This window comes from Heteronotia binoei, chromosome 5 (genome assembly GCF_032191835.1).
Source record: "Heteronotia binoei isolate CCM8104 ecotype False Entrance Well chromosome 5, APGP_CSIRO_Hbin_v1, whole genome shotgun sequence".
Lineage (NCBI taxonomy): Eukaryota > Metazoa > Chordata > Lepidosauria > Squamata > Gekkonidae > Heteronotia > Heteronotia binoei.
In genome coordinates this window covers 44,545,067-44,616,493 of record NC_083227.1, presented here as the reverse complement: position 1 = coordinate 44,616,493, position 71,427 = coordinate 44,545,067, and the positions used below count along the sequence as shown (strand labels likewise).

Genomic DNA, 71,427 nt, shown 5'->3' with positions numbered 1-71,427 from the left:
ACTCAGGCCCAAAGCCAACATGCTAGTCACTGGATCACAATTGCTCCTGTCAAAGAGTGTTTTTTGTTTTGCTTTTTTTAAACTAAGGATCACTGTGATATTTTGTTAAAGAGAGTTTTGATGGACAGAAAACATTAACATTTCCCTTCACTGTATCACCATAAAGATTTATAAAGCTGCTTCTTCCTTATCTTTGACCAAGATGTCAGAAGCAGGGATGGGCATGGACCTAAAATTTTCAGTTCGGTTTGTGGCTCAGGGTGGTTCGTGAACCAAACCCTGAACTGAACTGAGCCAAAAATGTCCTGAACTGGCCAGTTCAGGTCCCCCTTTCTCCTGGACGTAGCAGGCTTCCAAGCAGGGAGGGGGAGTGAAACCATTTAAAGCTAACAGGTTTAAATGGCCCAGACAAAATGGCCCAGACAAAATGGCCCAGGTTTAAATGGCCCAGACAAAATGGCCCAGTAAATGTTTGGGGAAGGTGTCTTCCCCGAACAACAGTTGAGGGTTTTGAACCGGGCCAAGTTCATGCCAAATTTTGGCTCACAAACCAGTTCATGCCCATCCCTAAGAAGCACACCACTAATCTGCAATATATGTCTACTTCCCTCCTTGAATGCAAATTCTCCTTTCCCTGCCCCCAACCTTAACCCTAAAAATTGTGTGTGTGTAAAGTGCTGTCAAGTTGTTGCCGACATGCTGGCCCCATAGAGTTTTCAAGGCAACAGACTTACAGAAGTGGTTTGCCATTGCTTTCCTCTGCATATCGACCGTAGGCTTCCTTGATCATCTCCCATCCAAATTCTAATCAGGGCCAACCCAGCTTAGCTGATGAGATCAAGTTGGCCTGGACCATTCAGATCAGGGCACCTTCTACAGACACTTAGCCAGATTCTTAACCACGACTTGTACAGAGTTAGGTACACAAAACCAGGTAAAAAAGTCAACCTCATTGGTATTAACCAGTCAGAGCAGATACAATATTGTTTTTAAGGCTAACAAAAGGAAAGGAGAAGTTGGTCCAGAAAAAAGGAAGAGGATTCACAAGCCTGTGGCCTGCTCCTGTTGTCATACCCAGTGTTAAGAGATCACCAACACTACTGAGACATAAGAATGTTTGTCATTATGCAAATGAACCAGAGGGATCTTCAGATTCACATTCTCTCTCCCTGGTCCACATACAATCAGAAAATCAAGTATTTCTAGGCTTCTGACAATTCATTGTTGATCCACTGTTGATATATCTGCGCCACAAATGATTGCCTTCCCTCCATGTTAGAATTTGAACTTGAGCCACCCGAACTCATAGCCAGGAATATTAGTGCATTGCAGGAGGGGTCATTCCTTCACAGTATTGTTCCAGTAAGTCACATGAAGAAATAACATTTCAAAAAGACTAATACGGTAATACCTCTTGAACAAGAGTCTTTTTGAAGCAGTCAAAAGTCCCAGAGTAAACCAGAGACTGTCCTGGCAAAGGCTTTGGCTGGGTCTGTAGTCTGACCTGCAAAACAAATCCAGAGGAAGGTGTGAGGAATTAAAAAATCAGTTTTCAAATCTCCTTTTAATTAATGGGCTGATCTTTTAAGAATGTTTTTATTATGTGCTTTTAGCCTGAAATCTCTCAGTTGCTTGGTGATTTAATTAGCAACTTTTAATGATTTTATTATGCTTTATTTTGTAAGCCCCCTTGGATAGGTTTCCTGGAGAGGTGGCACAAACATCTGCTCAATATATAAATATATAAAATATTTGTGCTTGATTTATTAAGACATTGGCTTCAGAGCAAGACAGCCCAGATATTTATCCACCACTCTGACTGCCACATTCACTTCCACTGTTCCAACCATCTCTCCTTCCATACCATTTCTTTGCTGGAGAATAGTATTGCATAATAGCAGCAGCTGGGGGTAAGGGGTGCCTAGTGGTAATTCTTATGGATGAGATTTAGGGAAAGATTGGAGAAGATCCCCTAAGAGACACTCAACCAGCCTCCTTCTGTCATTCAAGGCTACAGCAGTGCTTTGGACAATATCTCTCAAGTCAGACCTAGCAGTAGGGCTTGAGTCTTAGCCAAGCTGGGGCCACTGCAGCACAAAAGGCAATCATTCCCAGTTTATTCCGCCTTCCCTCGTTCATATTCTTCTAAACACAACTATTGATAAAGTCAAAATACAACAGACACGACACCCCATTTGCTATCTGACTTTTGGAAACAGGATGCTATAGTTTCCTTTGTTTTGTATTGTTTGTGTATGCATGTGTGTGTCCATGCCTGGAAGTCATGGTTGACTTCTGGCAACCCCTAGAGGGACTGGGAGGTAGTGATGTTCAGAGAGGTGGCTCTGTTGTCTCCCTCTATGTCCCAACACTGGCTTTCTTTGGAGCTCCCCCGTCCAAGTACTTGCCAGGGTCAGCCCTGCTTAGTTTCTGAGATCTGACGAGATCAGGCTAGCCTGAGCTATCCAGGTCAGGGCAAAATCCTATAGTCTTGTCATCTAACGATTAACAAGGAGGATTGCAGAAGGGCAAAGAGAAACCATCATATAAGGGCAAAGAGAAACAAACCATGCTTCAGCATTTTCTTTTGCCTCCTAGGCTGCAAGTACTTCTAATCATCCAAATAAAGACAAAAGATTAATTAGAAAGCAGGAGCTTTTGGAACACAGGATTAAAGGATTTTTGTGCAGATCGTAAGTCTGTGAGGAAGGGCTAAGGACATTATAAATTGGTCAGCACTGCTAAGAAGGAGGGCAATGTAGACTCTTTGCCAGCCATTTCAGTATAGCTCTGAACCAAGCTAAGTAACATTCTAGGACAAGGACATCTTTCACCTGGTTCAAATGTGTTTAATTTGCCTGTATCTACTCAGGTTGCCTAAGCAGTTTTGATTCTGTTCAACATGGGGAGAAACAAGCAGCTATAGAAGACAATGCATAGATCTTGCTTGGATCCCTGCTGTCACCTTCAGTCAAGTCAAGTTAGCCTTTATTAGCATAAAATATATAGATGTATATATCAGAGCAAATTGTTTTGTTTTTTTTAAAAAAAAAGATAAAATGGAACGATTGCATACATATACATCAGGAAAAGCATAAACAAACTATTTCTATGAGATCCTCTGGCATGCCTTTAAAGCAGAATAACGAAACTTAGCCACTTTCTCAGTGACACTAGATGAAGTATCATTCAAAAGATTATAGACCTTAAGTGCATCAGAACAATCAACCATGCTAACTAAAAGAGGATGTAAATACTTGTGACAAAGATCTGTATACAAATTACAATAAAGAAGAATATGAGTAACTGACTCCACACATTTTTGCTTAGAGACAGTATCTGACTGAGTAGTCTTGTCTTGTTAAATCTGCCATAAAGAATGGCAGAGGGCATGGCGTTGCATCTGGCAAGGGAAAAAGCTCTACGCTGCTGTGGCACCTGCAAGACAGATAGATATGAGGCCATTTTCCCAGTACTAAGAGAGATCTCAAAACTCAGTGGGGAACAAGTTTTCTTAGCCAGACTGTATATGTCTTGGCGCTCAATATCTAGCAACCTGTTTTCAATTTGTTGGACTGCAGTGGTGGACAGCATGGACAATAGTTCTAGGGATAAACCTATGCTTTTAAACCTATGCTCTCAATTTGTGCTGACCAATTTGACAAATTAAATTCAGAGAACATTTGAGAGATACAGCTCCCCAGTTCAGAGTTGTAGTGCAAGCATAGCCAGAATTTGAAGGTCATGTCACCTTCAGTGTTTCTTTTCTTTAATAACAGCCATATGCTTTCAAAAATCCATCTTTGCTACCACACAGCTAGAAGGTTGGCCTTTTTGAATAAACAGGACTGTGATCTACACCCCTACAGAGAGCCAGTTTGATGTAATGGTTAAGTGTGCAGACTCTTATCTGGGAGAACCGGGTTTGATTCCCCACCCCTCCGTTTGCACCTGCTGGAATGGCCTTGGGTTAGCCATAGCTCTGGCAGAGGTTGTCCTTGAAAGGGCAGCTGCTGTGAGAGCCCTCTCAGCCCCACCCACCTCACAGTATGTCTGTTGTGGGGGGAGAAGATATAGGAGATTGTAAGCCGCTCTGTCTCTGATTCAGAGAGAAGGGCGGGGTATAAATCTGCAGTCTTCTACTTTTTTATTGTTCCCTACTACTGTAAGTATGCTCCAGACTAGGTACTTTCTACACTGCTTAATGTGCCATGTTTAAACCCCATGCTTAGTTTCAGCTCTGTTTTCAAATTCCTGCCATCTAAACTCACTGGGTGTCTCTCCTGTTGATTGTACTTAATTTACATTACATAGTCTACTTCTGAGCCTCAGCAAGAAAAACAGATTAGAAATAAAAAAATGATTATAATTATAAAAAATAAATTTAGAAAAATCTTAGGATACTAATTTTGTGTCCAACACTAACATTCTCTTGTGCAGAACACAGATGTCTAATTATCATTCCTGAGATTAGACCCCCATACATACACCCCAGTCAATGCTCCTGTTAATTGCATCATAACAGATCAGTCTTGTGTCATCTTCCTCAATTGTGTGGGGAACAAAGGAGAAAAACAAGCTCAACTGCCCCAAAGCAATTTAACTAGATGCCTTATCAGCACAAAAGGACTATCCAGTTAAAGAGCCTGAAATGTGATGCCTAAGAATTATTTGGCAGGACATTTTGCTACCCAGCCAGGTATCTGTGATACTCTGCTAAACCACAAAAGATCTTTCAACCTAATTTCTGGTCAGATGATTTTTTTTTAATCTGATGGAAATAAAATATAACTAACAATAAGGAAAGCAAACTGCAAACAAAAAAGTCTCCAAAAATGCACAACTTCTACAGACGAAGGCTTGGACTGTAAAAATCAACAGAAATGGCTTTCTGCCCTCAGAATCCCATCATTCTCCCAGATCAATGAGTACCCACCAGGGATCGGGCCTTTTCAGTGGCAGCCCCTTCCTAGTGGAACCAATTGCCGGAAGTGGTCCGGGCCTTGCAGGACATCAATCAGTTCTGCAAGGCCTGCAAGATCGTTCTCTTCTGGCAAGCCTTTCAGCTGACTGTAGGAGAATCTTTGAAGAATCCTGGAACAACTGTCGTCTTGAGAATGAGTAACATCTAATCTACCACCAACTGTATACTGTTTTTAATTTGTATTGTTTAATGATTTTACTGATTTTATTGATTTTATGATTGCGATCATTATTCTATAATCTGTTGTAAGCCGCCCTGAGCCCGCCTTGGCGGGGAGAGTGGGGTATAAATCAAATCAAACTTAAACTTACCCACCTAAGCATTTCACCTTGTGCGTCATACAGATAATTAAAGATCAAAGAGGCATTCTTGGGGGCCACTCTGCAGTTGCGGATCCACCTCCCCATGGGGATTTACTAATTAGTCCAACCTCCAACATCTTCCAGAAATACCATAAAGAGGTGGGGTTTTTTTGGGGGGGGGGGAGGAGGAGATATGCCAGTTGTAGATAGTGTGGGGGGGAAGGTTACTGAGAAATTAATCCGAACAGAGCTCTTATTCTGGTATTTTATGGGTCACCTATCTTGAATATACTGTACCTATCATGATTTTGCTCTTGCTCTCTGCCCTAAGCATAGAGCAAAAATGAGCTAAAGAGAAATGGAAAGCCATAAGAACAAGCAACATCTCTGCACTCCAGGGGAAGTCTTTAAATCAATATTCTGTGAAAGGGCACAGCCCCATAACCTCTCCCAGAATATGCCACAATGCTGGCATTGCTGCACAAACATTCTGCTTCTTTTTTGGGAACTTTGGAAAATGTCATTTTCTGACCCATACTGCTACTTAAGGGTTACGCTGGCAAAAGTGCAACCTATAATGGTAACCATACAATACTGTGTTGACCCTACTACAGGACTTTGCCCTACTGGTAACATAATGAGCTTTGAGGAACAAGGAAAACTGGTTGCTGAGCGGTAGTCTGTTGCAACAATAAAGCAAAATCCCAGCCGCACTTCAAAGACTAACGTTTATTACAGTCCACATTTTCTTGAGTTACACCACACTTCACTGGGTGCAAAGGGATAGTTTATTTTGCTGCTACATGGCTATCTTAGACTAATCTTTCCTGCCATAAGCTGTCACGGACTAGAATCCACTTTGTCTGTCACGTGAGATGAGCTTTCACATGTAAGGTATTTCCATACAAGGTTATGTAGGGAAACAACTGACATCGGGAACTTGTAATTTCTTCAGACCCAGCATGTCGGCCATTTGTTGTTGTTGTTCAGTAGCACAGTTGAGTCCAACTCTTTGTGACCCCATGGACGAAATCACGCCAGGCCCTCCTGTCTTCCACCATCCTCTGCTCAAATTCCTGTTTGTTACATCTGTAACGCTGTCCAGCCATCTCATCTTTTGCTGTCCCCTTCTTCCTTTGCCTTCTGTCTTTCCCAGAATCAGGATCTTCTCCAGTGAGTGCTCCCTTCTCATTTGGTGGCCAAAGTATTTGAGCTTCAGCATCTGACCAGGGAACAATCAGGGTTGATGTCCCTTAGGACTGACTGATTTGATCCTCTTGCAGTCCAAGGGACTCTCAAGATATATGTCGGAACCCCAAAGGCTGGTTTCACCCTTCTCCACACAATGAATCCTGGGGTCTGTAGTTCTTTAGGCATCTCCCCCGCCTCAGAAAATCCTTTTAGAAAACTCATTCATTCAGAAGAACCTTATCGAACTGTGTTGGTCCGAAGCACTGAAACAAAGTAGGAGCCCAGTAGCACCTTTAAAACCAACACAGTTTACATTCTGAATAAAACTTTGTTGATCTTAAAAGTGCTACTGGACTCCTACCTTATCGAACTGCTACAGGCTTTTTTAAACGCGACTGTGGCATCTGCTTTCCTGGACCAAAGTCTACTGGGACATCACAGTTCAATTCATCTAGTAGACTTTCAAAGTTGCTAATAGGATTCCTTATGTGTTATTTTATTTTTGCATGGACCACCCCCACTAGAATCTACCCTCATTATACTGGATTACCCTTCGCGTGGTGCATGTCGGGGCTGGTAGTTCTCCGAGCGGCCTCTCCTGCTCCGCTCCCTACCATCTGCAGCCAACTTCGCGCGGTGCATTTCGGGACTCGTAGTACCTGCTCGCCCCTCCCCCCCCCTCACCTTGATAGTGTCTAACGGGTGCCCCACGAAGACCAAGCAGACTCCCCCGAAGCCTCCTGCGAAGAAGTTCTTTACGGGGCTGATGGGCGCCTGAGGAGGCCTCTTTTGCGGCTCTTCCGCCATAGCTGCTCCAGCGGCGAGACTGTCCCGCTCCGGCTGTCTCCCGCCTAGCTGCTCCAAGCGACCTTTACCCTCCTTCCCCCCTCCCGGGCCGGGTTCAGCTTCGAGAAGACAGAACGAAACCTCCGATGCAAATAGAGCGCCCCGCAATAGGTCTTGCTTCCGCCGCCACTCAAGGCTTCTGTTTAACCACAGAGTAGCAATATCCCGCCCTTGGTTTCTGGTGTACCCGCCTTCATAGAGCGTGCTCGCTAATGGCAGTGAAGTTAATTTGAATTTCTCCTTGCATATAAATTTTGCTTAATTGCAGTCATTCCCTGCCTTTCATGACTCTTTTTTCTCTGGGACATCTTTTAGAATTTTTTTTTTAAATCAGTCATTTTTTTCTTTTATATATAGTGTAAGTATTATCCTATTATAGAAAATATTACACTATTAAATGTTATACTATTATTGCTCTTTTATGTTGTAATCCAGTTTGTTGCATTGTGGATAGCAAAACTAAAAGCAGTTGAACAAACTGGATTACAACATAAGAGAACAATGCACTATAGCATTATACATTATATATAAAAGAAAAAAAACGACTATGAGGATTTTTTAAAACAAAAGACTGAAAGTGTATTGCAATGCAGGAAGTCTCAGAAAGGTGGAGTAAGGAAGTAAATAAATATGTATCCGTCTATTAAGAACCTGCTACATGCAGCTGCTCAGCTGAGTTCTAGTCCACAAAAGCTTGTGTATTTTGGAAAAATGTTGCACTGAGCCCAGAATCTAGTGTAGTTCAGGATAATCTGACCATATGTGAAAGTTCTTGAAGACTGAAGCCACATTTGTAGGTTTGGATGGTGATTCCCTCTATGGCTCTGAATATTTGTTATATAAAACAGCATTGAAGAGACTTGAAACTGTAATTTATAGAAGTTACACAATATTGAAAATATTTCAAATATTTGTCTTCAAGTTACAAGATCTGAAGAAAGCATAGGAAACAGGAAGTTTGGATTGAACCCCATCCCATGTTGTCTTGGTTTATTGCTCCACAGAAAGCTTGAAACTATACTTTGTGAGATATATTGGACCAATTTACTTGTAAGTCAGGTGTTTATGTTTTTGAAAGTATTGAATTATTTGTATTTCTGAACATCTGTACAAAAATATTTCACACTGTAATACTTGTTCTAAGGTTTATTATTGTATTAATAGTCATACAAGAGAATTAGAGTATTTGTTTTGACTTCTTGTGGTGCTATAGTTGTTGCTCTGCCCCCCCCCCCCCGAGGTTGGCATCCCTATAACAGAGTCCACCCTCCAAGGCACCCATTTTCTCCAGGGAAACTATCTCTCATCTGGAGATGAGTTGTAATTCTGGGAGATCACCAGCTACCACCTGGAGGTTGGCAACCCTATTTACTTTTTCCCTCCAAAGGTTTCCTCCTTCTCCCTCCCTGTGCAATGGTGGATTCTGCTGTCCAGACATGATGTGCTTTTGTTGTGTCTTGTTTCAGGCCAGCAATAAGGTGCTGCTGACAGGCTCTGAAACTAATATGCTGCCCTGACTTGGTACAAAAAAAGGGGAAGGTTTTCTCCCCTTTACCTCTGGAAACTGTTGAGCAAGGCAGGGAAGCATCTTTAGTCCTGGTTTTCAAAACAAAGCCTAGCAGCTGGGAGGCTCCCCAGTTACCATTCCACAGTTTATCTCAAACATGTCACACTGGTAGATAGTAACAGCAGGAGGATTTGAGCGTGGGTTAAGCCCATCTGCTTTCTTTGCTGTCTCTGGATTTCTAGGAAATGTGCCTCCAAGCAGCTGATACTTCTGCAGCCCACAGCTCTTAGAGGGATGTCCCTGCAGTAAAAAAATAGTCTGTTTTCATTTTGAAGCTTTAACCTTTAGGTACAAATGGCTTTTCTCACTGCTCTGATGAAATGTTCAAAGAAGATTGAACTGAATAGGAAAGAACACAAGAAGAAATTTTGACAGTTTGCTCAAATTCAATTTTTTGTATATTTGTGTTTTTGTGAGTGTGTGTGCATGCACTTGGATGCTATGGCAACCTCTGGTGACTGACCCCTACTGGGAGCATGTAGGATATTCAGAGAGGTAGTTGAATAAAGCGTCTGCCTCCTGACTGCTGGTATTCCAAGGAGATCTCTCCCATCTAACTATTTGCCAGAGTCAGCCCTGCTTAGCTTCTGAGATCTGATGAGATTGTGCTATCCAGGTCAGGGCAAGTTCACACCCTATTTTAATGAACTATTTTCACTGCAAAGAGATATTACTAAAACAAATGGATAAAGGCCTCAGATCATTTACTGCTGGAGCAATAAAACTATCCTGGAGATTTGGGATCAGAATTCTATCACCGTATCAGTATGAATGAATGGATCTGTTATCATAATTATTTTATTATGCAAATAGTGCACTATTATAAGTGAATAGTATTGTAGCCTACTGCAATATTTATTGCAGGTGTAATCTTGCTTTTACTGCACTCTCTTCTACCTTTGCAATTCACTTTCTGCACTGTTTATGGTACATCTTGCCTTAATCAGTTTGCTGTTGTTTTCTAATTCTGTAATCCTATTCCTATTACCTTCTTCATTGGATATCTTATATTGTCTGATAACATCATTTTGCTATTCTGTAATCTGCTTAGTCTCAGCAAGAATGGCAAGCTATAAAGTAAATAAATAATAAAGGAGCAAGGTGATCCCATCGATACATCGCAGTAGAGATGATCACAAACTCAGAACAAAATTCAATCTGAACAATGGATGAACATCCATTGGTGGTCAGTATGCAGCACAAGTTTGAATCAAGGCACAGTCTTTTACTTCAGAAACAAGAGTTGAATGCTCTTACAGTTGTCATCTTCTGTCCTTCCTTTCTTAGTTTCTGGCCTCCTGAAATGTCAGCCTGATGTGTAGTATTCTCCATCTCTGCAAATTAAATCAGTTTTAATGAAACAACAAATCACTTGAAGGAGAATTAGGCAGTTTGTCCTTATAATCAGTGTTTGTCCATGGAGAGGCTTGTTTGTATTACAAACACATGTTCTGTGCCACGCATTCCTGTTCAAAACAAACTGGAAATTATGAATATATGATTGAAAACGTAAACATCACCTCTAAAGAATATTTGATACTATCCCCGTCATTTCCATTACATGCTCTGCTCAAAAACACACACAAATCTCCATATTTATGCAACCCAAATCCAAATTGGAGGGAGGGCTCAAAAATGTCTTCTTGGAGCTAAACAATGCAATTGGAGTAAAGGAGTAAAACAAATTTGCATTAATGTTATTGTCATTGTTTCTTTCTGGAAGCAAATTCAAACTTTGGCACAGAATCTTGGTTCTGTTTCTTAACATGAATACCCTCTTAGATCTCTTTTTGAGTACTATCTGTGACAGGAAGACAGAGGAAAGTGCAGCGGAAGAGTGTGCTGTGCTGACGTTAGTTTTCTGTCTCTACTTGTCAAACAAGACAGCTGCTTATTGTTTCCAAAACTGCTTTTGGGATTAGCCCAGAATAGCATGTTACATTTGTTCAGACTGGAAAGAATGAATCAAAAGTTTGTGCAATCTTGTCCTCCATCTAGTGGCAAACCTTTTGCAACTTTCGCTGACCTGGCAATAGATTTGAGATTTTTGTGCTCCAAAGTGCCAGATTTTGCCTCTTGTCAGTTATTGTTACCTTGGCACTGCTTTATTTCTGTCCTGGTAAAAAACATAACCTCTGGCATGCAGAGACTGCCAGATTAAAATGGGGAAACAACAGGTATCTTAGAACAAAGCAGTAGACAAGTGCACCTTTAAGATCAACTAAGTTTTATTCCGAATGTAAGCTTTCGTATGCTCTTAAGCAGACTTCATCAGGCAAAATGGGAATGGCAAGCAGCAATTCTTAATATAAGTGGGCAGTGAGTTGGTGTGTAGAATCATGGGAATATTTTTAGCAGATTAAAAGAATCACAAATAAGGATCTGTGTTTGTGATTCTTTTAATCTGCTAAAAATATTCTCATGATTCTACAGACCAACTCACTGCCCACTTATATTAAGAATTGCTGCTTGCCATTCCCATTTTGTTTGATGAAGTCTGCTTAAGAGCACACGAATGCTTACATTCTGAATAAAACTTAGTTGCTCTTAAAGGTGTACTTGTCTACTGCTTTGTTCTGTTGCTTCAGACCAACACGGCTACCTACTGGGATCTATCAACAGGTATCTTAGGTAGCTTGAAGGTGACAAAAAGGGCCATAAGAGTGCCAGGATTCAAAGAGAAGTAGCCAACAGCTGACAAAACTTGCCCAAAGCAGTTACAGGTAGCTGAGAGCTCATTAACAGAACTGTTGTACCCATTCAGTTCTGAGGCAATTCCAGATGAGTTAGCCAAGGTAGTCTGTAGCAGCAAAATAAAAAGGGAATACAGTGGCACTTTAAAGACTATCAAAATTTATTCCAGTTTAAGCTTAATTCTTGACTCACAAAAGCTTATGTTGGAATACATTTTGATAATTTCTAAGGTTTAACTGGATTCCGGCTTTATTAAACTGATGTTGATATAAATAAAAGGTAATAAGATCCTTTTTCCAAATTCTGTTCTCTGGGACCCTGATTGCAGAGGTGAAGCAGGTGGCAACCTGCCACAAGTTTTTCCAGTAACAAACAATGGATACTCAGTATACATTAGCAACATCAAGAAAAACCGAGTAGCACAACACTCTATATCAGGGCTGGCCAACGGTAGCTCTCCAGATGTTTTTTGCCATGGCAAACGGCTGGAGCTGATGGGAGTTGTAGGCAAAAAACATTGGACAGCTACCATTGGCCACCCCTGCTCTATATTCTTAAAGATATATTATCAGTTTACAGCCAAGTGTAACAAAAGTCAATGTCATAGAAAATTCTTGTATGGAAATCAAGTGCTCAGTATCCGTTGATCCTTGATGTGAATCCAGGGAAGACAGCCATCCACATGGCAATGTAGCACAACTGTAGTCCACAATACTGGTTTCGGACATGCCTTTCTCAATTGTAGACTCTAGCAGCAATCAATGCATCACAGTTTCCCTATCATAATACAAGGACTCAATGATAATAAAACATTCACAATAACATTAAAAATAAGTACACACTCTACATAACATACATACTCACCAATATCATCAATTATTCACAAATGGGGACATCAGTACAAACTGTTTTTTGCAGGCATGCCTTATCACACTCTCATTACTGGTAACACCCCTCCCTTTTGCTCAACATCACCCTCCTACAAGTACCAAACAACGCACTAGAGAGTTAATTAATTACAGCTGTTAGAATTCATTTAAAGGTACACAAAGGGCTTGTAACATTTTTTTAAAAAAAAGCTCTGTTTGCAAATCGCATTACTGCTGTACAATCTATCATAATTTTACAAAAATACAGACCTGTCCGGACTCTGATTTAGTCCCTCGGGTGCCATGGTTTTTAATGTGTGAATCCAGTAACACTCACGTTTCAAAAGACGTTTTTGTGTGTCCATTCTTACATAAGGGTGTAAATCAAATTTTTCTAGTACAACGAAAGAAAAATCAGTGGGGCAGTGGCCTACATCCAGGAAGTGTTGGCAGAGTGGGGCTTCAATTTTTTTCATTTTAAGACGTGGTTTATGCTCACATATTCTGGCCCTAACAGATCTTATGGAAGACCCCACATATAGCTTAGAGCAAGCACATTTTAATAAATAAATTATTTTGCTTCCACATGATGTCCAACTTGTCAATTTTTTCCGGAAAAAATTCTGGGATTAACTGAGGACTCCTACCCATATCACACTTGTCCATCATGCCACCAACACAATTGTGAAAGAGGCCAAAGAAATATTTATTTACTGGCCTGCCAGTGACACTATTTATAGCTAGCCACCCCTGAGGTAAACCTTGGTGGTATTCCTGAGGTGCCCTGTCCCTTGCCTTGGTGAAACCTGATTGTAACCTTTTCCATTCTTATTACCAAGAAAGAGAACAGAAATTGAACATATAATATAGTGGGTTCTATATCGATGAGGCAAGGTTGTAGGGATAACAAGCTCTTTATTGAGTACAGCATGGTAAGTGGCTGCACTAACAAGACTGAAGAACTGGCCAACGGGGCCTAAACTATATACAACTCCAGGTTCCCGTGCAAGCACGTTATTGGATCATTCAAACTGACTGGGGCCCTGTGACTGGTGCAGGGCAGCCTGTTGTTCCCAGTTCCCTAAGCTCTGTTCGTATGGCTCCAATAAGCCAGGCAGGACACCCACTTCAGTTCACATACATATATAAGTCCACATAGATAACAGAATACAATGTAAGAAAAGGTTTTATAGGGAAGGGAAAATAAATTGGGGACATTCAGGACTAACTTCATACCATTGTAGATAGCTCCAGGTGGGTGGCCATGTTGGTCTGAAGTGGTAGAACAAAGCAGGAGTCAAGTTGCACCTTTAAGACCCAGCAAAGTTTTATTCAGAATGTAAGCTTTCTTAACGGTGCAACTTGACTCCTGCTTTGTTCATACCATTGTAACCTCTTGAGCAATAAGAGATATTGCAGATAGTTTAATAGCACAAATAAAATTTGTGTCAGAGTGGAGAGAACACCAGTAACTGTCAGACTATTGTGAGCTCTAAAAACTATTGTTTTCTTCCATGGGCTTATATATGATAGCCTTTTTAAACAAAATACCTCCAGCTGCCCTCTGTCTTTCAAATAATTCTGAAAGGCTACATATGACGTTCATACACCAGTGTGTACTACAGCAGAGCAACAGACTCTTTCAACAATAATAATATGAATTGCAGATTTATACCCCGCCCTTCTCTCTGAATCAGAGACTCAGGAGCAGCTTACAACCTCCTTTATTTTCTTCCCCCACAATAGACACCCTGTGAAGTGGGTGGGGCTGAGAGAGCTTTCACAGAAGCTGCCCTTTCAAGGACAACTCCTATGAGAGCTATGGTTAACAATACACTTTCAACTCAAATGACTTGAGTCAGAGCAACAGCCTAATCCCAGCCTAAACCCTGACTGGTGCCACTATTTTAAACAGCTCTTTTCCCCATGCTCCTCGTTCCAAGGGCTCTGATTGGCTGTTGCTGGCTTTCTCTCCAAATCGCAAGGGTACAAATGGGAATGACAAACAAAAAAAGGGGCAGACTTTGCTATGTCTGTTACACCTGTTGCTGTTGGGATAGCAGGATGCACAAGGCTCATAGCACAGCAAATCCTATCTGGAGAGTGTTAACAATAAACAAATTTACACACATAACCTCTTTATATGAATTGTTTATTATATGGAACTTTCTAAATAGCATAGCACAGAGATAGATTAGGAACCTATCTACCCAAGTAGGATGGATGGGGATACAGGAGGTGTGTCCTGCTCTCGTGGTGCCAAGATGGAGCAGTGGCATCATTTCCACAAACAGAATCAGAGGTAACAGAACAAAATTGGAGTCCAGTGGCACTCAACAAAGTTTAATTCTGGGCATAAGCTTTCATGTGCATGCATATCTGAAGAAGCGTTGCCTGCACATAAAAGCTTGTGCCCACAATTAAACTTTGTTGGACTTAAAGGCACCACTGGACTCCAACAGCTGCCTGAATCTAGAACCAGAGGTAATTGTTCTTCCTGCAGCAGACCTCCAACCCTCCCCCCCCCCCTCCATTCCTGGAGTTCTCAGTTCACCCAAGAGTGACATTTGGGGGCCTCTGTGGGGAGGGAAGTCCCACTCTGCTGACAAAAATCCCTTCTGTGTATAGACATCTATGGTGGGTCCAAGCCTTGATATCCTCTTCTTTCTTACTGGAACAAAACAATAACAAAAAGTCAGACAAGAATTTGAATTGGACCAAGAAAAGGCTGAAGTTAACAAGAGAATAAACTGACACAACACATATTGTTAATTTTTTTATGTCAAACTCGGTTGTTGGTTTCATTCTTAGGTGCAAACATTAGATCTCACTGTTGATTTCAAGACTAATATGTGTTAAGGAGCCACTGGCCTCACGATTATTTTTGCAGCGACTGACTAGTACGGGTATCCCTTCCGAATCATTGTATTAACAAAAGTCCTGGTGAGTCAGAGAACCCTTTCGTCAGCCCACGTTCTCCTCAGTTCTTTTAGGACCTAACATCAGTCCCCCAGGTGAATCTTCAGGTTGTCTTGGAGGAATCTGACCCTCTGAAAAAGCCTAGAACGAACGGATCTTTTGCCGCTGGGAGGCGCTGTCGGTATAATTACAGCACCGGCACCTGACCTCTGCCTCACCCATCAACATAGATCCAAATAGGCAGACGTGTTGATCTGAAGTAGTAGAACAAAATAGGAGTCAATTGCACCTTTAAGACCAACGTAGTTTTATTCAGAACGTAAACTTTCGTGTGCATGCACGAAAGCTTACCTTCTTAATAAAACTACGTTGTTCTTAAAGGTGCAACTGACTCCTATTTTGTTCACCCATCAACATTTTGCCCTCTTTAGTATGACTACTTGAATGGACTCGTTCAGATGCCCTGAAAGAATATTCTGCCTGGCCGCCTTCCCGTCCTTTTCTACTGACCTTTGGTAATCTATGCGTCCAGCTATTTAACGCTCATTTAAACGCCCTTGCAAAAAATAACAAAATAAAGCAGCGCGGGTCTCAACCTCTGCAAACCCCCCCCCCCCCGGTAATGATTTAAAGCACGCTCTTGCTCCCCCTATTCCTGAAAATGGTTGGCGCCGGCATTTCTTTTGCAGTCCGACACCGCCCCCTCCCCCCCTTTTCTCTATCCCGGCGGCGGAAGTGACGCCTGAAGGAGGCCACGGCTTCCGGTGCGCAGGCCACAGTGGCCCGGCTAGAGATGGAGGAGTCCTCAGGGAGCTGATTTTTTTCTCCCCTCTCCGAGTCTCCGGCAGCGCCTCCCGGTTCACCCGCTGGCCCTGGTGGAGTCGCTTCCATCGCCGGGGACTTCGGTGGCTCCGGCCTCCACGTCGTCCTGCCCGCATCCTGGGTGAGCGCAGAGGAGGGGGGGCCGGGCCTTGTTTACATAGAGGGGGGAGCACAGCGAAGAGGTCCCCCCTCCTTCACGGTCGTAACTGTAGGGAGGGGGCGCCTCGTTCGCTTTCTGCGTTAGACCCAAAAGTGTGCGGTAGAAAGGGGAGAGGGGTTGAAGTTTCCTCTCCCCTGCCAACGCTAGTATGTGGTGTAGGAGACTTCCTGTTGGGCTTGAGCACCTGAAGGCTGACTTCTGCCGAAGCAGAACTTTGGTCAGTGTTGTTTTCTGTGGGCAGAAAAAGCTTTTTAGGGTCTGAGGTAAAGGTCTCTCACATCATCTGTTATCTGATACTTTGAAATAGAAGTGTTGGGGATTGAACCTGGGACCCCTCTGCATGGGTTCAGATTCTCCCCCCCCTCCCTCCACTGAACTATACATGAGATTTTCTCTTGTCCTAGACAACTCGCTGTCTCTTTCAATGTAACTTATTAAAGGAAATCTGTTTTCAGAATAGGATAGAGCAGGGGTGGCCAAACTTGCTTAACATAAGAGCCACAAGGAATAAATGGCAGGTGTTTGAGAGCCACAAGACATGAATGTCAGATGTTTGAGAGTTGAAGGAAGACAGGCAAGCAAATAGTTGGGGAAAGGAGAGATAAGTGGAAAGAAAACTTTAAATGCATTCTCTAAGCCACCAGCTGGCTTGATTTGGAGAAGTGATTTAAAGAGGCAAATTCCTTTTCCAAATCTAGGGGTTGTGGGGGCTTCGAGAGCCCTGCCAAAGGCGTGGTGGGGGCTTTGAAAGCCACATAATATGTGCAAAAGAGCCACATGCAGCTTCCAAGCCACAGTTTGGCCACCCCTGGGGTAGAAGATACTGGTGCTCAGGGCTTTTTTTGTAGAAAAATCCCAGCGGGGACTCATTTGCATATTAGGCCACACACCCTGACACCAAGCCGGCCCGAACTGTGTTTTTGTGTGTTCCTGCTAAAAAAAAGCCCTGCTGAAGCTGTTTCCTATTATGTGCTCTTTGTTGTATGAGACAGAGCTGTGTCACCTCATGATGTAGGCACAAGAGTGACCTTTTGTATTAGAACTAAAGCAGAAAGTACTGCATGTGCATGTTGACCAGAAGCAAAGCCATGTAGTAGCAACAGTATGTAAGTTGTCTTACAGGTTATAAAAACAATAATTGTAAGCTACTGTGGGGACTAGGGATCACTTGAGGAATATACAATCTGTAATGAACAGTCAAGGTGGTGTAAACCAAAATCATATAATTCAGATTACACAAAATGATGTGCAGGCATTTAAGTACACAGTAGTGACATTAAGGGTAGGGAAAGAAACAGATGGCCACAGAATGGAGTGGTTAAGATGGAAGCTTTGGTCAGTACCAGGCAGCAGTGGGGATACACTGAAGACATTCTTAACAAGTGTTTGCCCAGCTTGATGACTCCAGTGCAAATCATTCTGAGTTCTCTTAACAGGCTTGTGTAGTAACTTCCCCTCTGGACCCTCCTACTTGTCATTCAGTCTCCTTTACCAAGCCTGTGACTTTAGCCAGATCTGCAAAATGTGCTGGTGGTGAAGTCAGTGATTGAGTGGAGACAGTACAAGCTGCTGTCTGCAGAATTTCCCTTGTGCATTTTTTAAAGCTGCAATATCATGTCACTATCCCTGACCCAAGGTCTAACCCAGGGATGGTCAAACTGTGGCTCTTTCACACATATTGTATGGCTCTCAAAGCCCCCACTGCACCATCAGTTAGCTTGGAAAAGGCATTTGTCTCTTTATGTCACTTTGCCAAGCCAGCCAGTGGCTTGGAGAATGCAATTAAAGTTCAAGTTGCTTTCTTACCACCTCTCCCTCCCCCATCTATTTTCCTCCCTCCCTCCCATCGTGCGGCGCTCAAACATCTAACATTCATGTATTGCGGCTCTCAGATATCTGACGCTTATTCTTCGTGGCTCTTACGTTAATCAAGTTCGGCCACCTCTGGTCTAACCCTTACTTTTCTACTACTTTTCAGCCCCTTTTGCTCCATGCCTAGTGCATGGTTGTGCCCAGCCTTATATTCTCCCTGATTCATCCTTTTTCAGTTCTGACTTCACAGACTGCTCAGTATTTCCTCTCGCTCTTCAGCCCATTTTATTTATTTGCCTAATTTTCTTTAGCTGCCCAGTGTCTTTTTGCCTCAATAGCACTTCTGTCCCCCTACCCCCTGTTGACCTTAAGCACTTTTTCTCCAGCGCCCCCTTAACGCAATCATCTCTTTGTCTAATCTGCCCACTTTCTTGACCCAGCATCTTTTCTACCTGTCCTTCCTTCAGACTCCTTTCTGAGACAGTTGCCATGCAGTACACTGTGAACTATCTTAATAATAATAATAATAACAAACATTTAATTTATACCCTGCCCTCCCTGCCAAAGCAGGCTTACGGCGGCTCACAACATAATAATCTTGCCCTCTTGTACTTCATTGCCTGCCCCTTTAAGTTCTTTCTGAGCTGAGGGTCTACATGGTATTTTATTCCCAGCCAACTTTTATTTTCCTCATGCAAGTTGTACTAGAAATATACACAAGTTTGTTTCCTGAGCAGCTGGAAGATTTGTAACATTCTCTGCATTTGAACTGACTGATCCTGTTATTGTCACAGGCTTCATTCAACAGGTAGAAGATTTGAGGGGAAATATATTCCAATTGGCAAGGTGCTCCCCTGGGGACAGGTATAGCCCTTCTAGTTTTCTGGTCAAAGTGAAATCAGTGGACTTGAGAACCTGTGAACTGTACTGTATCTCTCCATTAAAACAGAGGCTTTTAAAAGATTGGATGAAGAATAGTTCTGGTGGGTGGTCTTTGTAACACAGCTGAAATGTATAAAGGAGGCAGGGTGTTTTTCCATCATCTGAGAGTGGCTTTGTCCTTCCAGACTTGGTCAGGTACCTGGGATAACCGAACCCTGGAGGGGTAGCAGATGGTGGAAGCAGGGTAGAAGCCTGGGTGAGTAGACTTCTTTTGATAATCCCCCCAAATAACTATATGGATGCAGTACATTTGGGACATTTGAAGACATTCTGAGGTTGAAAGATTATTAGAGGTCAGTAATCCCAATGTATTCGGTTTGTAATCCTCATTGCCTGCTGCTCAAGAAAACTAGATAAAGTCATAGTAGGACTTCAGTCTAACTATAAATGTTTTGTCCTGAGATACCTCCATGCTCTACAGTAAAGAATTTCAAAGTGAGAGGTAAGACAACCTTTTCGCCAAGGTGCTGAAAACCTCCATAACATCTGACTCTGAAGGCTTGTACGGAAACTAAACCCTCGGGATGCATAAAACATGGATTCCATGTCTCTACACTAATGCGCAAAGTATGGGAAATAAACAGGAAGAACTGGAAGTCCTAATAAAGGAAGGAGACTATGACATAATAGGCCTTACTGAAAGTTGGTGGGATGACACTCACAAATGGAATATTAGGATTCAGGGGTACAACTTATTTAAGAGGGACAGGCAAATGAGAAAGGGCGGAGGCATAGCAGTATATGTGAAGGCGGTATATACTTGTGAGGCAATATGTGAATCTGAGCATGGCAGCTCAGTTGAGAGTCTCTTGGTAAAAATAAAAGGAGTAAGAAATAACAGTGATATTATTGTGGGGGTCTGCTATAGACCACCAAGTCAGGCAGAGGACTTGGATGAGATACTTCTACAGCGGATTGCAAAGTTCTCCAAGAGAAGGGATACCGTGATCATGGGAGATTTCAATTACCCGGACATCTGTTGGAAGCCCAACTCTGCTAAAAATGAAAAGTCAAATAGATTCCTGACTTGTCTTGCTGACAACTTCCTTTTCCAGAAAGTGAAGAAGGAAACAAGGGGATCTGCTATCTTGGATTTGATTCTCACCAACAAGGAAGAATTGATTGAAGAAGTGGAAATAGTGGACACCCTGGGCAGTAGTGACCATGTGATTTTGGAATTTACAGTCTTAGGGAACAGAAAAGCTGTAGGTAGTCAGACTTATAGGTTGGACTTCAGAAAGCAAACTTAGAACTATGCTGGGTAGAATCCCATGGTCAGCGATACTTAGGAGGAAGGGGGTTCAGGAGGGGTCGGATTTCTTAAAAGCGAAATACTGAAAGCGCAATCGCAGACTATTCCTGTGAGAAGAAAAAACGGAAAAAGCCTAAAGAAGCCGAAGTGGCTACATAAACAGCTCTCTAAAGACTTGAGAATTAAAAAAGACTCCTTTAGGAATTGTAAGGAGGGCCTTACAACCAAGGATAAATTTAAACAAATCACCAGTGCTTGTAGAGAAAAAGTTAGGAAAGCTAAAGCTCAGTATGAGCTTAGGCTGGTCAAAGATGCTAAAAACAACAAAAAAGGGTTCTTTTCTTATGTTCAGAGTAAGAAAAAGAGCAAGGACATGGTGGACCCATTGCGAGGGCAAGGTAGTGAAATTGTAATGGGTAATGAAGAGAGGGTGGAACTGTTCAATTCCTACTTTCCCTCAGTCTTCTCTTCTGAGGGAAACTGTGCTCAACATGGCAAAAACAGAACATATAAGGAGGGTATGATGCTCCAACCTAGGTTCAGCATAGGGGTAGTACATAAACACCTAGTTTCTTTAAATGAAACGAAGTCCTCAGGGCCAGATGAATTGCATCCAAGGGTTCTAAAAGAGCTTGCAGATGTAATTTCTGAGCCTCTGGCTATTTTTGAGAATTCTTGGAGAACAGGAGAGGTGCCGGAAGATTGGAGGTGGGCAAATGGTTGTCCCTATCTTCAAGAAGGGGAAAAAAGAGGATCCAGGTAACTACCAACCCATCAGCTTGACGTCTATACCTGGAAAAGTTTTAGAACAAATCATCAAACAGTCGGTCCTGGAACATTTAGAAAGAATGAATGTGATTACTAAGAGCCAGCATGGTTTTCTCAAGAACAACCTGATCTCTTTTTTTTGAGAAAGTGACTACCTTGCTGGATCGGGGGAATGCTGTAGACATCGTTTATCTTTATTTCAGTAAGGCTTTTGATAAGGTTCCCCATACTATCCTTGTTGACAAGTTGGTAAAATGTGATTTGGATTCTGTTACTGTTAGGTGGATCTGTAACTGGTTGACAGATCACACCCAAAGAGTGCTTGTGAATGGTTCCTCATCCTCTTGGAGAGGAGTGACAAGTGGAGTGCCTCAGGGATCTGTCCTGGGACCTGTTTTGTTCAACATCTTTATCAATGATTTGGATGAAGGAATAGAGGGGATGCTTATTAAATTTGCAGATGATACTAAATTGAGAGGGGTTGTGAATACAGAAGAAGACAGAAACAGGATGCAGAATGACCTTGACAGGCTGGAAAACTGGGCTAAAATCAATAAAATGAATTTTAACGGGGATAAACGTAAAGTTCTGCGTTTAGGTAGGAAAAATCCAATGCATAGTTATAGGATGGAGGAGACTTGTCTTAGCAGTAGTATGTAAGAAAAGGATCTAGGGGTCTTAGTGGATCATACGCTGAACGTGAGTCAACAGTGTGATGCGCTGGCTAAAAAGGCAAATGCAGTTTTGGGCTGTATCAACAGAAGTATAGTGTCCAGATCATGTGATGTGATGGTATCGTTTTACTCTGCTCTGGTAAGACCTCACCTGGAGTATTGTGTTCAGTTTTGGGCACCGCATTTTAAGAAGGATCTAGACAAGCTGGGACGAGTCCAGAGGAGGGTGATCAATCAATCAATCAATCAATTTTATTTGTATCCCGCCCTCCCCGCCGAAGCAGGCTCAGGGCGGCTAACAACATAATCAATACATTAGTTTTACAAGGTATTTGAACATAACTAATTAACACATTAATTAAAATTCTACTAAAACTGGGAGGGGTCTGGAGACCAAGTCCTTTGAGAAAAGGTTGAGGGCGCTGAGGATGTTTAGCCCGGAGAGGAGATGGCTGAGAGGTGATATGATCATCATCTTCAAGTACTTGAAGGGCTGTCGTATAGAGGATGGTGTGGAATTACCGTATTTTTCGCACCATAAGATGCACTCCCCCCCCAAAAAAAAGTGGGGGGGAAAGTGTGTGCGTCTTATGGAGCGAAGGTACCGGTACCTACCTTCCGGGGGGGGGGCGAGCCTCTGCCTCTGATCCCGGCGCTTCCCCCGTGCCTGCCTGCCTGGCTCCAGCTCTGACGCTTACAGCAAGCGCCAGGATCGCTCCCTCTGCCCTCCGATCCCGGCGCTTGCTGTAAGCATCAGAGCTGATGCCAGGCAGGCAGGCACGGAGGAAGCACCCGCCCCCTCCGCAAACCCAGCGTTTTGTCAGCGCCGGCTGTGGAGGGGGCAGCATGCTTCCTCCGTGCCTGCCTGCCTGGCATCAGCTCTGATGCTTACAGCAAGCGCCGGGATCGGAGGGCAGAGGGAGCGATCCTGGCGCTTGCTGTAAGCATCAGAGCTGGAGCCAGGCAGGCAGGCACGGAGGAAGCACAGGGATCGGAGGCAGCAGATCGCCCCCCAGGAGGAAGGTGCATCCTATCATCCGGAGCGCCTTATGGTGCGAAAAATACGGGTATTTTCTGTGTCACCTGAAGGTAGGACCAGAACCAATGGGTTGAAATTAAATCAAAAGAGTTTCCGACTCAACATCAGGAAGAACTTCCTGACTGTTAGAGTGATTCCTCAGTGGAACAGGCTTCTTCGGGAGGTGGTGGGCTCTCCATCCTTGGAGGTTTTTAAACAGAGGCTAGATGGCCATCTGACAGCAATGAAGATCCTGTGAATATATGGGGGAGGTGTTTGTGAGTTTCCTGCATTGTGCTGGGGGTTGGACTAGATGACCCTAGTGGCCTCTTCCAGCTCTATGATTCTATGAAGATGGTGGTATGTCAACAAACAAAAGATGGGGGAGAGAGAGAGAGAGAGGTCATACTTTGCTATACACATTGGGATGGGATAACTACAATAGAATCTGACTGTCTTGCATGGAACAATTCTTGCCCTCTGTAACTAGATAACTGTATTGTGCTCAGTACAAAAAAAGGGGGCCCAAAAGATGGAATTTATTTATTTAATTATTCAAATTCCACCCTCCCCGCAAGCGGGCTCAGGGTGGATCACAACATAAAATAAACATATAAAAGCAATCAATATAAATAACAATTCACTTCAATAAAACAGTATACAATCATTTAAAATACAGAGTTTTCCAGCTGGACTTAGTTGGTCTTCTACCTTTATAAACTGGGCTACCTACAGTAGTGGGTGATAACTTGAATAGTATCAGTAGTATCAGCAGCATTGGGGGAGCTAAGATTTTCCTGGATGCCCAGCTGCCTCAACCAAAGGCCTGGTGGAACAGCTCTGTTTTACAGGTCCTGCTGAATGGCAATAAATCCTACAGGGCCCTGTTCTCTGTTGGGAGCATGTTCCACCAAGTCAGGGCCAAGGCTAAGAAAGCCCTGGCCCTGGTAGAGGCTAAACAGACATCTTTGGGGCTGGGGACAACCAGAAGATCTTGATCTACAGAGCACAAGACCCTCTGGGGCACATATGAGGAGAGGCGGTCCCTCAGATGTTGGTTGCAAGCCACATAAGGCTTTAAAGGTAAATACCAAAACCTTGAAATGGATTCGGTACTCAGTCGGTAGCCAGTGCAGTTGGCGGAGCACTGGCTGAATGTGGGCCTGCACAAGCAATGCTGTCAACAGGTGCACCACTGCATTCTGCACCAGTTTCCAGATCAGTTGCAAGGGCAGGCCTGCATAGAGTGAGTTTCAGTAGTCAAGTCTGGAAGTGACCATTGTGAGGGTCACTAGCCATGTCCTGAGGGGAGAGGTAAGGTGCCAGTTGTTTAACCTTCTGAAGATGATAAAAGGCAGATTTGACTACCATGGGGACTTTGCCTCCATAGAAAGTGGACCACCCCCGGGCTTCTCACCTTTTGGTGCAAGTAGTGCACCATCCAGGGTGGGTGGTCTGATTTTCAATCCAACTCGCCTCCCCCCCCCCCCCCGACTCAGGTACAGGACTTCTGTCTTAGTTGGCTTGAGCTTCAACTGGCTCTGCTGTAACCATCCGGCCACTGCCTCTAAAGCCCTAGTCAAGGACTTTGGGGCAGAGACTGGGCAGTCACCCATTAACAGGTAGAACTGGGTGTCATTTGCATACTGATAGGAACCCCAGCCCAAGCCCCCAGACCAGCTGGGCAGGGGGGTGCATGTAAATGTTGAATAACATAGGGGAGAGAATCACCCCCTGCAGAACCCCGCCTTCAAGTGGAAACCGCAAGGGGACTTTTTCACCAAGCGCTCTGACTGTTTGCAGGGGAAGGAGGAAAACCACTGTAAGGCAGACCCCCTGGCCCCTATATCAAATGTAAGTTGAATAAATAACAATGGATCTAATTCTATTTATTTAGATTGTTGAAATGTTTATCCTGTTTTTCTGTTTGTCTAAGCAGTCTTGGCTGATTTTTTTTTTAATAACGTCATTACATCCGTCAATCTTCTAAAAGCAGCAGGGGAAAAAGGCATAATACCATGGATGTTTGGTATTATGTTCTGGGATGACAAATGGCAGAAGGGTGTTTGCTCATACATTGTCCTGTAAGGATTTAGCTTATTGCATATTTTAGCAGAACTCTTGATGTTCCACACCATTTTGATCATACTAGGTAATGAGATGTAAATCTTGATAATATCTGTGTACTTTGCAATGGTTTTTAGAGGTGAAATTGTAAAATGGCCGTTGTTTGCTCTTTCCAACTTTGTGGTTCTGGGTATGTGTGGATATGACAGCACACGATTGTCTGCCTTATAGCCTCTGACTTCTAAATTGTGTTAAACATGAGCACACTGCTCAGCTTTGCTGTTGAACTGTTGTAATTTCAGCCATTTTGCTTCTTGTTTCTGAGACAGGCAAAAATGCCTCTCACAAAGGTCGCAAGGACTTGAGTTGCATACTTTGAAGATATGAGGTGTCACACTTACTGCACAGTGTTTATTTAGTGCCATTATATTTAGTGCCACAAATTAGTTTTCACCAAAAAAGACTACTTTCTAGGTAAGATGAGGTGAGAAAGTTGAGAGATGGTAAACTGGTAGTAGAAGGCACAGAAAAGGTAAAACTGTGATGCTATAGAGCGGCATTTTCAGTAAAATGAATTTTGGAGGAGGAAAGGGGATCAGTTAATTATAGAATTGGAAGAGCCTTCAAGGTCATCTAGTCCAACCCCCTGCACAATGCAGGAAATTTACAAGTACCTCCCCCCCACCACACACACAGTGATCCAAAGTGGCGATCAGCATTTCCCTGGGCATGTAAGAAAGGGCCATGAGAACTAAGTGCTCATGCAACAATTCCTGCCCTCCTTCTCATGAGCTGCCTAAGTTCATAGAGTCAGCATTGCTGTCAGATGGCCATCTAGCTAATGGTGTTTGTTTGCTGTATTTATAGTCCACCTTTCACACTGAAACTCAAGGCGGATTGCACACTTAAAGTCCATGCAGTCAATAGGACAAGACTGCTAAGCAATATAATGGAACTAGGCAGGGATGTTGATGGCTGGCAGGCTGTTCTCCTTTGTACTTGGGTGGATGACCTGGTATGGGAGGGGTTGCATTCCCCCTGTCTAGGGCAGATTGTGTTTCTATTGCAAAGCTGGTTGGCAAACTCCAACCACCAGCATGGCTTAGGGACCTCCTGCTAAGCTGTAGTTATTTGATAGTCAAGTGTCAGGGTTGTTGAACAACTGTTTTTTTCCTTGTCCTCAAAAAATAAAAATTTGGCCTCCTTACACACTTTGGTAAGCTGTAGCTTAAATTATTAGTTCTGTGTGGAGCTGCCTCTGAAGACTGTTCAGACACCTCAACTAGTCCAAAGCACAGTGGCCAACCTGTTAACTTGATCTGACCTAAAAGGATACAGTACCCTGATCTGCAGGAAGCTGCATTGGTTCCCAAATTCTTTCTAGTGCTACTTGAAGTTCTGGTTTTAACCATTAAAGACACCCTACACAACCTGAAGGAATACTTTCTCTCTTTTTATAGCCTTGAGGAGAAAGCACTGTGGGCGCATCTCCCTCTGTTGGGTGTCCACAGCACTTCCTCCTCAAGAATGTGTGGCTTACTTAGACTAGAGCATTCTCAGTAGTGGCATAATCATTGTGATCATCTTCAGGGGCCCTCCTCTGGGAGCCGCCACCATCTGAGGCTAGATGGGTAGCATCCCCCCAAAAGGGCCTTCCCAGCTGTAGCACCAAAGCTGTGGAAAACAACAAAATTATAAGTACACAGTCCTAAACTCTTTGGAGGAATGCTAGGGTAAAATATGATAGAACAGCAAAAACAATTGCAACCTGAAATTTCTGTAACCTTTCCCACAGAAGAGTATTTTACAGCTCTCGTACCACTTTTTTTCCTTGTGTGGAAAAGGAAAGATTTATCTGTAAGTAGTGAAGTCAGGTTTGTAGCTGAACAGTGGTTTGGACATGGATCCCTTAACCATTTAGGCAGTGGGAATAACATGGATGCTCTTGGCTTATTAAATAAATGTGATTCCCAGGCTTCCATGTGTATGATCACCACTGCTTAATGTTACAAACTGAGAGATAGTCCTTCCACAGAAAAACTGCTTTGTTGCTGACATGTATACTCTTTGTGGGCTTGAAAATAAACTTGTTATTTTGTTTTTGTTCCCTTTGTCCCACCTTTCACCCCCTTCCTCCCCCCTTGCAATTTAGGAATTAGAAAAGTCAGATGAAGTCAAAAGAGTGGTAAAGTGTGCCGGAGTAAGAAACAGACATTGTTCTCCTGCTCTGCAGTTTGGCAGAGCCTTAAGATGTCTGTGGACATGAACAGCCAGGGCTCCGACAGCAATGAAGAGGACTATGATCCAAACTGTGAGGAGGAGGAGGAAGAAGATGAAGATCCTGGGGACATTGAGGATTATTATGTGGGGGTGGCAAACGATGTGGAGCAACAGGGGGCCGATGCCTTTGATCCCGAGGAATATCTGTTCACCTGCTTGACTTACAAGGAGTCCGAGAGTACCCTGAATGAGCACATGGTCAGCTTGGCCTCTGCATTAAAGGTGAGCAGCGCTGTGGCACGTGGTGAAGGTGCGCCTTTAAGGCTGCAAAATCCAACAGGACAAAACTTGAATCGTTCAGTCTGTCTTCAGACCAGTAAGTGGCAGATGCTCTGAAGTGCTATAGATTTGGTTGTGTTTCCACTGTCACTAGAGTATTCACCTCCATATTTTGCTTGTGTGTTTGCATGCATGTGTGTGGAAAGTGTACCCTTTAAAAGTGCCTTAATATCCATAGGTAAGCAAAATGGCCAGGGCTTGCTCTTAAGCTTGTTCATTCCTTTGCTTACTTTTCCCAATGGAATTGGCTTACAAAGGTTACTAGGCTGCAGTTGTACAGGTGTCTCAGGTTTAAAGCCAAATGGCATTTTTGGGTGTAACTTTCATGGCTCGGGTTAGTGCCTGCTCTTCCTCATAGCTTTCAGTTCCTTCTCATGGGCTTTAATTTCTAATTTCCTTTTCCTTTAATTACCCTTCTTTTGCTTCTTACCATTTCAGGGCTTGCCAGAATTACTTACTAAAGGGCCCGGTAAAATTCAGTATTGCAGCTGGGAGTAACTTACAGTTCTTGTCAGGACTTTTTCTGTAGCAGGAACTCCTTTGCATATTAGGCCACACATCCCTGATGTAGCCAGTCCTCCAAGAACTTACAGGGTTCTTCTTACAGGGTCCATTGTAATCTCTTGGAAGATTGGCTACATTAGGGGTGTGTGGCCTAATATGCAAAGGAGTTCCTGCTGCAAAAAAAAGCCCTGGTTCTCGTAAATGTACACAACAGGGTTGGCAAATGTGGTACATTAGCCAGTAAGCCGATGTCACACAATTGGGTTTTGCACGTTCACTCTCTCATTCAAACACATTGGCACCTCTTCCAGAAGCTGATCTTATCCTTCCTTTTTCCAGCTGCGCTCGTTCCTGTGAAGAGCAAATCACAGGAGGAAGCAGCCCTTGGGAATGGAAGAGAGGGATAGTTCTCTTGTGTTTGCTGTGTTACTTCCATGCTTTCCTGGGAAATCCTTCAGAACAAACTCCCACCTCTGCAATGCTTCATGGAGAATGAGCTGGGGGCCCTCGCAGCTGAGCAGAGTATGGCCTTTTATCATAAGGTCATTTAGAAAACAGGCTGGGGGACAGGTGCTTTAAGGGCTTGACATTGCCCATGGCTTGCATAGGCAGCAGTTGCCCCCTAAAAATTAATCCTGAATAACACATGGTGACTTTTTCTACTCTACCCTCTCGTACAGAGGGAATTGGCTTTTTGAATGGATGTCTTATTAGATTTATGAACAGTTCTGTGTAACTTAAAAGCATTTGCTTCGGTGGGGTAGGGCGGGATATAAATCAAATGAAATAAAATAAATAAATAAATTTGTAATCCTTCGCATGTGATCCATATCTCACTGCACCAGTGCTGGGATTCTTCCCCAACCAGTACATCTAGCTCTGGAAGTCATTGCCAAAAGGAAGATAAAGATATACTTAGCAAATAACTGGATCTATTTTAGGTCACCAAGTGAGTCCTCAAAGGCATATAACAAAAGTTCCAGCTTGACAATTGGATATTATGTTGTGTTTTTTGAGGAGGAATAATCATAGATTTCAAGAGAAGCAGATCAGAGCTCCTTGAAACCCTATCATTACCATGACAAATGGCTTGTTCAGAGGTAGGTGCTCTTGCCTCCTGCTGTACCCAATGACTAATTCTCCCTGGGAGGGAGACACTAATTTCTGGGCACAGTGAGCTGAAGAAAGCAGTAATCTCCTTTGTTTAATACTGCTTGGGCAGTAGACTTAATCAAGAAGCCTGTAAGCCCCTCTTCTTGGAGGGGAGAAACTAAAGGCTGGGAGAAGAGGTCCACTTGTGCCAGTATTGGAGCCATTTGCCGCATTGGTGACCCATAGCAGTGACCTGCCGTGAACTTGAAGTCGATTGTGACTATTATAGCTAAAGATGTGATGTATAGAATAGGCTTCAGTTGCTCGCTTCTGAGGCTTTTACTGATGCTTGAAACTTGGCTAAATAGCCCCCAAGCAAAAATCTATGTGTCATATAAACACCCTCTGACCTAGATAAGTTCTGAGAAGCTTATCAGGACACCACTGAGATGTGCATTCCCATTCTCTGTGGACACATTTAGTGTCTGGTGTTACTGGAAATAACACTGAAGTCCCTAAGTGTTGTAAGGCTGTCTTCATAAACCATTGAGTACATTCCCTCATAAAAGTGACTGCTTCATTCTGCCATCTTCTCTCTTGGTAGGGTATTTTTTATAACTTTTTTTACTTGCCCTGCCTCTTACCTCTTTTGGTTATCTAGCTTTGGGGGCTAGGCATCTTGAGACTTGGCAAATACTGTTCTTCTCAAATAGTTTCAGCAAGCTCCAGTCATTCCCATTCTTGTTGACTGTGAGAATCTGTGCCATGGCAGAAAACAGAATGATTACATTTCTGGTAAAAACAACATTGAACGCAGTCTGGTGTGAAGAACTTAAGTACTTCTTACCTGAGATAGGGATTTCCTGTTGTGTAATGTCCTTATAAAGATTTACGGCATGATTGCACTTGGAATACTGCACACAGAGTTGAGGCCACCTCATCTGAAAAAAAGGATGATATTAAGCTGGGAGAAAAATTCAGAAAAGATCAACCCAGATAATTAAAGGTTGAAGCACCTTCTCTGAGAGGAAAGGCTCAAGAGCAGAGGCTTTTCAGTTTAGGGGGGAAACGGCTAACACTGGGCATGAGAGAGGTTTATAAAATTATGCATGGTATGGAGAAAATGAACAGAGAGTAGAAACAATTTTCTAATTCCATAAGATTAGAACTCGCGGAGGGGGGCATTCCATTCCAACAAAGGGGAGTTGAAACATAATTGTGGATTTTGTTGAAATTTTGCAGTTGGTATATATTGCAGTGCATCTACAGCCAATTAAAAATATATATCTGAGGGTAAGGGAGGGTTTTGTCCACGATGGGCATAAACAAAAATCAAGCACCAATTTGCTGTGGCATCCAGTTTGTTGGAATGGGAAACAAAGTCCAGTTAGCCCAGGTGCCTGCATTCAGATGTCACAATGAACTGATGTTCCAAAACCTTGAATCTTAAATTGCACAGGGAAAGGAGAGAACAACACCTGAGCACAGCAACAAATTGTTGTACCTAATATGGAGAAATGTGATCAAAGCCTATTTGTTCATGACATCTGAAATTCTGGTAATTCTTGCAACATACTTCAAAGGTATGCCAGCATTATTCCTCCATTGTATTTGTGGGAGATAAGACTGAGAGAGCATTGCCACTCAAACCTGCCAAGGGTGAGGCTTGAACTTGGAGCTTCTTGGTCTACATCTCAGTCTCTTAACCAGCACACCCTATGAGATCTTGTAAAGTGTAGCAGAACCATACTTGTTGGCCTTGGTTTCTCATATAGTATGTCTCAATGCTTTTCAGTTTAAGTGCCGCTGACTGTAAGTTCTTGAACATGCAGGCAAACATGTTGTTTTAGAACAGTGGTGGGATACATTTGGGGTGCCTGTGAAATTTTCAGATGTTACTTATGTCAGGGAAGCAGAAACTATGCACATGTGTACATATGTCTGTTTAAAAACCAAAGATGCTACAAACACTTTTTTTTAGGTGCCTAAACTTAGAGGCAGACATTTGGGAAGTGGAGATGGTCCAAGCCTCTTCTCTTGGCTGTGAAGTTCTTTGTGTCACGCCATTCTTCTCATACTTGCATGTGTGAGTGCCATAACAGGACTGTGATCAAAGTATTTCCATTTCCCCCACCCCTTTTTTCTGCCCATGGGTATTCTATGGAAAGTGTATCCCTCTTGCCCTAAAATGTTTTGAAAAGAAGGACTCTTGGCGACAACCAAGCAACATGGGTGTTCTTACGACTAGTACAGTAATTGAGCTGTTTTGATATGTTTGTTTTTGCAAATGTTACACATGTGGGTTTTTTATCTCAAGGAAAAGGTGATCACTGGAATCCAGTAAAAGGTCATGGAAGCTTTGTGAGTTCTTCAGTGCTAGCAGTAGGTGCTGGGGGTATATTAAAATAGTAACTAAGAAATAAAGTGATGGGAGGGCCACTTTGCAAGTGGGATAATATAAAATATTTATATAGTATATCTGATGGGACAGTGTTACATCTCTTGGTCATACCAAAAACATCTCTGGTGAAGAGCTCATAAAACAGCCGAATATTTCGAAAGCATTTGTACATTTGTGAATTGGCCTGGAGCAGCACAGTAGTGGCAAGGTGGTATGTTGTTAAAGTTTGCTGCTTGATTCTTTCAGTCAGTATAGATAATCCCAAAGTTCTTTCTTGCAGCTTCTGATCTGTTTGTATTTTTTCTAATGCTTTTCCTCTGCTCTGCTTTAAAATGGTGCAAGAAATGCACTAGGGCAGAAGGTTGATCTAGGGCTGGTTCACGGTAAATATCCTGAAACTCCCAGCTCAGGACCAATGTTCCCTCTAAGCTGCAGAGTCTTGTGAACAAAAATTCTCTTTTGCGAGCTACTGGTATTAAGGTTGTGAGCTACTGACATTAAAGTTGTGAGCTACGGCATAAGTTATTGTGCTCTGGGGCCATTTTTCCTGAGCTAAGACAAAAATGTGTGAGCTGAAGACTAAAAACCTGTGAGCTAGCTCATGCTAACTCAGCTTGGAACACTGCTCAGGACATGTAGAGAATCCAGTACTGCTTGGCTTAAATGGTAACTCTCAGATAAGCCTAGTTTTCTCCCTGTGCCGTTTCCCATGATGTTTCCACCCCTGCAAGGGATAGCCTTCATGACTAGGACAACTAGTCTAGTTGTCTGCGTTCCAGCTACACCTCTCTATTAAGGTCATAAATAGGAATGTGATATACATTAATTGGTTTTTAAATGGTCAGTAAGAATGGTCCTTCCACTTCCTCGCTTTTAAAATGGACCAGTTCTTTGCATGGCATTTTTAGGGTTTGATGTCTTATTTGTATATAGGCAGATGCTGTAGTGTATACCTCAAGTGGTGTGCAAGTAATCTTAAGTGACTGCACCCCTTGGGAAGGCCATTTTGCAATTGGCTTTGACTGATGGACCCTGGAGCTCTATAGAGCAAAGAGATAGATCCTTCATATCTAAAATAGGGCCATCCCTGCTTTTATGGTCAAGTGTTGTTGTTAATCTGTCTTGATTACCAAGGCCCAAGCGGGTCACACCACACAAATAAAGTTCAGTCAACAGGATAGGACTTCCAATGAACAATGCAATAGGGTTTGGACTACAGAAATCAGAAAACAAAATAGAAATCTCAAGCAGAACTGAAATGAAGCATGAGCTTTTAAATAGGATATGTTAAGTTGTGTGGAAAAACTATCTAGTCTGGAAAATACTTACAGAGGTACCAATATAGTCCCTATCCCATAATCAATGCAACTTTCTGACCATTTATTACAGTCTAGTTCTATTTACCTGTGCAAAAAGCCATCTTGAATAATTCTGTTTTGCATTGAGTTCTACAGAAAATTTAGGATTCCTCCTATTGGATTTCACATTAATGGGAGCATAATTAATATGTGGATGTGTTCACAAAGCATATTGGTATATGTACACTTCAGCATTAGGAGGGATTGTATTGAATGCTTCTTGTTGGGCAGCTGGCTGTTTAATTATGTAAGGTGGTAAGCCTGATAAACCTGTTTCATTTTTATCCTACCCCTTCCCCCAAGGAGCTCAAGGCAGCACACATTTTTGTTGTTCAGTCACACAGTCGAGTCCAACTCTTTGTGACCCCATGGACAAAGTCACACCAGGCTCTCCTGTCTTCCACCATCCTCCGAAGTCTGCTCAAATTCATGTTTGTTACGTCAGTAACACTGTCCAGCCATCTCATCTTTTGCCGTCCCCGTCTTTTGCCTTCTGTCTTTCCCAGCATCAGAATCTTCTCCAGTGAGTGCTCCCTTCTCATTTGGTGACGGAGTATTTGAGCTTCAGCATCTGAGCTTCCAGGGAACAGTCTGGGTTGATTTCCCTTAGGACTGACTGATTTGATCTTCTTGCAGTCCAAGGGAACTTGATTCTTCTCCAGCACCACAGCTCAAAAACATCTATTCTTCCGCGCTCGGCCTTCCTTATGGTCCAGCTCTCACAGCCATACATTACTACTGGGAATACCATTGCTTAGACTGTACGGACTTTCGTTGGCAGGCTGATGTCTCTACTTTTTATTATACTGCCCAGGTTCGTCATAGCTGTCCTTCCAAGGAGCAAATGTCTTTTAATTTCATGGCTACAGTCACCATCTGCAGTGATCTTGGACCCCAGAAATGTGAAGTCTGTCACTACTTTCATGTCTTCCCCTTCTGTTTGCCAAGGTGGCTGGATGCCATGATCTTAGTTTTTTTGATGTTGAGTTTTGAGCCTACTTTTGTGCTCTCCTCTTTCACCCTCAACAAGAGGTTCTTTAGGTCCTCCTCACTTTCTGCCATTAGAGTGGTGTCATCTGCATATCTGAGGTTGTTGATGTTTTTCCCGGCAATCTTAATTCCGGCTTGTGCTTCATCCAGGTCAGCATTCCACATGATATACTCTGCATATAAATTAAATAAGCAGGGTGACAATATATATCCTTGTCGAACTCCTTTTCCTATTCTAAACCAATCAATTGTTTGATATCCTGTTCCGACCGTCGCTTCTTGACTCTTATACAAGTTTCTCAGGAGACATGTGAGGTGATCTGGTACTCCCGTCTCTTTAAGGACTTGCCACAGTTTGTTGTGATCCACACAATCAAAGGCTTTAGTGTAGTCAATGAAGCATAAATAGACGTGCTTTCTCCATAATCCATCGAATGTTGGCAATTTGATCTCTAGTTCCTCTACCTCTCCAAAATCCAGCTTGAACTTCTGGTAGTTCCCAATCAACATACTGCTGAAGCCTAGCTTGTAGGATCTTTAACATGACCTTGCTGGCATGTGAAATGAGTGCAATGGTGCAATAGTTTGAACATTCCTTGGCATTACCCTTCTTTGGGATTGGAATATAAACTGATCTTTTCAAATCCCTTGCGTTTTCCAGATTTGTTGACCTAATGTGTGCATAACTTTAACAGCATCTTTTAGGACTTTGAAAAGCTCAATTGGGATATCGTCATCTCCGCTCACTTTGTTGTTAGTAATGCTTTCTAAGGCCCATTTGACTTCATACTCCAGAATGTCTGGCTCAAGGTCAGCGATTTCACTGTCATGGTTGTCAAGGACATTGAGATCCTTTTTGTATAATTCTTCTGTGTATTCTTGCCACCTCTTCCTGATCTCTGCTGCTTCTGTTAGGTCCCTATCGTTTTTGTCCTTTATCATGGCCATCTTTGCACGAAACGTTCCCTTGATTTCTCCAATTTTTTTGAAGAGATCTCTTGTCCTTCCCATTCTATTATTTTCCTCTATTGCTTTGCATTGTTCCTTCAGGAAGGTCTCCTTATCTCTCCTTGCTGTTCTCTGGAAATCTGCATTCAGTTGGGTGAATCTTTCCTTTTCACCTTTGCCTTTCGCTATACTTCTTTCCTCAGCTATTTGTAAAGCCTCATCAAACAGCCACTTTGCTTTCTTGCATTTCTTTTTCTTTGGGATGGTGCTGGTTGCTGCCTTCTGTACAATGTCATGAATCTCCGTCCATAGTTCTTCAGGCGCTCTGTCTATCAACTCTAGTTCCTTAAATCTATTCTTCACCTCCACTGTATATTCGTAAGGGATGTGATCAAGGTCAAACCTGAATGGTCTAATGGCTTCCCCAGTTTTCTTCAGTTTAAGTCTTAATTTTGCAATGAGTAGTTCATGATCTGAACCACAGTCAGCTCCAGGTCTTGTTTTTGCTGACTGTAAGGAGCTTCTCCATCTTTGACTGCAGAGTATATAATCAATCTGATTTCTGTGTTGCCCATCAGATGTCCATGTGTAGAGTCGCCTTTTAGGTTGTTGGAAGAGGGTGTTTGCTATGATCAGCTTGTTCTCTTGACAAAACTCTATTAGCCTTTGCCTGGCTTCATTTTGTTCTCAAAGGCCAAACTTGTCAGTTGTTCCAGTTACCTTTTGACTTCCCACTTTGGCATTCCAGTCCCCTATGATGAGGAGGACATCTTTTTTTGGTGTTAATTCTAGAAGGTGTTGTAGGTCTTCATAGAACTGGTCCACTTCAGCCTCTTCTGCATCAATGGTTGGGGCGTAGACTTGGATTACTGTGGTATTGAATGGTTTGCCTTGGATACGGACCGATACCATTCTGTCATTTCTGATACTGTATCCCATTACTGCCTTCTTCACTCTCTTGTTAACTATAAAGGCCACACCATTTCTTCTGCAGGACTCTTGTCCACAATAATAGATGTAGAGATCCTCTTGAGTTAAATTCACCCATTCCCGTCCATTTTAGTTCGTTGATTCCCAAGATGTCGATGTTCAGTCTTGCCATCTCTTGTTTGACTACATCCAGCTTACCTTGATTCATAGATCTTACATTCCACATTCCAATGCAGTATTGTTTTTTGTAGCATCGGACTGTTCTTTCATGATCAGACACATCCACAGCTGAGCGTCCTTTCAGCTTTGGCCCCGCCGCTTCACTCTTTCTGCAGTTACTTGGACTTGCCCTCCGCTCTTCCCCAGTAGCATATTGGGCGCCTTCTGACCTTAGGGGCTTATCTTCCAGTGCCATATCTTTTAGCCTTTTGTTATTGTCCATGGGGTTTTCTTGGCAAGGATATTGGAGTGGTTTGCCATTTCCTTCTCACATTTAGTTTGGGTTTTCAGCTGTGGCCTGTCCATCTTGGGTGGTCCAGCATGGCATAGCCCACAGCCTCACTGAACCGCGCAAGCCCTCTCACCTCATCAAGGCAGCAATCCATGAGAGATAATCTCTCCCTATTTTACGTGCAGAACAACCCTGGGAGTGGGAGGCTATTGGACCAAAGTAGCACAGGGAGTTTCATGGTGGTTTGAACAGTGGTCTCCCCAATCCTATCTTGCTGGCTTTGAGAAAAAAAATTACCGAATTCATGGTTACAAGGCACCAGGATTTTATGAGAATCTATGGAAAAATTACTATAATTGAAAGAATGAGGGGGCTGTTCTGTCTTCTGGGTGCCAGGTCTTCAGCAATAAAGGGTTTACTAGTGTGCTTAGGACAGTCATCTCTGGAAGCAGATGAAGAAATATGCAAATACCTGTTGAAGTGAATACAAAAATCTGTCAAACCCCAGTGAGAAAGGCAGACTTCAAATGAAGTTTAAAAAAATGTGCTGCTTGGAAGATTTTGAGAAACTTATTGGCAGTGGGATTTTGCTATTAGCAAATGTGGATTGTCCAGTCTATGAAACACACATTTTCATGGATTTCCCATATCAGGAAAACAATGAGTAAAAAATTATAGCACTTGGTGAGCCAACTTTGGACTGACTATAGTTGCCTCAGGAACCAGACTCCTTTGGCTGTTTTGAATCTAGATCTGGCCTTGACAAATTTTCTTTGGCTCTTTGAGGTGGTCCAAAAACTTAGGCACCAGACTCCTCTCCCCACCCCCAAAGCCTTTAGAATTTTGTATGTTAATGGCAGTTTTTTTTCATTATTGCTACCACAAAACCTAGTACTAAGAACATCACAATTTCTTGTAAATTTGATTCAGGCTATCATATGACAAAAGCATTGTAGTATGAGCCCTATTTAGGGAATGGGCGGTATATAAATAGTATATATTAATAATAACATATGGGGGTAACCCTGGCTGTCAGCAAAAGACTAGCTGCTGCAATGAAATTTCTAGGTAGTGTGGTGACCTGCCACCTGGGGTTTGTCAAGCCCTAAACAGTTGTTCCACTGAGATTTCAAAAGGATCTGTCATATTTAGAAGTCTCAGACTTGGTATCTGGCTTGCTGCATCAGCTTACATAAATGTAAAATTAAGTGTCTCACATGGTGAAGAATTAGAATGTCTCTGGTCCGGTTTGGCAATCCTGAATATAGTGTTGCTAGGAAGACCTAAGCCACTTTATGAGAAATGCTGTGCATTATGCAACCATATCTGAGGAACAGTCATATTGATGTTGTTTGCTGTCACTCACTTGACTGGGGAAATGATCCACAAATATGCAGAAGCTATTTTAAATTATTATTTTTCTTTCTGATTGATTATAAGTCACCTAAAGAGTGCTCCTTTTTATGGATTAGCAGGAAGCTAAAAATCTTTTCTCACTGCTGCTGCTATTTGTGGGTATGTGTGGTAGGGATGGCAGAACATCACAAAATTGTCTAAACAATTAGTCAACGAATCTGGGAATTTATGGTGGCAACTTCACAGCTGACCTAGAAAGTGAGTAATAAAGGCTGTGAAATAAGAGTTACAGCCCACACGGCATTTTAGTTCAGCAATCTGTTAATCACCCAGACAGAGGGCCAAAATGATCCATGGGGAGGGGGATGATATACAATCCCATACTCCACATATTTCTCAGTTTTAATGCGAAATATAGTATTTTAGCTCCTCCCCCAATAAGTATTTTGTAAGTTGCAATATATATTTTGACAGTGGTAAGGTCATTTTGCTCTGTTTGCACTGAATGGGGAATGGAGATAAGCAAGTCAACTAAAGCCGACAAAATTATAGTCTTAATTTTCTGATTTTTTTTCTCCTTGGTGTGTTTTGTTCTTATCCTTTCTAACAGAAACACTTAAAGGGGTGTGGCTATTCCTCATGATCAATGGAATCCCTAAAGTTTTTATTTTTCTGTCCTATTTTGGGGTTATTTGATTGTGAAGCTAGGCTACTGAAATACTTTTATTCAGACAAAGGTGAAACAGGAAAAGTGGTTCTGTGCATTATGAAGTTCAAACTGAATTGTTTGCTATTGGCATGCAGTTTTTCTTTTAATGTGGTGATGTAGTCTGATAGATACGTTGTCCTTCATGTGGCAAACATGAATGTGTGAGAAAAAGAAGGGGGGGAGATATTACGAATGATCTTGGACATCATAAAAGCTTGGGGGGGAAATGCCAGCTGTTTTTCATGCGTCTTCTTTTTGAGCACATGGCATTTACTTCTGTCACTTTGAAGAATGCTTTAGTGACCTTGAATGGTAATTTTTTTAAAAAATGGAAGTGTAGTAAAGAGTTTGAACTATGAATCAACCAGTCCTTTCCTGCTCCAAGTCTCAACCCTGAATTAACTTTTAAGATCCCTGGGGCTCTTAATTCTGTGGTTTGCTCCTGAGGAGGTAAGCGCTCGGCTCACTTCAGCTCATATTGTTGTTATTATAGTGTGTTGAGGATATCTATTTGGGGTTGCTTCTTGCCTACATTTCTGATATCAGCGACTTTGTAGCAGTAACTCCTTTGCATATTAGGCCACACCCCTCATGTAGCCAATCCTCCAAGAGCTTACAGGGCTATTAGTACAGTGCCTACTGTAAGCTCTTGGAGGATTGGCTACATCAGGAGTGTGTAGCCTAATATGCAAAGGAGTTCCTACTATAAAAAAAGCCCTGGATAGTAATACCTACCTCACAAGGTTGTTGGAAGACTTATTGTAATGTTGTTTTTCTTTCTTTTTTGTTTTGTGTGTGTGTGTATGCATCTGGAAGTCATGGTGACCTCTGGTGACTGACCTCTACTGGGGGCCTGGAGGATACTCAGAGAGGTGGCTGAATAAAGCCTGCCCCCACCTCCTGACTGCTGGTATTTCAAGAAGGTTTCCCATCCAGGCACTTGCCAGAGCCAACCCAGCTTAGCTTCTGAGATCTGACGAGATCAGGCTTGCCTGGGCTATCCAAGTCAGGGCTGGTTTATTGAAATGTTCTTGAAGTGCTTAAATAACTCAATTGAATACTTATTAGTAACTTCCGAAAATATTTTTTGAAGTCTGCATATGCGACATATGATATATAGGTTTTTGCAAGGGGAAAAAAAGTATGCTACTGTCTTTCACCGTTTTTGAGCCCTTCTGGTCTCACTTGTCACAGAGATTTCAACTGTGTGTGTGTGAGGGGGGGAGCACTTAGATTAAAGCTAGTGTACGCAGATTACATATGAGCACAAGTTGTTCTAAGGTTTAACCAGAGATCCTCTTTCAGTCCCCCGTCTAATTTAGTACACTATGAGTAAAGTGCCTGACATCTGCTTCCTAGGGCTGGTTGTGCTTCTCAGTCCTAAACTGCACTTTTTTCCCCTTTGTGAGTTTCTCAGATCGTGAGCATCTGCATAAATGCATACAGACTGGTGTGCATATAGAGATAACGTCCATGCTTACTGTAACATTCCCATGGCACCACATTTTTAGGTTCTCAGACTTGAGGCTGAGGTTTGCATAGGACGGCAAGGGTGTTGGCAAGTGCTTGAACTTTGCAAGTGATTTGGTTCCTCTAAATGACTGGCTCACTCCTGTGACTAAGCATATGCTTTCTCCGAGAGCCCAAGTAAGCTGTAGACAAAGGAGAGCGTGGCTCCATTCCTGTCTTCAGGAGCAGCTAGGTGGGTCTGCTGCCTGCATTGGCAGACAAAATGGAAATGATACAGGAGCAGATCTATTAGATTTCTGCCTGCTTAGCTCCAAAGATGATTAGCATTGGATTCACGGGAGAGTAAATTTAGAGGAGAAGAGTTTTTTAAAAATGAGAACTGTTAGACCTGTTTACTGTGTGTATGGTCTTCCAACTGTGAGGATAAACTCGAGGTAGTTTAATTGGTTTTCAACCTTTTCAGTCCCAGGACCCACCTTTAATCCCAAGGCAGCTGCAGGGGCCCAGTGAGCTGCCAGGACTAGGAGGAACTGTGCACTACCAAGGAATCCTTTCCATCGATGAGATTCCTTGCCTTACTGTCTTGCTACTGTTGTCAGCATGCCTGCAAAGAGAAGCAGAGGGAGTGATGCTCTTGCTCTCTGCACATGCTCCTTAGCAGCACATCTTTCAAAAAACTGAAGGTTCCATAGCAATTTGTGACCCTGGAAGTAGGGCTCTACAGTTCATCTCAGGATTCCAACCCACAACAGATTGGAGGTCGCTGGTTTACTCCATGCACTCTGACATATCCCAGATGAAAACATAGGAATCCTCAAATACTTGCACAGCGGCTGTTTTGTTGGGCCAATACTTATTGCCTGAGAATTCCCATTCTCTACTTTGTTGACTCTGTTGATGGTGGTATTTTGATTCAGTATGCATGAATACCAGTCCTATTGTTTAAAGGAACAAGTTATAGCATTTTCCTTAATATTTAAAGAATGCTTATCTTCACATTGGAAGTATTCCCTAAAATCCCTCAGAAGTAGCAGTAGGAACAGTAATTTATCAGAAACAAGAACAGGTCCTGCCCCTGGTAAATGGGTTAGCTAGAATGTAGAACTATTTTGCTCAATTGAAACATTTATTAGCTGCCTTTCTTCCTCATGGAGCTCAAGGCAGTTTACTGTGCCCATAGACATCCTTTTTAATGTAATCCTGCCCTCTTCTGGTGCCAACACCACTGCACAAAAAAGGGTTGGGGTTATTTCAGCCCTGCACAACCTACTTCCCAGGGCTCATTTGACAGGGGAGAACTGGGGTGAGAAGCCTACTGTATTAGTTGTGTCCGCTTTTGTGAGTTTTGTGTCATTCTCCACATAATTCTCAAGTAAGTTAGCCTGATCTCTGAAGCTAATCAAGGTCAGCAGTGGTTAGTGTTTGAATGGGAGACCACCAAGGAAGTCCTGGGTCACTAGGCAGAGGCAGGCAACAGTAAACCACCTGTGAAGTCTCTTGCTGGGAAAACCCAATGGGGTCCAGACTGGTGGTAACTGACCAGGAGAGAGAGCTTGGAGTCCAATGGGGTCCAGACTGGTGGTAACTGACCAGGAGAGAGAGCTTGGAGTCGTGGTAGATAACTCACTGAAAAAGTCGACTCAATGTGCAGTTGCAATAAAAAAGGCCAACACTATGCTGGGGATTGTTAGAAAGGGAAGAAAACAAAGCAGCCAGTTATCATAATGCCCCTGTGTAAATCTGTGGTGCAACCTCATTTGGAATATTGTCTACAGTTCTGGTCTCTGCACCTAAAAAAAGATATTATAGCGTTGGAAAGGGAGCAGAAAAGGGCAAGTAAAATGATTAAGGGGATGGAACACCTTCTCTATGAAGAAAGGTTAAAGAGGTTAAGGCTTTTAGCACGGTTAAATGAGAATTAAGGTATGATATGATAGATTTACAAAATTGTGCATGGGATAGAGAAGGTAGAGAAAGAAGTATTTTTCTCCCTTTCTCACAATATAAGAACTCAGGGGCACTCGAAATTAATTAGCAGTTTAGGCCAGATCAAAGGAAGCACTTCTTCACCCAAAGAGTAATTAGCATATGGAATTCACTGCTGCAAGAAGTGGTGGCAGCTACAAGCTTAGACCCTTTCAAGAGGGGATTGGATAAGCAGATGGAGCAGTGGTCCATCAGTGGCTATTAGCCACAAGGTACAGATGGAAGAGCAGAGCCCCGTGGTGCAAAGTGGTGAAACTGCAGTACTGCAGTCCTAAACTCTGCTCACGACCTGAGTTCGATCCTGGCAGAAGCTGGGTTCGGGTAGCCAGCTCAAGGTTGACTCAGTTTTCCATCCTTCCGAGGTCGGTAAAATGAGTACCCAGCTTGCTGGGGGGAAAGTGTAGATGACTGGGGAAGGCAATGGCAAACCACCCCGTAAAAAGTCTGCTGTGAAAATGTTGTGAAAGCAACGTCACCCCAGAGTCAGAGATGACTGCCTTTACTTACAGATGGAACACTACGCCTGAGCAGTGATGTATTCTTGGTACTTGGGGGGCAACAGTGGGAGGGCTTCTGGAATTCTGGCCCTGCTGATGGGCCTCCTTATGACATTTGACCATTGTGTGACACAAAGTATTGGACTGGATGAGCAATTGGCCTAATCCAACATGGCTTCTCTTATGGTCTTGTTGCCATCAGTTGGCTGCAACTTGACAGCACTTCCATCACCGACAGCCTGTCAGTGCAGTTCTTGTGCAGCGAATGCTGATCTGTATAGTTCCCAAATGATGGCAGAAAGTGTATGGCTGGAAGACATGACTTGTGGACAGGCAGCAAAATGCGCTTCTTAAACAAAAACAGCAAAGCTTCTGAGATTTTTGTTTGGATTTTACAGGCTACACTTGACTCTTTGTTTTCCAGAGGGTTGCTTCTATTGCTGCAACTGTTGCAGAGTGTCAACTTAAAGGCTATGGCAGAATGGCTGGTCCCAAGTGCTACAGATGTTGCAGCAAGGGAACTGGCTACCCATGGCCTTTAAACATACAAAAGAGGGAAACAGCTCTTTTTCTTGTGAACAGCTTTGCCCTTCCTCATGTCCTGTTAGACCCCCTGCACGCAATTCTGTTGTAATGCTCCACAAGTCTTGCCACATTTCACCATGCTAGCTCTCAAAAATTTCTACATCTGCAAATACATGTTCTTAAACTTTGCAGCTGGAACCATTGGAAAAAATGTTCCAATTGCCAAAGCTGTTGAGTATGTACAATTGTATAAGCGGAGATTGTGGCATTTGGGGAATGAGTGGTGTGGGGAGGACGAATGTAGGCCCCAGGGAATGCTTGAGGCAAGGTGCCCCTCAAAGATCTCTGTCTGGGGTTATAACCTTCATAGGTGGTCTCAAACACAGGTGTAAGTAGTGGGTTGACAGGGTCTCTGCATAGCTCCAGATTGGTCAAAGTGATGAAATCCCAGATAGACTGTGAAGAGCCACCAAAAGTTATCGCAGTGGATGTTCTGCAAGAACAAATGTTCTGCTAAGTTGAATGAAGCCTTGCATCTCTGTAAGGCTTGGTTTTCTTGCAGCCAAGGAGACCATGAAGACTTTTCCTCGTGTCATTCTCCCCTTTGGTATGCTCCTTCAGATTTTCCTTTTTCCAGGTAACAAAAAGTGTGGATACATAGTGTGACTTCTTTTTTTACCTGCAGAAGTGAACTAAGGATGTCATGTTGAGTGGAATGAACCCTTGCTGTGTTCCATACACCAGCTGGGCCTGATAGAGGCAATGGAGATATGTGTTGTTGGGATGAAAGTCACACAGCCCATCTGGCACCAGAGCCCTGACTGATTATAGCTTGCAGCACTTCCTTGCTAATCCATAGTCACCTGCTATGAGGCAAAGCACACCTGGTCTCCCCCCTCAAGGGTTAATGTCAATGGTAATGGGCTCCATCTATCCTGCAAGTGTGACTAATTGGTCTTTCAGCCTACATGGCCCTTATCTTCAAGGCCAGAGCTGGAACCTGGTAATTAACTTCTTGTGAGAACCTGCAGCCCACAGGGAGGGAGGAGGTCAGGAGTTATGAGGTGATTTTCTAGAGCAGAAGTGGCCAAACTTGCTTAATATAAGAGCCACATAGAATAAATGTCACATATTTGAGAGCCATGAGACATGAAGGAAGGAAGGAAGGCAAATGGAGGAAGAGGCAGAAAGAAAGCAACTTTAACTTTAAATGCATTTTCCAAGCTGCCAGCTGGCTTGGCTTGAAGAACTGATTTAAAGAGACAAATGCCTTCTCCAAGCCAGTCAATGGAGCAGTGGAGGCTTAAAGAGCCACACAATATGTGTGAAAGAGCCACATGTGACTCCTGAGCTGTAGTTTGGCCACCCCTATTCTAGAGGGTTCCATCAAGTCTGTGTCCTGATTGGGTGGTATCATCACCTGACACTGCTTGGCCAAAAAACTAATTGAGCTAAGAGCCTGGAAATGGAGACTAGCTTGGATTCTGATGGACTGAAGGCCCTGAGTATGACATTCTTACATTGCAGTAGATAGCAATGTAAAGATCTCATCAGCTGTGGCCTTTCATTCTTGGACTTAAATTTTGTGCTGTCTAACACACACCATACAAATGTACAAAGCAGGAGTCAAGTTGCACCTTTAAGACCAACCAATTTTTATTTAGAACGTAAGCTTTTGTGTGCTCTTAAGCACACTTCATCAGACAAGGAATCCAGCACAGTGAGCAAAGCCATACATAGCTGAGCAGAGTCATACAAATGTGTTAGATAAACTAGTTTTCTTTATTTCTGCTGTGTGGTTTTAGAGTAATGTGTTGCCTGTAGAATAAATCTTTTTGTATGGACAGGCATGAAATAAAACTTTATAATATAATATTTTTAATAAAACAAGGTAAAGCTTGGTTACTTGTGTATAACAACCCTGGGAACTCACAAGGTTCAGCTTTGGACTCCTTAACACTTGCTTCCTGTGAGAAGACCTAATGCTCAAATCTGTACTATCTTTGTGTTTGCAGTCAGTGGGCTGGGAAGCCTCTTGTATCAGTCTAGTGGTGCCCGAAACACTCAAATCACCTGTTATTGACTGCTTAATGCTCATCTGGCTGTAATGTCATTTAGATCAATGAAGCCTCCAACAGGGCTTCCCATTTAAGTTCTTTGTGCCAAGGGATAGGTGTAGAATAGCTGCTGGGCACTGAGCAAATAGTGTACATTCAGTTGGCATTCTTGTAAATCCTAAAAGGAAAACTATGCAAGAAATTTTTTTTAAAAAAAAAACAGAAGCCTTTTTGTTTGTTTTAGAGAGGTGTGGAGAAAGATGAAGGGAGACACACATGATATAGGAGATTTATCCTTCCAAGTCTACAACCCTTGAAAGCCAGTTGGAATTAGACTAGGAACTGGGAGACTCTGCTCTTTTTCTCAACCCTAACCTACTTCACAGTGTAGTTAGGATAAAATGGATGGACGGAGCACTATATGTGCCATACCAAACTCCTTAAAGGAAGATAATGATAAAAACATAACAGATGGCATTCATTGAACTTTCTCCTGTGACTAGGAGGACTAAAAAAGGTAAAGGTAGTCCCCTGTACAAGCAGCAGTCATTTCTGACTCTGGGGTGATGTTGCTTTCACAATGTTTTCACGGCAGACTTTTTATGGGGTGGTTTGCCATTGCCTTCCCCAGTCATCTACACTTCCCCCCCAGCAAGCCTGGGTATTCAGTTTACTGACCTCAGAAGGATGGAAGGCTGAGTCAACCTCGAGCCGGCTATCTGAACCCAGCTTTCTCTGGGATCAAACTCAGGTCGTGAGCAGAGTTTAGGATTGCAGTACTGCAGCTTTACCACTCTTCGCCACAGGGCTCTTGTGACTAGCAGGACTAGAAGTTACTATTATACTGTTGTTGCACCAATTTTGCATTTTTTAAGTTGTCAAGAGTCTCAGTAAAAAGGTGGCCTAGGCCTCAGACTCCTGGAGTACCAGATTCTGAGCCTGCTTAAGTAAACTCATGGCTACAAATACTGTTATTTTGATTACAGCAAATACGCTAATCTGTAGTGGATTTTGCCATGGATTGATGACTCTTTAATGGATGCTCTTTAAAGTTTCAATTAGGACTATAAAGAGGAGTTCCTTGTGTTTATTGTTGCATCCTGCACCTACCCATATATTTGTGTGTGTGCGCGCACATGCATCCTTGTGTGCTCCCGTATTAAGAATTGCCCGGACAATGTGGTGAGATTGGATGAACAGACTATCTTGTATTTTGACTTACTTTGGAACTGCTTTGCTTCTCTGCTCTCACCATCCCTCAGTGCTTTGTTTAAGCCCTAGGTGTGGTCAATGCCACTTTTGACTAGCTGCACCTTTTCTCAGCTTTGGGTTTCTTTAGTTGTGCTGGATTTAGGAGGTTGAAGTGAAGAACACACAACTTTGAGTACTGGAAATGTTTTATTGTCACATTTAGGCCTGAAAACCCAGAAAAATCTTTATGGTGTGGTTGGCTAATGGGAAAATTAGTATTGCTAGGTAAAATCTATGTCTTAAAGATTTATTTTACCACTGTGAAAGTACGAATTGACTTAAGTGGGGAGGGCTATATGTGCCTGGATGCTTTTTAGAAATGCTCTGCTCATTTATTTGTTTTTCCCCCCTTCTCTAGGTATCTCATGCAGTTGCTAAACTTGTATTAGTTAGCTTCCACTGGCAAATCTCAGAAGTTTTGGAAAGGTAAGCATATGTTTGGATCCTTTCCAGTGTGCTTTCAGGCCTTTTTATAGTTGGTCTGTGCTGGTAGATGGATCTAGGGAGTATGACTCTGTTGAATCTCCTGGATTTTCAGCAGCTTTTGATACCATCAGTCATAGTATCCTTCCGGGCTGACTTTGTAGGCTGGGACTGGGAGGCGTCACACTGCAGTGATTCTGGTCCTATGCGGAGAGTTGGCTTAGCCCTTGTTCTCTGACCTGTGGTGTCCTGCAAGGCTTCATCTTGTCTCCTAGATAATTTAACATCTACAGGAAACTGCTGGGTGAGGTCATCTAGAGATTTGGGCTGGGTTGTTACCAGCATGTGGATGGGGCTTGACTCTTATCTTGCACTTTGAGCCAGTCCAAGGGAGGCTGCAGAAATCCTGAACCAGTGCCTGGAGGCAGTTTTGGAGTGGATGCGGGTTAATAAACAAGCTTAATCCTGACAAGATGGAAGTGCTACTGAGCAGAAGACTTGACCCAGGATTTATGGTGTCACCTGTTATAGATGGGGATCCAGTCTCCTTGAAGGAGTAGAGCTATAGTCTGGGGATGCTCTTAGACCCAGGCCTACTTCTGTGGCCAGGAGTACCTTTTACTAGGTTTGACCAGGTATCCAGGTGTAGCCTTTCCTGGACAGAAAAGATCTGGTCGCTGTGGTGCATTCCATGGTTACATCATGATTAGATTACTGCAGTGTGCTCTATGTAGAGCTGCCCCTGAAGTGTTCAGAAACTCCAGGATGCTGACTAGAGTGTGTTGTAGGGGCCATATCACTCCAGTCTGGACCCATCTAGATGGGCTCCCAATCTGTTTCCAGATACATTCAGTTGACCTTTGAAGTCCGATATGGCTTGGGACCAGCATACCAGGAAGGGCCACAAAATCCCTTATGAACCTACACAGCTGTGGCAGTTATCTTCTAAGGCCTTGCTTCAGATGGCCCTGCCTTCTGAGATTACCCTGGTGGCAACCCAGGAGAGGGCCTTTTTGGTCACGGCATCCAAATTCTGGAACACTCAACACAGTACAGCTTGTCTGTCCTGTTCTGTTGCCATCATCTGCCAGCAGATGAAGACTTTAAAAGTTTTGTTTGGCATTCCTTCAGTGATCCCTCCTTCCTGCCCTATGTTTTAATAGTTGTTTTTTTAATGGTTTTTGTATATGTATTTTAGCTTTGTTAATTGTTTTAATGTTATGTATGTATTTGTTTTAGGGTTTTTAAAATCATTTTCAAGATGTGATTTTATTATGCATGCTTTTAATTTGATAGCTGGCTTGGTGGCCCCGATATTAATAAATATACGCAAGCTTGAATGTAAGAGAGGCATCTGTAGACCATTACATGTTTCATTCTGGGAAGCATTGGAAAATTACATCTCTTTGCTTGAGCCTGAACTAGGGATGTGTTGCAAATAACCTTTTGCTTTGGACACCTATAGTAAGCACACACACATACACCCAGTGACATATCAAAACGTTGATTCTAATTTAGAATTGTGAAAGATTGCAGTAGGAATGGGTGGGCAGGGAAGCCAGCAAGAAAAGCTTTTCAGGCTTGTAACTTTGGTGAATCTTGTGTTGATTCAATAAGAACCAAAATGAATGGTGTAGTTGCAGTTGATCACAGTCCTCAATGAGCAATTGACGATATTGAGCACTGTTCTTTAGAGGAGTATTTATCTTTTCCTTTGAAGAACCCCTTTGCCCAGTTCAGATGCAGTGGCTAAACTCCTCAGGCTCTCTCTTGTCCGCATCTACCACTTTTCCTTGTGTCTTTAATTTCTCTCCCTAAATTCCTGGTTTGATGCAAACTGTAGTTCATGGTGACATTCAAATTGGGCAGACCAGAATTGGAAAAACAGTTAAAACCATGGGGGGGGGGGGGTTGAGGGGGGGAGATTTTCCCCCAATTCTGTTTTGGAGCCTTTCTTCAGATGCAGTTGGTGACCTGTGGTTTGCTGATATGTAAACTATTTGGCAGGTGAGAGAAGGTCTCTCTCCGTCAATCCATTTTTCCTATGCATGTAGTGAGTTAATTAGCTAGTTCTGGTTTGTGAGAAAACATAGTTTGTCATTGCATTTAAATGGGCAAATTATGGTTTGTCCTGAACTTACAAATTAGTAGTTTGTAACCATGTGCAATGGAAGGAGAAGGTGGGGTCCCAAAGGAATTCCCCCCAGTTTGTTCATGTAGCAGCACACCACTGTTACATCTAAACCAAGTCTGAGATTTTTGCCAGTCATGACTTTCTTGATTGATTGAGGACTTGGGGCTGCAAACCAGGGCATTAGGAAGAGGGAGGAGGCAGGCAACAGCATGTATGGCCCTGGGAGGTGAACTGTGATTTGATTGGCTCATCTGAATCCAGCCAGAGTTTTTCTGGAATAGGAAGTAAGCATGGCTGAACAACAAGACAACTTTCAAGTAAAAAGAATCCAAAGAATCCACAAATTTTGTTAGTCTTTAAGGTATTACTGGACTCTTACTCTTTTCTACCGCTACAGACAGACTAATGCAGCTACCCATCTTGAACTTTCAAGTAAAACATATTTAAATTATGGCTGTCATGCTACTTGGTTCTCTTTGCTGCCCCTGAATCTAAAGGGAGCCTCCACACTCAGAGGCAGTAAACATCTTAATACCGGTGCCAGGAGGCAACATAAGGGGAAGGCCTCAGCCTCTGTGCCCTGTCATTGGACCTTCAGAGGAACTGGTTGGCCAGTGTTTTGAGACAGGATCCCAATCTAGATAGACCACCGCTCTGATCCAATAGGGCTCTTCTTTTGATTCTGGAATAATGACAAATTATCCTGATCCATGACTGATGAGGACTATGAAAGTCTGCTGGGAGGCTCTGGTCTGGGAATGTAATTTATCATGGGCATAATTGGTTATCATGAAACTAAACAATGCTTCCCTTGAAAATATTGCATTTTTATTTCATAAGGTGTTCAGTCGTGGTTGCATTTTGACCTAGAATTTGATTTTTCTTTTTGGCTTCCAGGCACAAGTCCAATTCTACCCAGTTGCTAGTGGAAGCACGAGTTCAGCCTGCCTCATTGAAACATGTAAGTCACTGGCCGTTGTGGTATACTTGGTACTTAACTAGGCGAGTAGTTTTATCTGAAGACCTATCAATTTGCTTCATGGTCCACTTTCTGCTGATTTCTGATCCAGTACCACCTCTGTGTATAAGGGAACTTTTTTTTTCTTGGAGATTCAGTAAAATTCTGGCATGAAATTTAAGAGCCTGAATGTCTAGGTTTGGATCTTTCAGAGCATGATCTCTGGGATTTCAGTTGAATATAGACCTTTAACGAGGGCAAGGAAATAGCTTTGTCACTGCAGTCTAAATATGAAACAGCAACTGATTTTATTGGTGTGGTAGCCTGATTTTTTATCCATTTTAAAAAGCAGTCTTGCTGTTGAACATTTAATGTTTTAAACTCTGGCATTATGAAAGTAATCACCCTGCGCTGTTAATTCATTAGAGCAGGGGTGGCCAAACTGTGACTCAGGAACCACATGTGGCTCTTTCACACACATTGTATGGCTCTTGAAGCCCCCACCGCCCTGGCAGCCAGCTTGCAGAAGGCGTTTCTCTCTTTAAATCACTTCTCCAAGCCAAACCAGCTGGCAGCTTAGATAATACATTTAAAGTTGCTTTCTTTCCACCTCTCTTTCTCCCTCCTCCCTCCCCCATCTCTTTGCCTGCCTTTCTGTCTTGTGGCTCTCAGTCATCTGACATTTATTCTGTATGGCTTTTATGTTAAGCAAGTTTGGACACCCCTGCATTTGAGGATGTCTAAATAAACTGGCATCTCTGAAAAGAGGTCATTTCCCCACACACACCGGTGGCAAGGCTTCCACCCCAGCTGTCAACAACCAGCTTGTCAGTGCAAATTCTCAAACAGCCCACTCTATTCCTGCCTGTTCCTGTAGCTTCTGAACTGGCAGCTCAGCCTTTTGTAGAGGTTTCCTTCCTGTTTGTATCCTGCAGTTCCCGGTGTGAAATGCTGCTTATAATTTTTGACAGTTCTCTGAAACATACTGACCGCATTCAGCTGTCATGAACAAAATCTGTTTGTAGCAAGAAGTTGCCAGGGGATTCTCTGTGCACTCCCTGCCCCTTCTTTCTCTCCTTGCACACAGCTGAAAAACTGAAGGCTTCCTGGTTCTAATCACAGTTTGTCAGTATGTCCAAATCGACTGAAATGACATAGCTGTTTGTTCTTTCTTCAAAAACCTAATTTGTAGACAGATGAAAAAAATATAATTTGTTGCCTTGCCCAATTCTGATACCACAAAAAACTGCAGAGAACCAGGAAGTCTTCAGTTTTCTGGTCAGCCACAAGGAGTGGAGGGGAGCATGAATGAGCTGAAGGAATGCAGTGCCAGTGGATGTAGTGAAGGTAATGAGCATGGACAGCTTTAAGGGAACACTAGAAAGATTTCATGGATGATAGATCCACCAATGGCAATTAGTCATGGTGACTAAAGGGAACCTGTATATACAAAGGAAGAAAACTTCTGAATACCAGTGCAAGGAGGTAGCATAGAGTCTTGTCCTCTCCACCCCCAGGGCAACTGGTTGGTCACTCAGATGACCAGTGGTCTCATCTAGTTGGGTTGCTCTTTATGCTCTTGGACTTTCTGGTTTGTTCTGATCGTGAATGAACCAAGTTTTGTTCATGTCATCAGAATGCAGCCATTGTTTTGAGTCCTCTTTCACAAAATGTTGATCGGTTCCCCACACGCATGTTGACTGCTAACCCCTTCGTAACTGTTGCAAAAGTCTAATTTTGCCATTTTGCAGTTCTGGTGTAAACCAAGTAACCACAGAAAACCTTACACACAAAAAATCTCATCACCTGTGAAAGCAGCTGTTCATTATGCATTTGTCAGTGGCTAAAATTTTATTTGAATGAGTGTCATAGCTGATTGTGGGCAGATTCCATACAACCAGGGCTTTTTTTGTTGCAGGAACTCTTTTGCATATTAGGCCCCACACCCCTGATGTTGCCAGTCTTCTAAGAGCTCACAGGGCTCTTAGTACAGGGCCTACTGTAAGCTCCAGGAGGATTGGCTACATCAGGAGGTGTGGCCTAATATGCAAAGGTGTTCCTGCTACAAAAAAAGCCCTGCATATAACCCAACAGGGTATGTTATGAAAAAGACCTGTCATACATTAAAATGACAGCAGCTCTTGAATGCAGAAGGCTTGTTGTGTTGTTCCCTGACAATACATATGCAATAAGGTGGGGCGGACAACTTGTGCAGCCTGATGGGCCTCACATTGGCCAGAATGGGGTGATCAGCTAAAGCTTATAAATAATAATAATTATACTCATATACTGAAGTACTGCAGCTAATACACCAAATGGATCAGTTAATGCCATGGACTGCAGGACTGGGAATGAGCCATGTGCTGTCCCTCTCTTTGCAGAAAACATCTCAGCAAGCAAACTACGGTTTCTGTTTGCTCTCTGACCAGTGGGCAAATGCAAACCATAAGTTGCCGGCTATGACAGACTTTCAGTTTGGTATGCTTGAATTCACTGGTAATTTCTCAGATCGGGGAATAAGTAAATAGTAAAGACAGTTCCAGACCCTGCCCTAATAAATCACTGCCATCTGAGCAAAATAACTACAGCTTTAGAAGTGCTGCTGGGATTAATCTTATTCTTGTTGGTAACCTTTGATTTTTCTTTCCCCCCCCTTCCATCTTAGGTCATGGTACATTCCTCCCAGCACTGTGCAGTATGTATGCAGTTTGTCCGAAAGGAGAACTTACTGTCTCTGGCTTGTCAGCATCAGTTCTGCCGCAGCTGTTGGGAGCAGCACTGTATAGTACTCGTCAAAGATGGAGTCGGAGTTGGTGGGTTTGGGACCCAGGGGTGCAATTGGGGCCTTTGGGGTAAACTGTGACCCTCCCCCCTTCCTGACTCACCTTCTCACCTACTGTAAACCTAGCTAGTCGTAAACCCCTAGCATTTAATAAAAGTTTCTTAGCAGAGGCTAGTATTTTGATGGTCCAGGCAAGGGTCTAGATACAGTGGAAGGTTGTTTCCCAAATTCCTATCATTTGCTATTCTTCCATAGGTAGACTATCCCCATGTCTTCTCTTCCCTTTGCTTAAGGCTAATAATGTCTTGCTGATTGAGTGCTTCTGATTATAGGCGTCCAGGCCTAGCTTTCGCAAAATTCTGCTAAATTGCATGTTGTGAATTCAACTCTCTTCTGGAACTGCTATAAGCCTCCTCTTTGCACAGATGATGTTGATAGTGGCTTTACATGGAGTAGCTTTTTTGGGTTTCATTTTTAACAGGCATCTCCTGCATGGCTCAGGACTGTCTGCTCCGGACGCCAGAAGATTTTGTGTTTCCACTGCTACCTAGCGAGGAGCTGAAAGACAAATACAGACGCTACCTCTTCAGGGATTACATTGAGGTAATGTTTGTTTATTTATATCTCATGTATTCTACTTTGGATTTGCATTCATTTGCATAATTTATCACAATTTATTATGTAGGTGCATACATTTATTATGTAGGAGAGCCAGTTTGGTGTAGTGGTTAAGTGTGCGGACTCTTATCTGGGAGAACCGGGTTTCATTCCCCACTCCTCCACTTGCAGCTGCTGGAATGGCCTTGGGTCAGGCATAGCTCTGGCAGAGGTTGTCCTTGAAAGGGCAGCTGCTGGGAGAGCCCTCTCCAGCCCCACCCACCTCACAGGGTGTCTGTTGTGGGGGAGGAAGGTAAAGGAGATTGTGAGCCACTCTGAGACTCTTTGGAGTGGAGGGCGAGATATAAATCCAATATCATCTTCTTCATAATTTATTCAGTTTTTCAGATGACTTAAAACATGGGCAAGGTAATTGGTAATGAGCTGGTTAAAACAGGAAAGCATAATTGTAGATTATGGAACTAATACAGGAATAGGTTGAGGGATAAGAAAGCGTATAGGCCAGAGGTGCCAAACTTGCTTAATGTAAGAGCCACATAGAATAAACATCAGATGTTTGAGAGCTGTAAGACATGAACGGCAGATGTTTGAAAGCCACAAGAGTGGAAGGAAGGCAGGCAGGTTGGCAAATAAATGGGGGAGGGAGGAGAGATGGAAAGAGAGCAACTGTAACTTTAAATGCATTCTCCAAGGTGCTCGTTGGCTTGAAGAAATGATTTAAAGAGAAAAATGCCTTCTCCAAACTGGCCGACACAGGAGTGGGGACTTTGAGAGCCACACCATATGTGTGGAAGAGCCACATGTGGCTCCCAAGCCACAGTTTGACCATACCTGGTATAGGCTATATCCCTGCCTGCCAGAAGCCCTGTCTAATGTATTTCCAGTGTTAAAGGAAATAATGTTCTTTTGTTAAGTCCAGCCTTCAGTAGAAAGTCCCACTGTGTTCAGTGGAACTCCCAATAAGTGAGTATATTATTGCAGCTTTAATCTGTAATTGTTTCATAATGGTTTCAGTGTATGTGCTTCATGGTATAAAAACTACCAAGACCTGTTTTTGCTGCTTTAGCTACCTTTTAAAGTAAGAGTAGTTTTTAGATTCAGCTTTTGTTCGAGACACGTTTCTTTGATTTAAAAAAAGTCATATTTTTTATTTCCTTTTCTGTCACCACAAACCAAAGACTGTGGGGGAAAAGGGCTGGGGGGGAAGAGGGTGGCAGAGAGAGGAGACTTTTCTTGTCACCAACAGCAGGGATTGTGGCCACCTCATAATGCTTAGGGGATTTTGGCAGCAAGAAGAAATCTCTGGAGGATAACGAACTCTTTCTTTCTTGCCCAAAGGTAGCAGAGCTGTGGGATGTGGGCTGTGTATGCAAGCTGAGCATTTTTATGTCCCTGTGATTACACAGGAAGAAGTTTAAGTACATGTTTAACTTTCCTTTAAAAGCTGTGTGACTTAACTGTGCTTAACTTTGCCTAGATTATGCCCTGTGTGAATTTAACCCTCCAGTTAAATTTAGCACTGTTTAAGGAGTCTTGAAAAACAGCTTGATTCACTGGCTGGCTGTTAATGCCAGTTTTGTTGGATCACTGCAACGTACAAAGCCTTCACATCCCTTATTATTCCAAGGTTTCCTTCTTTAAAAAAAATATGCTTCCATCCCCTTTGAGTCCAATAGGGGAGGGCAGGATATAAATGCAATAAATAAATAAACTCTGCTTCTGGATGACATGTAAGGACATCAAATACAGTAAATCCTTTGTCTAGAGAAGAGACATTGAGTGCTTTCGCACATGCCAAATAATGCAGTTTTGAGTCCATTTCAGCAACTGTTTACAAGTGGATTTTGACATTACACACAGTGAATTCCAGTTGCAAAATGGATTGCAAGCGAGTTATTGAGTTTGTGTGGAAGTGCCTATTGTATCTGGCATCCTCAGAAAGAGAAGTTACTGTCTTAGATATACCAAAATCAATTTCAACCAGAAGAAAAATAGCATCAGGTGGAGCAGAATGGTAAAGGCAATCACATGAACCATGTTAAACATCTGGATGGTTCCTAAAAACTTGCAGAGTTTTGCTAAGAATTTCATAGTAAGTCTTTTTATAAGAATTCTGACAAGGACTTGCATTTGCTCTTGACTAATCTTTTCTCCAATGAGGATGAATGCACATGGAAAATAGGATGTAACTGTACTTCCAGTTCCTTGATCTGCTTTTAATATACCTTTTTGGTGTGTGTTCCAGAGCCATTTCCAGCTGCAGCTCTGTCCTGGTGCAGACTGCCCTATGGTCATACAGGTACAGGAGCCCAAAGCCCGCAGAGTACAGTGCAATCGATGCAATGAAGTTTTCTGGTAAGGAAGTGAAACCGTAAGTTGAACGCAGTCTTAATAAGTATTAAGGGTTTGGGTTTCCTTTGTAAACTAATTATGAAGAAATGAAATGAAACGCACAGAGCACCCCAAGACCAATAGGTAAGCAAATATTGTCCAGAGTTGAGAAAGACAGATGGACTTCTCGAGGCTGCTTCTCACATCTGTAGTTGTGAGTTCTTGCTCTGGGAGTCTAAAAACCCTTTCCAACAAGAACGATTCAAACAGCTAACTCTAAGACAAACCCATGAATGGCTAAAGTGATTGTATTTTAAAGCTATGACTCCTAGAGTTGATTCAGGCTACCTGATATTCTTTTCTTCTCCCCACCAAAAAGATACTGTTCTTGGGATCTGAAATCTATAGTGGTTGTTCACAACTGAGCAGCCCTGTTCTTATATTCTGCCTTCAGTGACCTGACCCATTTTCTGCTTTTGGCAAGGGGGGTGGTGGTACAAAAAAAGTTCACAACTCTGGACCAAGCAAACCAGAATCCTGGTATCTGTTTGTGGAGCACATTAATTTGTTTTGCTAAGCTCCAGTTCTAAGCAGGGCATTTTAGCCCTCCTGGAAATCTGACTAGGCCTTCTTTTTATCTTGCGATTTCATCATACATTGACCACTCACTTTTCAAATTTATCGTTAACATAAAAGTGCTAGAAACTTGCATTTAAGTTATTTCAGTTTTAATCTTTTTGTTGATATGAGTGAGATTCCCTGGACACTAAATTATTTGTCTACTACCAAATTGTTGACACCTTCCACAGCACTTGTAGAAAAAGGCAGAAGCCACACAGCGCCTCTTTTTTTATGTACAAAGAGTCATTCAGTCTCATGTATTAGCATTCATGGAAAATTGACTTATCTTTCCCTTTGCTTGCTTTAAGTTTCAAGTGTCGGCAGATGTACCACGCTCCCACAGACTGTGCCACCATCCGAAAATGGCTCACCAAGTGTGCAGATGACTCTGAAACAGCTAACTACATCAGCGCTCACACTAAGGACGTAAGGCATGGGGGCATTAGAAGTTTCATTTATAACTTTGCCCATGCTGAGAGCTTGGGGGAGGAGAGTCATGTGGTACTTAATTTATATTTCATTTAACTCTAAAATATGGTGTAAACAAGCTGCCAACAGCTAGCTTATATTTAGTATAATATTAATAGGGGACTTGCTGTTCAAGCAGCATATTTATATTTCCTTCCCTTCTGTTCCTCCTTTCCTTCCTTTGACTTCCCACTCATCGATCAAGCTTGTTTAGCATGTGAGGCAGTATGTGTGGTATAGCCAGAAGATCTTAAGATTGTCTGGCAGTCAGAAGTTCTAGCTCTTTTAACATTATGCACCACTAGGTGGCGAGCGCTACCTGTGAGAAGTATCCCTACCTTTTGTTTGCAGTCAAGTCACAGCTTACTTATGGTGATCCCATAGGGGTTTAAAGGCAAGAAATGTTTCAGAGGTGGTTTGCCATTTGCTTGCCTCTGCATTGCGCCCCTGGTATTCCTTGGAAGTTGTTCTTCCAAATGCTAGCCAGGGCCGACCCTGCTTAGCTTCCAGGATCCAGGTCAGAGCATAACCAATGTATATATCCCCCTTGTGGAAAGAAAAAAAAAACTATTGAATTATTAGGTAAGGTAAGAGGGATTAGGGCTGATATAAAGCATAAAAAGGCACCCAGATATGATAGGGCACACTCTGAGTAATGGAGAAATTAAGCCACATCATTACCACAGGAGATAATCATTCACTGCCACAGGAGGTGGTGGCGGCTACAAGCATAGCCAGCTTCAAGAGGGGATTGGATAAAAATATGGAGCAGAGGTCCATCAGTGGCTATTAGCCACAGTATATTATTGGAACTGTCTGGGGCAGTGGTGCTCTGTATTCTTGGTGCTTGGGGTGGGAGGGCAAAGTGAAAGGGCTTCTAGACCCACTTGTGAACCTCCTGATGGCACTTGGTTTTTGTTTTGTTTTTTGCTGCTGTGTGACACAGAGTGTTGGACTGGATGGGCCATTGGCCTGATCCAACATGGCTTCCCTTATGTTCTTATTACGGAATTGCAATTTGGAAAAAGATGAGCAAAAGACCCAGGCTTGCCTAAGGCAGCTGCAGCACCTGGAAAAGGCCCTCACCCATATCCCTGGGACTTGAAATATGTTTTAGCCCTATTACAAGGTGCTTCTTATTTTGGAGACCTTTCAAGATAAGGAACCCCCTGATGGCATTGAAGAGCAGAGGAAACTAAGAACCACCAGCAGCGACATGGGAGCACAGCAACATAAAACTTCAAATATGAGCAGTGGATTTAAGGTCAATTGGCAATGCTCTTTTCAGTGTTTCTGGAGTTTATCTTTGTGAAACTGAAGGTAGAAAATCTTATAGATGCTTTGTTTTTAATTGATGATAAGAACTTGGAGCAAACTGATAAGATCTCAGTATTATCTCCTGCTTTTAGGTTGTTTGAGTTGATGGGTTTAGTGTTTTACATAGGATTTTTATGTTAGCTGCTTTAGGGACCTTTAGCAGTGTATAAAATTGAAAGCAGTGTATAAATTGAATGAATAAAGAGGAGGACTGAAATACAATTAATGTAAAGTTAGAGAAAAAGGAAAAAATCAATATGGAACTGAAAAAGGCACGAGATATCAAAGAGTGGAAAGACTGAAACATGAACAGGGATCTAATATACACTTCTTTTCCTCCCCAGTGTCCCAAGTGCAATATCTGTATTGAAAAGAATGGTGGCTGTAATCACATGGTAAGCAGTTCCCTGAATAAAATCGAGATTAATTTTCAAAAGTTCTTCAGTTGTCTTTGTTTGAGCCTTGCCTTAAAGCTTTCTATCTCTGTCTCTCTCTCTTTTCTTCTAGCAATGTTCTAAATGCAAACATGGTAAGTAGACAGAATCAAGAAGTTTTTAGTGGAGTGGGAAGGGGAAGGCTTATTTTTCTTTCTGCTTTGAACACAGCCTTAATGATCCATTAAAGCACTCTGGATTAACAGTGTATAGTGACCCCTTGAATAATTTTCATTTACTGGGATGGGAGCTAGCTTTGTTGCTTTTTCATAAACATTGCCATGTAACTTGCACTCTCCTTTGCAATAACAGACTTCTGCTGGATGTGTCTGGGGGACTGGAAGACTCACGGCAGCGAATACTACGAATGCAGTCGGTACAAAGAGAATCCTGATATTGTAAACCAAAGTCAGCAAGCACAGGCCAGGGAGGCCCTTAAGAAGTACTTGTTCTATTTTGAGAGGGTAGGAGACATCTCCTTGGCCAGAGCCAACTGTAGCCTTTTAAATGCGGCCAGCCTTGTGCAAAGGTCAATGCAAACAATGACTATGTGAGAAACTGCATGTAATAAAAAGTTCCGTGTAGTCACAGTAGTTTCAGAAGTCTGTGTTAAAGATACTTAAATGTATTCTTCCAGATGCTGGCTCCTTTCCAGAAAATCCCTGCCAGCAGTGTTGAGAGTGTTTCTTTGCCAAGGCCACAGCAGTAACTTGCTTTAAGTTCCCTGACACTGAATTGCCAATGTTATGCGGTAAATTAGAATATTCTATAAGGCTGCAGTTTGCCTCCTGCATCCCCCTGCACCAGAAATGCTGAAAACTCTTTTAGCTTGCAATTTTTGGGGAAGTGCTTACCTATACAAGGAACATTGAACACCTATGTTCTGTGCTTCCATTATGTAAATAAGCTGTTTACATTTTGCATACTTAAGGCTCAATCAATGGATCTTTATGGTTTCCAAAGCATTACCTAGTTGTGGTACTTATACGAAGCTCCTTTGAGTATAATGAGTTTGGATTGGTAGCAGTGCTTTAGTGTTCTTGGGCAGAGATCTTACCTCTCTTCGGTATCTGTGGTCCCTTTAAATGCCAGCTATTTAATCCAGAATGGTTTATTTGAAAGGCATAAGGTGCTGCTACTGAGACTGGGTTGAAAAGAGCATGTTCCTGCCAGAGGTGATTATCCTTTCAGCAGCTGCTGTTTTGATATGCCAAATTGCTTTTTTAAAATAAAAATGAAGGAGAGATTTAAAAAAAAATCATCAGGATCTTGAATAAGGGAGAAGGATGAAGCTACAGAAAATAATACAGGTAGCTGTCCAAATGTGTGGTAGGAGAAATATGGAGAAATGAAGTAACAACCCAGAAGATAGATGTATGAACCGCCTCGTAACTTCCTTTCAGTGTATCTGAGGAAGTGTGGATGTGCATGAAAGCTCACATTTTGAATGGAAACATTGTTGGTCTTAAAGGTGCCACTGGACTCAAATTAAAGCCAGAGGTTAATATAGAATCTGTGAGAGTGAAAAGAAGCCAGTGCCACTCAGAAACTTCAATCCTTCACCAGCTGTTAGCTCTCACATTTTTATCCTACTCTTCCTCCAAGGCTGCATATAGAGTGTTCCTCTCCTCCATTTCCCCCCTTATCAGTCCGATAAGGTTGGTTAGGCTGAGAGGATGGGACTGGGCTAGAGTCACCAAGCCAATTTCCATGGCGGAGTGGGGAGTCAAAACCTGGGTTACTCTTAACTGCTATACCATGCTAGTTTACTTTTGTAAATTCTGCCTGTCAGTTTCCAAATAATTACCATCATTACAATGCTTTGATAGCTAGTTTTGAAGAATTTTTACTGTGTAAGTAAAATTTACTTACTGTGTAAGTAACCAATTAACATTGGCATGTGTAATATTCTAATTTGGGGTTGTAAGCAATTGTGAGGACCACTTAAGAGTAGAAGAGTCATGTACCATTAAAATATAGCAAACACTGAGAACTGGAAACTGTCCTTTGAAAAGGAAACCAGCATTCTCAGGAAACTAGACTGTGACCTGCTTACAAAAAACACTTAACATGGCACATCTGAACACTTTTTTTAAAAAAAGCAAAACACAAATGCTGATGATTCAGGAAACTGCCACATGTACAATGTAACCAGTGTTCCCTCTAAGCTGTGTTCATGTGAGCTAGCCCACAGTTTTTTAGCCTCTGACTCACACATTTTTGTCTTAACTCAGCTTGCTCAGGAAGGATGGCCCCTGAGCACACTAATTTGTGCAGTAGCTCACAACTTTAATGTCAGTAGCTCACAAGGTAGAATTTTTGCTCGCAAGACTCCACATTTTAGAGGGAACATTGAATGTGACCCAAAACATACCCAGTCCCATGAGCCATTTCCCTCACCACTATCAATTCAAATACCTAGCAGGACTATTGACATGAGTAGCATTGTCTCATCCCTTTCAGTAATACATTGTCAAAGCATAATGGAGTGGTATCAGAAAGTGTCTGGGAGATGTTTGCATTTCAGTACATCTTGCCTCTTGTGATGGAAAAGCTTAGAGCTGAAAAAGGTGCTTCTCAACTCTCCCCGCCCCCCCCCCCCCCCCAAATTAGCTGGTCTGGTGGACTTAACTCCAGCCTTTTCTTCTCCTTTTGTTGAAAGACTGCACTCATCTCACATCTTTTTCTTCCTTTCTGTAGTGGGAAAACCACAATAAGAGCTTACAGTTGGAGGCCCAGACGTACCAGCGAATTCAGGAGAAAATACAAGAACGGGTGATGAACAACCTGGGAACATGGATAGACTGGCAGTATCTACAGAATGCAGCAAAGCTCCTTGCAAAGGTTGGTTTCTGTGGCTCATTAGCATCAAAACAACTTTTGTCAGAAGAAGAGTGAAGTGGCAGTTTGGCCATGAGAGGCAGCAAAGCATAGACGGTAGTACTGTGAGGTGGCACCTCTGGAATTTGGAGGGTTATCCGATGTTTGGTATAAAGTGCCAACCCTTTCTAAGGGTGGTTTGTGTCTCAGCACACTGAATTGATCTCTGCTAGAAATCCAGAATAGACATCAGGGACACTGTGGCGTTCCCCTCCCACCACTGCTAAATCTTTAGGGTTAATACCACAAGCCTCCAAAGTCCCAGGTATCCCATCACAACATACTTGAATGGGTATGACTACCCTTAAATAGATGACCCCTACCCCTATTTATGACTCCCTATTTAGATATAAGTACTTAGGGAAATTGTTCAATCTGTGCATATAACCATTGTATCTACTTAGTTACATATTTTATATCAGGGATGGCCAAACTTGGTTAATGTAAGAGCCACACGAACGTTTGAGAGCCACAAGGAAGGAAGGAAAATAGATGGAGGATGGAGAGGTGGAAAGCAAGCAACTTTAACTTGAAATGCATTCTCCAATTCTTAAATGTGATGGCTGGCTTAGCTTGGAGAAGTGATTAAAGAGAGAAATGCCTTCTCTAAGCCGACCAACAGGGCAGTGGAGGCTTCGAGAGCCACACAATATGTGTGAAAGAGCCCTCCAGAGCCACAGTTTGGCCACCCCTGTTTTATATTATTATATGCTTCCTGTGTGTAACTCCGTCATATGATAAATAATAACCACATTGCGTGGCACTGTTGTATAGCACTTTCGGCCAGTGTAACTGCTGAAAGCCAATGTTATTTTCCAAGAACTAATGCTGACAGCCTGCATTGGGAGAAAAAGAGTAGATTGTGTCGGCATGCATCCCAATCTTTTTCTTTTTCTCTTTCTTTGTAGTGTCGTTACACGCTACAGTACACATATCCATATGCCTATTATATGGAATCTGGTCCCAGGAAGAAATTGGTAAGATGTGGCTCATGTTTTTGCTGGCATCTCGGGGTTTCTATTAAGCTCTCATCACCACAGGTGTCATTATCAGTTCTCGGGTCACATCTCCTGTTCGCGGCCTTGGTTACATAGCAACTAGCCAGCACCCACGGTCCTTCTTCAAGTAGCTGGCATGGAAACAAGGGTGTACATGTGTAAGGTTTTTAGGCAGGTCTAGTTCAACAGTTACTTTATTTATAATCCTTTTGATTGGGAAAGGTCCCAGGTATTTCATCCCTAATTTCTTACAGTTCTGTGCATTAGGTAAGTATTTGGTTGAAATATACACTTCGTCTCCCACTGCCAAATCCCACAGCTTATAGGCTTTTTGCGCCCTCTGTAGTTGTTTACTTATGACTGCCCAGCCCCTTGCAATCCCTTGCCCCCATTCCATAAAATCCGTGGGGGGCTGACGCAGGGGGGGCAAGTTCAGGGAACAGCTTGCTCTCATATCCATATACCGCTTGGAAGGGGCTTACTTTGGTGGCGCTATGCACTGTTGTTGTAAGCATCGAAGGGGGTAAATCCATTATAAAATCCATGGATATACATTCCCAAGGGCGTGAAGCGAGGAAGCGGTTGTAAGTGTCTTGGCGGCAAACCCCCCCTCTTTTTTGCCATTATACAGGTGGGGCATCCTGCTGTGTATTCCCCTACATCCTTCCACAACCCCAGCCACCAAAATTGTCTTTGAATCAAATGCATTGTCTTTACAAATCCGAAATACCCCCCCTCCCCCAACTTGGAATCGTGCGCTCTTTGGATCACTTGTTTCCGCAGGGGGGGGCGGTTTGTAAAGTTTCAACCCTCAACGCCACAGCCCATCTCCAACCTTCACCAATTGTAACTCCTCCCCTGGGGGGTTGTCTTGGACAGCTTGTTTCAGTTCTCCTAGGAACCCGTCTAGGGATGCCCCCCCTTTCAGCTTTGCACACGCGTGGTTACCAATGAGCTGAGCTGGGAGGGCGTTAACAGTGAGTCGATAATTTGCTCCCTCTTGCTGTCGTGTTGAGGGAGGCGGGACAGCGCATCCGCCAAAAAGTTCAGCTTCCCGGGGATGTTCCCTAGCTTGAAGTTGAACCACCGGAATAGCCCCGCCCACTGTACTTGTTTATTATTGAGGTTGTGGGTAGCAATGAGGGCGGCTAAATTCTTGTGATCTGTCCATATTTCAAACGGCTCTCACAGCCCCTCTAGGTAGTGCCTCCATTTTTCTAGGCCAGTTTGATAGCAGAGGCTTCTTTGTTCCACATTGACCGGTATGCGCAAGGATGCAATTGACCATCTGGCTCCTCTTGGAGCAATAAGGCAGCGTGGGCGACGTTGCTCGCGTCACATTGCACCACAAACCTTTTGTTTTAATCGGGGTGTATTAGGCAGGTCTCGGATGTAAACTGGACTTTCAGTTCATCGAATGCGTTTTGATACTCCTCCATCCACAGGAGGCTGGAACTACCCTTTGTGGCTTGCGGCCCCTTCCCCTTGGTTTTCAACAGTTCTGTGAGGGGTAGGGTGACCTCGGCAAAGTTATTAACGAGCCCCCTATAAAAATTTGCAAACCCGAGGAAACTCTGGAGCTGTTTGCAGGTTCGAGGGGATTCCCAGTCCACCACTGCTTGTACTTTGGCTGGGTCCATCCCCAGCCCCCCTGTGGAAATGCGGTAACCCAGGAAATCAAGCTCCATTTTGTGGAACTCACACTTTGACAGTTTGGCAAACAATTTATGCTCATACAAAGTCTGTAGCACCTCCCTCACCAACTGGATATGTGAGGGCAGGTCTTGCGAATATATCAACACGTCATCCAGATAGCAGACCACACCCTTATATAGGTACTTGTGTAACACCTCATTGATTGGGTTCATGAATACTCTCAGGGCCTCTTTGAGACCGAACGGCATGACCAAATACTCATATTGGCCAAGTGGTGTGTTAAAGGCAGTTTTCCACTCATCCCCTTCCTTGATGCACACCCGGAAGTAAGCGTCTCAGAGGTCAAGTTTGGTGAAAATTTTCTCTTGGGACACCTTCCCTAGGAGATCCCGTATGAGGGGGAGGGAATATGCATTACTCATGGAAATTGCGTTCAAGCCGCAAAAGTCAGTGCAAAGTTGTAAACTGCCGTCTTTTTTCTTCTTGAACAACACCGGGGCGGTGTGGGGGGGATTTGGCAGGTCATATGAACCCTCTACACAGGTTGAGTTCCAGGAATCTTTGCAGCTCCTCTCTTTCCTCCCAACTTGACTTTGGGCAGTGGCTCCCCCTCCACCAATTCAATGGCACAGTCAGTGGGTCTGTGAGGGGGGAGTTCATCCGCCTCTTGGGCATCGAATACTTCCTGCAAATCTTGATACTCGGGGTAGACTGGGTACTTTCACCTTGGTGACTCAAAGTTTCTTGAGCTGGAGAGGTGGTGGGCCCCCCATTCTTTGTTCCACCTGTGACTCTTGCACACCGGATCTAAGAAGTAAATGGTGCTCCTGCTCCACTGGATGAGCGGGTCGTGATTGGCTAGTCACTCCAGGCTGAGGACAGCTTGGAATTTGGCAGCCGGAGCAATAATGAAAGTGTGGGGTTCCCAATGTTCCCCCACCCCCAAAGCACACACTTCAATCCCCGTCCTACACGGCTCCCCCTTCATCAGGTTCCCATCCATCTGCTCAAACACACAGAATTCTTGAAAGGGTACAGTTTTTAGTCTTAATGCTTCCACCAGACTCGGAGACAATAAGTCTTTGGAACATACCGAGTCTAGTAGGGCCCTGATGCAGGAAAACCGTTTCTTAACGGGGTTTACTAGAGTTATTGGTACATAATACAAAGTCGCAGATAATCTCACCGTAGTGGCACAGCCATGGCTTTGACCTGCTGTTGTGCGCTCCTCACAGCAGGTTTGGGTCTTTCCCGACAACTGGGCTCCTTCGTCCTCCTCCTCGGACTCCTTGGGGATCGGTTCCCGGAACTGCAACACTGCTGACTTGGCCTTGGTCATTGGGGCTCTGAGGCCACCGGTCTTCTTCTTCGCCTCCGGTTTTAGGGGTGTGGAGGTTCTCGGCTCCTTCAGCTTGCTGGGACACTCTCTGGTGATGTGATTTCCCCCCCACATTTGAAGCACAACTTCGCTTTGGCTCTCTGGTCATGCTCCTCCTGCGAGAGCTGCTCCGGGGCTCGTTTGGCCAAACTGGCTCAAGGCGTCTTCTCCCAAGCTTCTTTTGGGGGCCCCCCTGGTTGTTTCTTATGGAGGGCAATCATCTTGTTGTGGTCCTCTATCTCGCAAGCTAACTGGGTCCACCCGACCAGATCTCGTGATTCCAACTTCAGAGCCTCCCCATAGTTGTGGGAATTTAGGCTCATTTTGAATTGCTCGATTCTGGCCCCATCGTCCCATCGCTAGACCTTGGAATTCAGCTCCCTGAATGCTCTGAGGTAGTCTTAGACCGGCGCCTTACTTCAGGTCCTGCAGGGCTGCTATCGCGTTAGTTTCTTGTAGGGGGTCCTCAAAGTGGCATCGCAAAGCCCTCAGAAGGTCAGTGGCTTTCAGGGCGGGGGACCATTTCTCAAACAGGGTAACATACCATCGAGCCGCTGAACCCCAGAGACAGCTGCCTATGTACACCACCCGCGACTGTTTCGTCAGGAAGTTGCAGGCCCAGACACTGAGGTGTCCCTGCACCGTCACGATGAAATAGGCCAGTTCTGACGGGTCCCCATCGAATCTTGCCTCACTCAGGGCCCCCCTGGTACCGGCGCTGGTTCCTCTGGCCCAGGTTGGGGTTGAGGTATCAGGCCGTCCTCCGCAGGCAGGTCCCCCCCAGCAGGGGCTTCCCCCCCCCCGGTGGGGATCGTGGTCTTTCATCCCCCCGGGGGCTGGTTGTGGGGGGGAGCAGCTGCGATCCGCTCCCCTGTCACTGCACTTGCTGGGTGAGGTTCTGTATTTCATGGATCATGAAGGTGTGAATGGCTTGCATCTCCTCACGAAGTTGGCCACTTTGGACGGCTAGGGCTTCTTGCATCCACTCCGCGGTCGTGTCCCCGGACCCACCAGCCCATGAATCCTCTCCCCGACTCCTGTCGCGTGGAATCCCCACGGTGATAGGAGCGTTGCAGCCCCAAGAGTTGGTGGTATTGCAGGGGTTCCTCTCTCAGATCTCTGATAATACTCTTCCGGAAATCCATGGAACCCCAGTCCTTTCTCCGCACCGTTACAGTGACCAGGGTGACCCGCAGCCCTTTGGACTTCGGTTCTTCCTCCCCGTCCGTCTTGGTAATCCCTGTAGCCTAGTCCTGTTCACCAGCCATCATGAGTCTGGGATTAGGCTAGGCCAGGGTAATTGTGAATTTTGACAAAATGTCAGATCCAGAGCCAAGGAAAAGACAAGTAGAGTTCAAAATCTTTATTTCAGCTTCATGGGCATACACATGCGTTGTCAGAACTGACAAGCCTGCCAGTTCTCCCAGTTTATAAGCCTTTGCCCTGACCGTTATAATTCAAGCCAAAGCGCACCAAGCTAAAGTGGGGGGTTTGCGCAGGGTTTCTATTAAGCTCTCATCACCACAGGTGTTATCAGTTCTCAGGTCGCATCTCCTCCTGTTCGCGGCCAGCAACTACATCAAAGCGTCATAGCTAGCACAAGCATTGTATTGTATAGCTGGATACATATGGCAAGAGGAACAAGATGGAGTGACTCTTGACACTAGATGGTGCTCTTCCGGATCTCTGCAAATGTTTGTTTTGCAGGAAGAGAGGCAGGCCTCACAATGAACTCTGTTTCAGCCTGTTTCACAAATGCGCTTTTGTTCACTAACCCTCCAAATGCAACACTCTGAAAAAAGGGGGGTTGGAGCCTGAAAGAGATGGACAGCGATCCCATTGAAAGAAAATATTAAATGTGTGTGGCTAGCATGTAACAGCTCTGCCTCCCTTTTGAATTCAAAAGGGTTCCTTGTTAAGATGTTTTAATTTATAAAATCTTTAGATTTCTGGATATAAGAACCCTTGATGAGAGCTCCCAGATAGGCAGGGAAAATAGGTGCGACTGAGATCTGAACTGACTTCAAGTCTATCACCTTTCTGGTGTGCATGTCAGTTGACACCAGATGCGACAACTCATCATACTGGTTATCTGAGACTTTGAAACCTGCCTCCGTCTTGGCATGTAGCTTCTCGCTTCTTTAGAAGAGCATTTTGAATGTGAGCAGCAGCAGTAGGATGCTTTTCTCAAAGCAATAGACTGGGGGTTGGTGAGGGTAGCGCAAGGCACTCTTTCTGTCTCCGTTCTCCCAACAGTCTATTCTGTTTGGTTCCAGTTTGAATACCAACAAGCTCAGCTGGAAGCTGAAATAGAAAATCTGTCATGGAAAGTGGAGAGAGCCGACAGTTATGACAGAGGGGTAAGTAACAGCCTTTGTCCATCCCCCTCCCACATAATCTTTCCATTCATCATCTCAGCACCCATCTAGGCAGCAGGTCTTGACCTGCTCAACCTGCAAACCAAGAGATTGTCCATGAAGTGAAGGAAGACATATACTGCTCCTGATACCTCAGGGTTTTACTTGAACAGGATTCAGGACAGGCAACATACAAATAATTTCAAGCGGGCAGCCGTGTTGGTCTGAAGCAGTTGAACAAAGCAGGAGTCAAGTTTCACCTTTAAGATGAAGTTTAAGTTGATCTTAAAGGTGAAACTTGACTTCTGCTTTGTTCATATAAATAATCTAAAACTTTCACAGGCGGATGCACATATCTACCCTCTTCCTAATCCTTTTAAAGGGAGATGCCAGGAACCGAACCCAGGACCTTCTGTATGCCAAGGATATGCTTTACTGCTGAGCCCACAGCCCCCTCCCCAGGAGGTTAGAAAATCACTATTTAAAAAATTGGTTTTGAGATGAATTTTTAGGTTTATCTGGGGACCACCAGCTGTGTGCCCTGTTCAGCTGTCCCTGAAGTGATTGCTGAAGATTCAGATTTTATTTATTTTAGATTTTTATGCCGCCCACTCCGTGAGTGGATGTAAGAAGTCAGTCTTTTAAGAGGTTCTTATTCTAAGCCCTATGCCTTGGATCCCTGTGGCAGCTGGGGCCAGATGAAAGGCAGAGCCCCCCCCCCCCCCGAATTTCTAGAAAGTATTTCTCTGTCTGCTTTGTTCATGCAGTATGTGGAGATCCATTTCTTTTCAAGTCCAAAACAAATACTCTTGGTTCTATTCGCTCTTTCTCTCTTTTTTCCCACTGCCTAGGACTTGGAGAATCAGATGCACATAGCTGAGCAGAGGAGGAGGACCCTGCTGAAAGACTTCCATGACACATAAAGCAGCAGGAGGCATCAAGGCTCAGGGGTGAGAGCAGAGCAAGATGGTGGCAAGAGCCAGTGTCTGAAGCAGCGTGAGAATCTGGCTCCACCCCCTCCACAGAGAAGGGCTGAGGACAGCACTGAACCCTCCCTTGCAAACCAGACATGAGCTAGCACCACAGCTTAGTTCTTCTGTTGTTGGGTTTTTTTCTTCTTTTTCCGCTTTTTGTTTCTGCCAGGCTGGAGTTCAGACGTGGGCACCTTTTCCTGGGACATTTTCTTCCCTGGTTCTTGGTTGTTCTGGGAGGGTTCTGATATTTCCCCTCCCAAATGGCTGTTAATAGTGTTAGATCATTACAAACTTATGTAATTTTCGACAGTTGTACAATTATACAAAACGAACCCTAGAATAACACAAAAACCCTTTTTAAAAATAAATTGGAATTGGAGTGTGTTTCCTTTTTGATAAGCTGCTTGTAAAGTTAATGGCTTTTCTTGTTAATTCACACACACCCTCCCTTCCCTTCTTCCAGTCATCTTTTGCACTGGTGATTATGAAACAATCTGACTTTCTGTTGGCACCTCTTCTGTGTGCTGTTTGTATTGCTTGTTTTGTGACTGCATGAGAAGAGCAGTTCCTGGGCCAGAAGACCATCGGGAATGGCCAAGGATAAGCTTACAGTCAAGTGGCTCTCCTGTTCTTTTCTGGCTATTCAGGGACAGTCGAGTAAAGCTCAGGGGTGGGAAGCCCAGTCCTGCTGTTCCATACATTCTCTTGCTAATCTATACATCTGAGCTTGTCCTCTGCATGGATTTGTTGCTTGACTTTTGTTTCTCTGGACTACTCTCCTTTGCCAAAAACTAAAAACGCTGCAAGGGATTATGGCACCGCAGTCTCTCTCCTTGATGGCATCATAAACAGGCATTGGCTTTGCTTGAGAGCAGCAGGAACAAGCCAAGTTGCATATCTGTGCAACTCAGTCACTTACAAACTTGATCCTTTACATGACTGTAAGGCGATACATCCAGCTTGATCCCTCTTGCCCTGACAAGACCAGACTTTCCCCACTGCTGCATCAAGGCAAAGCTGTGACACTTGACATGATGCTTGATAAGGGGGAAAAAAATCTTTGCTGTGTAAGACAAATCCTTAGAAACATATGCCAGTGGTAAACTTACACTGTTTCCCTGGAAACTACACCACTTGTTGTAAAGCAGGCTGCAGATTTGGCAGCAGAAGGGTGTACTTTGCTTAGTATTCAGGTTTGTGAGGGGCGTGTTATGGCAAGAGGATTCCTGAATGCATTTAAATGTAAAATTTCCTCTGTTTGGTTTAGTAAGAACCATACAATCACCGTACACAACCACCATACAAAAACTCTTTAGGTATGTACATTGTATGGGCCATAATATACCTAGGAAGACCAAATTGATGGCTTTCTCTTAGTGTTGCTATGATCACTGGATGTAAATGAGAACATCCAGTTTCTCTGCCACTTTCTGTGACCCTTCTTTCACTGAACACTTCTTTGTGCATGGATCATGAACTTTTGGACTGGATAAGAAGAATTGACTAGGATTATTGTTCTGTGCTTAGTACGCTTGTCTTACTGGGCTTTTTAGTAGAAGCTTCTTTTAAAAATCATTGTTGGCCTTTTTCCTAGTTCTTAAGACAACCTGCTCTGCCACCCTCTCTTGCTTCAACTGCTCCCACTACCTCGAGCACTCTAAGGAAAATGGTTATGCCCATCCATCTGCTTGTTCCTTTAAATAAATGGTCTCAGGATGTAAAAACATACACACAGCAGCCAACTAATCAAAGGTTAAAGAAGAGTGAAGGAATATAACTAGGCTAAATTATAAGTCCTTGGGAGAGAGAATAAACAGAATGACTAAGAGACAATCTTCTAGCAAGTGCAAAAAGAGAGTTCAGTGTGTGTATGTGATGTTAATCAACAGGATATGTTAACATTCATTCTATTATTGGTTTGATGAGGTGCATGAAGTACTTGTGCAGGATTATGTTGTTAACCCAACTGCTGTTGGCCAAAGATTAGTCTCTTGATAAGAGAGCTGCAGTTAATTCCTGCTGATAAATGCCAGCATGATCTCCTAGCTTATGTTTATGTTCAATCTTCTGTGCATCAGGCATTTCCTCATCTGTACAATTTAGGCAGAAGCTGTCTTATTCACTAAACTAATCTACGGAAGGCTACATGACTCTCTCTCTCTAGCCCAGAATTGTGTATGGCACAAGATCCAGCCACAGATTGTTGAATGCAATGGCAGCACATTAGCATGAAGTTGAGCAAGTGTCAGGTTTACAACCTGTGATGGCAAACATCAAATTTTCTAACTTTGTGGCCCTGCAATTTTCAACTAGATTAGATGGCTAGAGCCAGTCCCATATTCAAGCTGCCTTTAACCATGAGGAAAGGTGGAATGTAAATGTTTTAATAAACATTGCTTTTAGGTGTACCATATAAAAGCCCTATTTGGTTGGCATATGGGCTGCCACCTCTTTTAGATCAGGGCAGGATTCAAGTAAACCATTTTGTCTAGTTCTGGAAAGTTTATAGATCTGCTCAGTGTGTTTATCTTTCTAGTATATCCTTCCTATTTGAGAACTTCATGATGCTCAGGCTTTTCCTAAAAGATGTTGCCATTGATGGAGACAGGCTACAAAAAGTATATAGATAGATTTCTTTAAAAAAAAAAAAAGCTTGCAGTTCGTATCAAGCCAGTTGCCATTGCAAGATTGCAAGTAAGAATCAATGGTCTTTGAGCCCAGTGTGTGTAAACAGGTACTCCCTTTCACCCATAGTAAGTTAATGCCCTAATACTGGGAGCTCATCTTCCTCTTTCAGCAAATGCCACCCTAGCAGCTCTTCATTGTTACTGGGATGCTTTTATTTATTTTATTGGTTTGGCTCACCTTTGACTCCAGTGCTCAATTTTATTTTGGCTTTGCTTACATTTAACGCATTCAGTTCTTTTACAAAGAAATACAGAACAGCTAAGGCAATATCACTGCACCAGCTTCTGATAGTGAACATTGGAGTCATTCAGGTTAGACAGAATGCTGTCAGGTGGATGAGTCTGTAATCCCAGAGTTTTGCATGGAGATACCAAAAGAAGCTGTTAAGCTAGGAGTGAGATCCTCTAACCCCGGTATGTACTTGCTGTCTAATAGCACA

General features: G+C 43.3%; 2 protein-coding genes across 3 annotated transcripts in view; one reads left to right on the top strand and one right to left on the bottom strand.

The window, feature by feature from the left end:
• The window catches only part of SLC25A20 (solute carrier family 25 member 20), a 23,177-nt gene extending 15,746 nt beyond the window's left edge, over positions 1-7,431 (bottom strand). The window contains exons 1-2 of the mRNA XM_060239394.1: positions 7,162-7,431; positions 1,412-1,504 (exon numbers count right to left, since the gene is read on the bottom strand). Coding sequence (XP_060095377.1) covers positions 1,412-1,504; positions 7,162-7,284 — 216 coding nt within the window. The 5' untranslated portion in view covers positions 7,285-7,431. The remainder of the gene's footprint in view (positions 1-1,411; positions 1,505-7,161) is intronic.
• Positions 7,432-16,029: 8,598 nt separating this feature from the next.
• ARIH2 (ariadne RBR E3 ubiquitin protein ligase 2) lies at positions 16,030-68,699 on the top strand. Of its 2 annotated transcripts, XM_060239393.1 has the most exons (16): positions 16,030-16,315; positions 19,234-19,304; positions 27,040-27,389; positions 46,330-46,397; positions 49,426-49,489; positions 52,152-52,299; positions 52,750-52,871; positions 55,132-55,241; positions 56,147-56,264; positions 57,968-58,018; positions 58,131-58,152; positions 58,370-58,521; positions 60,758-60,901; positions 61,846-61,914; positions 67,246-67,329; positions 68,178-68,699. In XM_060239393.1, exons 3-16 carry the CDS (start codon positions 27,138-27,140, stop codon positions 68,247-68,249), a joined length of 1,476 nt encoding a protein of 491 aa, XP_060095376.1. In that variant the 5' UTR covers positions 16,030-16,315; positions 19,234-19,304; positions 27,040-27,137; the 3' UTR covers positions 68,250-68,699. The 2 variants fall into 2 exon arrangements, with proteins under 2 accessions (XP_060095376.1, XP_060095375.1); XM_060239392.1 differs by lacking the exon at positions 19,234-19,304 and having other exon boundaries at positions 16,085-16,315.
• The last annotated feature ends 2,728 nt before the right edge of the window (positions 68,700-71,427 follow it).

What these genes read in the sequence shown, in the direction of transcription:
- ARIH2 (XM_060239393.1), top strand. Translation starts at nt 27,138, where the DNA reads ATGTCTGTGGACATGAACAGCCAGGGCTCCGACAGCAATGAAGAGGAC. An exon ending in TCAGCGCTCACACTAAGGAC is followed by an intron (nt 56,265 to 57,967) that starts GTAAGGCATGGG and finishes TTTCCTCCCCAG; the next exon opens with TGTCCCAAGTGCAATATCTG. An exon ending in ATGGTGGCTGTAATCACATG is followed by an intron (nt 58,019 to 58,130) that starts GTAAGCAGTTCC and finishes CTTTTCTTCTAG; the next exon opens with CAATGTTCTAAATGCAAACA.